At 40.5% G+C, this 72,089-nt stretch overlaps 3 protein-coding genes across 3 annotated transcripts in view; all 3 read right to left on the minus strand.

Moving 5' to 3' along the window:
* Window positions 1-13,901: 13,901 nt before the first annotated feature.
* On the minus strand, window positions 13,902-20,688 carry LOC105921378 (B2 bradykinin receptor). The gene is made up of 2 exons (XM_021313300.2): window positions 20,572-20,688; window positions 13,902-16,022 (listed from the first exon to the last, which is right to left on the minus strand). Exons 1-2 carry the CDS (start codon window positions 20,589-20,591, stop codon window positions 14,984-14,986), a joined length of 1,059 nt encoding a protein of 352 aa, XP_021168975.2. The 5' UTR covers window positions 20,592-20,688; the 3' UTR covers window positions 13,902-14,983.
* A 17,384-nt stretch (window positions 20,689-38,072) lies between these two features.
* On the minus strand, window positions 38,073-39,038 carry LOC105921381 (G-protein coupled receptor 4-like). The gene has a single exon (XM_012857092.3). It carries the CDS (start codon window positions 39,012-39,014, stop codon window positions 38,073-38,075), a length of 942 nt encoding a protein of 313 aa, XP_012712546.2. The 5' UTR covers window positions 39,015-39,038.
* Window positions 39,039-64,078: 25,040 nt separating this feature from the next.
* LOC118566999 (B2 bradykinin receptor-like) overlaps window positions 64,079-72,089 on the minus strand; it is a 16,614-nt gene continuing 8,603 nt past the window's right edge. Inside the window, exon 2 of the mRNA XM_036150923.1 lies at window positions 64,079-65,051. Coding sequence (XP_036006816.1) covers window positions 64,079-65,051 — 973 coding nt within the window. The remainder of the gene's footprint in view (window positions 65,052-72,089) is intronic.

Below are 72,089 nucleotides of genomic sequence, written 5' to 3' on the forward strand. Positions count from 1 at the left end.
CTTATTTACTCATTTCTTCTATTAAGCTACGGAAATAAATCAGTTTGTCTGGTTCTGCTGAAACTTTTAGTTTTTTTCTTTAATTAATGAAAAACGGGAACTTGAATTGTGTACACCCCACAGGGGCGACTGTGGCTTGATTAGTCGTCTGGCAATCAGAAGGTTGTGGGTCGATTCCAGCTTCCCCTTGCCACATGTCAATGTGCCCCTGGGCAAGGCACTTAACCCCAAATTGCCTACCGAGCTGCGTCTCGGTGTATGGGGAGTGCTGGCCTGGTGGTTAGAGCAGCGCACTTGCCCTCAGAGAGGGATGCAAGTACCCGGTTCAATCCCCACTGCCTGCACTCTGGGTCCCTGAGCAAGACCCTTAACTCCAGATTGCTCCCCGGGCGCCACACAGTGGCAGCCCACTGCTCCCCAAGGGGGATGGGTTAAAAGCAGAGAACACATTTCATTGTAATGTATGTTTCAATGACAATAAAGATGATATTACTATATTATTGCTAAAATGTACACTTATATGTATGTTTGTGTATATAAACCTAAATGTTGTTTTCTGACTGAGGAATCGTCTTCCTGTTCCTGTTCAGGATCAGCTTCCAGGTCGCGCAGAAGCAAAAAAACGAACCCAGACGGAGGACTTTGCTGTTCCACTGTGGAGGCAGACGTGTGAGATTTTACTGCCTGAGGAAGATGAAGCGCATTCTGGCACAGATTAATGTTTCTATCGTATTTATTTATTTACCAGGACGGAGCATATCGATGACAGCACACCTGTAACAAAGGCTAGTTTTCACCTGTAGTCCTGTTTGTATAGTGTCACCCTAAAGGAAGCATGAAATGTTATAAAAAATGTGTTAAACAAGAGTTGAAACAACATATAAGGGCTGTGTTAGTCTGTAGCAGTATAAAAGCAGTAAAGAAAGCAATAATACAAGTGAAACTATTATTTTTAAGCATGAGCAGCAGTAACAAATGGTTTACTGCTGATTGGAAAAACATCTTTTTTGGTCGGAAAAAAATCCGATGACATCTATCATCCAAAATAAAAAAATAAAATAACAAACTGGACTGGTGTGTTGAACAGGAAAATAGTTTCAAGTTCAAGAAGAATCTTTTCTATCCATTAGGGACACTTGTTTTCACATTTCCAAGTAAAACACAAAGATAGGCATGCACCAAAACCCAGTTTATTATATCAAAATCACTCTGGGGATAAATGAATGTTTTAGTACGTATATCAGTCCTGAATCTTGGCAGCAGATGTCTGCGTCTGAATGGAAGCACCCAGAAATCAGCAGCAGGCGGGCTTTCCACTGAGGTCGCTTCAGGACGTTCCAGCAGTTTTACTCCCCATCCTGACACTCCCCAACAGTTTGTTGCTGTTGTCACAAGTTGAAAGACCAAACCAACACATAGAAGTGAAAATTACTAAGGATTCAGTAAAACTGAGCAAAACAAGTTAGGTTTAAAGATCATCTTTTAGCCAAGAGCTTCCTAATGCAGATGGCACATATCACTCATCTTGGTAGCAATGGATTAAAGCCCATTAAAGGCCCACATCACCCGGCTAATATTATGTTCTGTCCCCGATCATCAGACAGATTCCTAAAAAGCACATATCCTCAGGAAGAGAGAACCCTCGGCTGCCATAAAGCTTCATCATCTGCTCTTTGTGGCCACCTTGAAGTCCTTTTTAATGCACTGTGCTGGTTTTATCTCTCTGTATTTAGTAATGTAACTGTACACTTTCTGAATTGCCTGTTTTGCATATCAGATGAAACCAATTTCCAGGCGGATCTGGACTCTAAATCTAGGACTTTACTTTCGTCTGAAAAAAGCTCTTTGGACCTCTGAGCAGCAGTAAAGTTCTTTTCCTTCATAGGAAGACGCTTGTGATGCCGTCTCTGGTTCACGAGTGGTTTAAGCAGGACTGTGACAGTTCTGGGCCCGGTTCTGGATCCGTCTGGGTGCGGTGACACCTGAGGTCCATGTGTCGCTGAGGTTATCTCATTAAAATAAACGGACACAGAAGAAGAGCCAGCTTCTTTAGCAATGAGCCATTGTGTCATCCTTCTTCTGGACACGTGTGAAGTGAGCAGTCTTCTCTGTAAGAAAACACAACCATTCATTACATTTCAGTAATAAAAATATTTTCTTTATTCGGGTGCAGACATTTTATAGGAAACTGAATTTTAAAGTTTTATTAGCTGCAAAATATAAAACAGAAATAAATACTTGAAACTTCTGTGTCTCGTGAAACTAGTTTCACTTATTGAACTGAAATAATAGAATTAAACATTTATGATGATATTGACATGCATATTTTAAACATATGTTTGCACGAATACATGTTTGCTCATGCTGTGTCGGACGGTGACCACCTTCAGGGCATCTTTCCCTGAGATTTAAAATGGTGCAGGTAAGACAGAGCAAGCAGACGGTCGTCTGGAGAATGTGGCTGTAAACAAAGAGCTGATTTACTGCTGGGTCAACAGGGAAGCCAATGACTCCAATTAGCTTTAGTCTCTTGTGTGAAATAAAAGACTCACCATGGTTCCTACTGGAACAAGCAGCAGTATGGAGAAACGCGTTATTTGCTGATGTATTTAAGGAGTTATACTCTTGGGGTCACTTGTGCTTCATTTTTAAATGCTGGGAAAGTGCAAAGATCAAACTCTACCAAAGTAAAGACATAATAAACACTGGAAGCCTGTGGAAAAACAAATAAATATTCGAGAGAGAGAAAATGACTATGTGCTAAACGATTGCATTGGGTCTGAAACAGTGCTTGCAGCGGGATTTCATTATAAAATAGAGATAAAGGGAAAAGCTCTCATAAAGGTAAAATAAATAATTTAATTGAACATGCCTGTACTCGTCCTTCAAGTTATGTGACTTGTAGAAATTGTAGCTATTTTTATACCAGTGCTTCTCATCTCTAAGGGCTTCAAAGTAGTTGGACAAATAAACATAACTAACTAAAATGTTACTTTTCAATATTTAGTTGAGAATCATTTGCAGGCAATGACTGCCTGAAGTCTGGAACCCATGGACATCACCAGACCAGGTTTCCTCCTTAGTGATGCTTTGCCAGAACTTTACTGCAGCTGTCTACAGTGGCTGCTTGTTTCTGGGACTTTCTGCCTCAGGTTTTGTCTTGATCAAATGAAACGGATCCTCTATTGGGTTGAGGTGTGGGGATTGACTCGGCCATTGCAGAAAATTGCACTTCTTAGCTTTAAAGAACTCCTGGGTTGCGTTTGCAGTATGTTTTGGATCATTGTACATCCGTACTGGAAAGCGCCATCCAATCAACTTTGTTGCATTTGGCTGAATCTGAGCAGAAAGTTTAAATCTGTACACTTCTGTCATAATTTGGGTTTTGTTATGTTTTATGTTTGTTCTTTGATTAATTAGTTCACGCTCCTGCCTTAAGTTCAGTTTCTGTTTTGGGTTTTTTCTTGTTCGGTTTCTAAAAAAGCTTGTGTTCTGTCAAATCTTAGGCTACGTTCACACTGCAGCCTGAAGTGACCCAATTCTGATTTTTTTTGCCCATATGTGACCTGTATCTGATCTTTTCATGACAGTCTGAACAACACAGATCGGATTTTTTCAAATGCGACCCATGTCGCTTGGATATGTGGTACTGAATCCGATACGTATCTGATCTTTTCAAATGCGACCTGTGTCTGTACGGCCAGGTCGCATTTATTCGACCTACACGTCACTGATACTCGACAAACGTCACTATTCTGCGTCCTGCTATGCAGAAGCGGGAAGAAAGACGACACCCATGGCGGACTACAATGAGAAGAGCAATCAGTGGAGGAAAAGCTCTGGTTAGAAAATAAATTAATGACCGCAAAATGCGCGCCACCATTATAATCCATGTTTACTTCCGCAAACACGGAGGACGCTTTGCTACGTGCGACGTCATCGCGTCCTCGAGTGTGCATGCAGGACACTTCCGTTGAACGCATTCAGTTTACACAGGAGATCACATACAAATCACATATATTTGGAAATGTGAACGACCACGCAAAAAAATCCGAATTGAGCATTAAGACCTGCAGTGTGAACGTAGCCTTAGTTTTAGGTTCTGTATCAGTTTTGGAATAGTTTGGGTTTTATTGTGGTTTGATTTTGTTTTATGTTATAAGCTTTTTTGCCTTGGACTGTTTATTGCCACAAGCTTTGTTTTTGTCCTGCCCTTCATTTATGCCTGCCTCTCTTCAATTCAATTCAATTCAATTCAATTTTATTTATATAGCGCCAAATCATGAAACATGTCATCTCAAGGCACTTTACAAAGTCAAGTTCAATCATATTATACAGATTTGGTCAGATTATACAGATTGGTCAAAAATGTCCTATATAAGGAAACCAGTTGATTGCATCAAAGTCCCGACAAGCAGCATTCATTCCTGGGGAAGCATAGAGCCACAGGAAGAGTCATCTGCATTGTACATGGCTTTGCTGCAATCCCTCATACTGAGCAAGCATGAAGCGACAGTGGGAAGAAAAACCACCCATTAACGGGAAGGAAAAACCTCCGGCAGAACCGGGCTCAGTATGAACGGTCATCTGCCTCGACCGACTGGGGTTACAGAAGACAGAACAGAGACACAACAAGAGAAACAAAAAAGCACAGAAGCACACATTGATCTAGTAATCTGTTCTACATTAGATGGTAGTAGCGGGTGAGCCGTCTTCTCTGGATGATGTCACAGTTAACAGAACGCCAGACCAGGTGTACCTACTATGAAGAGAAAAGAGAGAGAGCAAAAAGTTAAAAGCTAAAATGACGACAGTCATTTCAATGTAATACAATGCAAAACTGGAGAACAGTAGACTGAAGAACAGTAGAACTCAATATAGTGAGAAAATTAGATCCTGATGTCCTCCAGCAGCCTAGGCCTATCACAGCACAACTATAGAGATAGCTCAGGGTATGAGCCACTCTAACTATAAGCTTTGTCAAAAAGGAAAGTTTTAGGATTAGTCTTAAAAGTAGACAGGGTGTCTGCCTCACGGACCAAAACTGGGAGTTGGTTCCACAGGAGAGGAGCCTGATAGCTAAAGGATCTGCCTCCCATTCTACTTTTAGAGACTCTAGGAACCACCAGCAGACCTGCAGTCTGAGAGCGAAGTGCTCTGTTAGGAACATACGGGGTAATCAGAGCTCTGATATATGATGGAGCTTGATTATTAAGGGCTTTATACGTTAGAAGGAGAATTTTAAATTCTATTCTTGATTTAACAGGAAGCCAATGAAGGGAAGCTAAAATTGGAGACATATGATCCCTCTTGTTGATTTTCATCAGAACTCTTGCTGCAGCATTTTGAATCAGCTGAAGGCTTTGAACTGCATTTTGTGGACTTCCTGATAGTAAAGAATTACAATAGTCCAGCCTTGAAGTAACAAATGCATGGACTAGTTTTTCAGCATCACTCCTGGACAGAATGTTTCTAATTTTGGCGATATTCCGGAGGTGAAAAAAGGAAACTCTGGAAACCTGTTTAATATGGGATTTAAATGACATGTCTTGGTCGAAAACAACACCAAGATTTTTAACTTTATTACCAGAGGCCAGGTTAATGCCACCCAGATTAAGTGATTGGTTAAGAACTTTATTTTTTGAAGACTCTGGCCCAAAGATTACAACTTCGGTCTTGTCAGAATTTAAATGCAGGAAATTTAAAGTCATCCAGCTTTTGATGTCATCAAGACATGACTGCAGTCGAAGTAACTGATTGGATTCATCAGGATTTATGGATAAATATAGCTGAGTGTCATCAGCATAACAGTGGAAATTAATCCCATGCTGTCTGATAATTTTGCCAATCGGAAGCATATATATAGTAAAGAGAATTGGTCCAAGGACTGAACCCTGTGGTACTCCACAAGTGACCCTAGAGTTTGAGGAAGATTTATTATTAACATGAACAAACTGGAATCTGTCCGACAGATAAGATTTAAACCAGCCTAATGCTTTCCCCTTAATCCCTACAGTATGCTCAAGTCTTTGTAGGAGAATATTGTGATCAACTGTATCAAATGCAGCACTGAGATCTAACAGGACAAGTATAGACACAAGTCCATTATCTGAGGCCATGAGAATATCATTGGTGACCTTCACCAGAGCTGTATGATGAGCTCTGAAGCCTGACTGAAACTCCTCAAGTAGATCATTACTTTGTAAATGTTCACATAGTTGATTAGCAACTACTTTCTCAAGAATTTTAGATAAGAAAAGAAGATTAGATATAGGTCTGTAATTTACTTACTTTACTCTTGGTTCCTGCTCACATCTAGTTTTTTTTCTTTTTTTAAATAAACCTTCTTAAAACATACCTTTGGTCTGGTTGAATACTGGGTCCTCTGTTTCTGGTTCCTGACAACTTCAGAATTCATCTGGCTGCTTTTGTCTTTTGTCACATCAATAAACACAAGTGACCCAGAGCCACAGGAAGCCATGCAGGCCCACACCATCACACTGCCTCCACTGTGTTTTACAGAAGATGTGGTGTGGACCATGAGCTGTTCCAGGTCTTCTCCGTCTTCCCATCATTCTGCTACAGGTTGATCTTAGTCTCAGCTGGCCAAAGAATGCTCTTCCAGAACTCGGCCGTCTTCTTCAGGTGTTTTTTTTTTTTTTTTTTTTTTTTTTTGGTAAAGTCAATTCTGACCTTTCTGTTTCTGAGGCTGATTAATGGTTTGCACCTCTCATGAAGTTTCTTTATGGTAGACTTAGATACTGATACGCCTACTTCCTGGAGAGTGTTCTTCACTGAGTGGATGTGAAGGTTTTTTTTTTCACCATGGAAATGATTGTGCCATCATCCCCCACTGCTGTCTTCTGTGGATGTCCAGGGCTTTTTGAGTTCCCAACCTCACCAGTGCTCTCTTTTTCTCTCAGAATGTACCAAACTGTTGATTTGGCCATTCCTAACATTTCTGCCATGTCTTTGATGAATTTCTTCTTTACTTTTTCAGCCTCAGGATGGTCTGTTTCACCTCCATGGAGATCTCTTTTGACCGCATGTTGTGTTCACAGCAACAGCTTCCAAAGGCCACACCTGAAATCACCTTCAGACCTTTTAACTACTTAATTGGTGACAAGTTAATGAGGGAAGAGTCCATGCAGCCTTGTTATTTATTTTGCAGCCTTCTGAGTCAATTGTTCAATTACTTTTGGAGGTGGCTACGCATTAAACAGCTGTAATTCCTAAACCTCAAACCCAGAAACAGAGAACCCACAGAATGCTGGATTAATCCTACCAATGGCTCGAAATAATCTGGTACTAGTGTCGAGTCTGAGAACAGGTTATATAGTGACAGGAGCAGATGGATCTGATGAGCATAGATGGTGACGGGGCGCAGCTTTACAGGTGTGTAGAGTGATGACCAGGACTAGTGCCGAGATCATGACAAAAATAACAAAACTTGTCCTAACTTTTCTAGGCCTACCTGTAGCTCTAGAGACTTGTTGAAGGTCTGAGTGAAAATGGGAGCCAGTAGGTTCTCCGGCATGAGGGGGAAATCCTTGACTCTGACAGTAGCAGAGAGAAGAAAGGTCTGTAGAGCTTGAGACGTTGTTCTGAGTTGTTTTGTGACCTCCGGAATGACTTGTTAAATAAATCTGGCAGTAATTTTGGTTGAGCTGCTGGGAAGGTTAACACTGCTCTCACTCACTCTCAGTTTTCTACTATCTGTAGTTTTTTTTTAGATGATGTGGCACTTTTTGAGGTTTTTCAGCCATTAGAGAGGTCCACTTTAAATTATGTATCACCTCTGCAAGTCTGTAATAATTAATTTTGGGTTTTCCTTGGGAAATGTGGTTTAATCAGAATAAATGTGTGATCTAACCAGCCAAGATGTTACTTTTTTGGAAGGGCCAGGTTAGTTAGGAAAGCCTTTTTTTCCATTAATGAATGAAATCATAATTTATAGACAGTTTTTTTGTATTTCCTCAGGATAACCTTATTCAATATTAAAGTTTGTTTAATCATTTGAAAGTGTGACAAAGACGGAATCTGTAAAGGGGTAAATTATGCATTTGAACTGCTGCTTGAAAAAAATTCTTTCGTTCTCTCAGGAACTCCCAACAGACAAACCTGTGGATAAAGCTTTTCCTGTAGCTCACCACCACCAGTGCGTGAATGACTGTGGCGTTAGCTGCAGAAGCTATATAAGGGTGACTGTGGCTACATGGGTAGAGCAGTCGTCTTTCAATTGGAAGGTTGTGGATTAAATTCCAGCTTCTCCCTGTCGCTTGTTTATGTGCCCCTGGGCATGGCACTTGACCCAAAGTTCCCTGTTGATCTCTGTAGTGGTGAATGAATGTGTGCAGATTAGTGAGTGTGATTGGGTGAATGTGGCTACTGTGTAAAGTGCTTTGAGTGGTCAGTATGACTAGAAAAGTGCTATAGAAGTTCAGTCCATTTAACAGAATAAGACCATTTACCTTTTTCCCCTACAGCCACTTTCCTGTTTTGGAGTAAGATTTATCAAGGTAGAGTGAAAGAGCGAGAAAAAGTCACAGCTGATCCGACATTGCCAGTCCAGGAAAAAAAAGACATAAACCATGGTAATATATTACAGGACTGTCTCAGAAAATTTGAATATTGTGATAAAGTTCTTTATTTTCTGTAATGCAATTAAAAAACATGAAATGTCATACATTCTGGATTCATTACAAATCTACTGAAATATCGCAAGCCTTTTATTGTTTTAATATCGCTGATTATGGCGTACAGCTGAAGAAAACTCAAAAATCCTATCTCAAAATATTAGAATATTTCCTCAGACCAAGTATTAAAAAAATTATAACCGCAAAACAAAATAAAAAACATTTGAAAATGTCCATTAATGCACTCAGTACTTGGTTGGGAATCATTTTGCACAGATTAGTGCATCAATGCGGCGTGGCATGGAGGCAATCAGCCTGTGGCATTGCTGAGGTGTTATGGATGCCCAGGATGCTTCAATAGCGGCCTTTAGCTCATTTGCATTGTTGGCTCTGGTGTCTTTCAGCTTCTTCTTCACAATAGCCCACAAATTCTCTATGGGGTTCAGGTCAGGGGAATTGGCAGGCCAATCAAGGACAGTAATGCCATGGTCAGTACACCAGTTACTGTGAGAATCTGATGTCGTCTCTTAACCACTACCATACTTGTGATTTAGTTTACTGAACCAAGCTGAGTGTTTTTCAAGGCTCGGGAAGCCCTGCAGTGTTTCGAGTTAATTAGACGATTCAAGTGATTAGTTGAATAGCCTACTAGTATACTTTTTCACGATATTCTAATATTTTGAGATAGGATATTTGGGTTTCTTAAACTGTAAGCCATAATCAGCGATATTAAAACAATAAAAGGTTTGCGATATTTCAGTTGATTTGTAATGAATACAGAATGTATGACATTTCATGTTTTTTAGTTGCATTACAGAAAATAAAGAACTTTATCACAATATTCTAATTTTCTGAGACAGTCCTGTATATACAGAAGAAAAAAAAGGTGGGATTGTTGACACAACTGCAATCTGCTCCCTAAGGATTGAGTTAAATGCAGAGGACTGTACAAAATGTATTGGAATGTACAAAGTTGAAACAACAAATTATTATTATTTTTACACAATGTCATGATATTCTCATTACAACTCATGCTTTTTTCTAATTAAACACATGGATCAGAAATGTGGTTGTAAAAATGATTTATTGCTTTTTTACAGCCCTTCTGGGAATAATTTTTATTTTTGTCTGACAGCTGTTGTTTGATTGGTGAAAAATGTCTCCGTGAACCCACGGGGGGGGGGGGGGGGGGGGGGTCCTGACCTACATCTCCCTGCTGTGTCTTGGGTTGGGACCTGCTATGTGCTGTTGCAGTTTTTGTACACACCCTGAACTTGAGGTCGTCACTTTGTGACTAATCCAACAAGTTCACTGCAGTCAACTTTTTCCACTCCTTCAGTGCACAGTTATATGAATTTGCGCATCCAAACACGTGCACATAAGCAGCATACAGCACGTCTACAATATATATGCCATATTCCCAGATGACGGTGCAGTCTGCTCTTGTCCTTGGTACGCTGGTGCTACCGCTAAGGACCAGAGCAGACTGCAGCGTGTCATCCGGTCTGCAGAGAAGGTGATTGGCTGCAATCTTCCGTCTCTGCAGGACCTGTACGCCTCCAGGACTCTGAGGCGTGCAGGAAGATTGTGGGGGATCCCTTCACCCCAGTCATAGATTATTTCAGTCACTTCCCTCTGGCAGGAGGCTGCGCCTCAATCAGGACCACAACCTCACGCCACAACAACAGTTTTTTCCCATCCACTACTGCCCTTACCAACTAGGCCAAGGCCGCCCGTGACACTGGACACTGTCTCTCTCTCCCCCATTCAGGACTAACAAGCTTCTGCGTTACATTAACGCACAGTTTACTGAGTGTATATAGCTTCTGTATATATATATATATATATATATATATATATATATATATATATATATATATATATATATATATATATATATATATATATTCTATTTTATTTTGTCTGTACCATCGACACCAAGTCAAATTCCTTGTAAGTGCAAACCTACTTGGCAATAAACTTGATTCTGATTCTATTCCTATAGCTTTGAGTGCAGTAAACACATTTGGGCCTTGGGGCAGGTTTCTTTTTTGTGGAAAAGAAGCATCATGTAGATGAAAGTGAGATATGGATGTTTCTGCTTCTTCACCAGGTGTTTGTGTCCAGCCTTACATCCCCTGTACCTCCTCCTCAGCTATCTGAGAATTTCAGGCCTCTCATCTGTCCTCAAGTGTCAACAATAGCCCTGCCGACGAGCTGAGCATGGATGGAGGAAACATTGATTCTTGTCCAACTTAGCTGGAAGCAAGTTCCCCAGCATAGTTGGCTAAGGTTAGCCAAACAACAGTAATAGAAACAGGAAATAAAAAAAACAGCTAAAGTGCAGAAGGAGAGAGAAGTGTTGCTGGCTGCTGTTTGACACCAGCTGTTTATAAAGTGCTTGCAAATAAAGTTGCCTTCTGTCTGTTTTCCTCTTCTGATGACAGCCCATAGACTGTCTTTGAGTTTTAGTGCAGGCCAGTTGGCTGGTGTCATCATGGTGATTAAAGTAGGTAGTGGTAGTTTTTGACAGGAGGGCCGGCACCAAGTCCTGCTGATTTTTTTTTTTTTTTTTTAAATCATCCATAAAACTTGGCATCATAAAGCATGAAGTGATATAAAATGTCCTGCCGTGGATATGATATGATAAAGCAGTGGACCAACACCAGAGGATGACATGGCTCCTCAAACCATCACTGTCTGTGAAAACTTCACACCGGACCTTAAGCAACGGGGAATTCGTGCCACTCAACTCTTCCTCTAAACCACACGTGTCAAACTCAAGGCCCAAGAGCCAAATCTGGCCCGTCAAAGCATTCTATCCAGTTCTCAAGAGCCAAAAAGTCATATCGTGTCATAAAGAATAGGCATACATCCTTTTAAAGTGTATAAAGTGGCTAAAACTGTGTCTCCTGTAGCATCCAGCCAGTAGATGTCAGTTTTCCCACAACACATTAAAACAACCCAGAAATGTCCAAAAAGAGAAAAAGTGATGGAGAATGATGAGTTTAAAGTGTAACTCACCCCAGTGTCAACTTTTTTTTTTACAGATTGAACTGTATAAACTAAGGTGCTAGTTTTAAGATACTGAGCATTTTTTTTACATTTTTATGTGAACTGGAATGAAATGATGACACCAAAACTGTCATCTATACAGGTGTAACCGGCCCTTTTAATGACTTCATGATGCCAAAGTGGCCCAGTATAGAAAGTAGTTTGACGCTCCTGCTCTAGACTCTTGATTTGCAAGTAAAATGCCCCAAAAAAGAGGAGAGATGGGCCCCAGGAAACCTACAACACCAAAGCCCCTGGGAGCCGTGGGGACGAGCCCGTGGGCTCCGCCGGGAGCCAGCTACCCTGGAACAGATCTAGCCATGTGCCCCAGGGACTCAAGGCCCAGGGGTGTTCACCCCTCGGCGGGGTCCCCAACAGAGGCCCCAATAGAGCCATGGGGGCCCAGGCCCCAGGAAGCAGTGTGGGTGGGCTACACACTGGAGACCTTAGATGTCCCAGGAGAGGGGGCAGTCCAAACCCAACCTGACAAATAGACAAACAGAAAACCACACAGTCACATTCACATGTTCCCACTTCCCATGTGAACGCTCTTACAAAAAAAAAAGGGGGGGGGGGGGGTAACTTAGTACACATACGCTCTCACCACACACATCCTATATTCCCAGGTCCAGGCATCCCAGAGGGGTATCCAGGCCCTGGACCTGGGAGGGGTGGGGAAGGGTTGGGGGACCACCACAACCCGACCAACCCGGTCCATACTTTGGTCCTAACCCCCCATCCCGATTCCAGATCAGATGACCCATGGGCCCATCCACCCGGAAATGGGGCCAATATGAACCGAACGGGTCAAATCCAGAGCCCACCCCATGAACCCTGAAGTTCTACATTCTTCCGCCATTCCATATTCCAGGGGAGAGCAAAAGCGTCAACCTCAGCCGATCCCTGGGACCCAACGTCCACCCCCAGCCAAGACCCCAACCAGGTGGACCGCTCCTCTTCCAGGCCCCGGACCCCGGGGAGAACAGGGGTGTAAAAATTGGAGTACAGAGAAGTGAAACTGAGGACGCTAAACCCGCCGCTCAACCTGCCGAGGCCCAGATGTGACGTCAGACAACATTTTGTCTGTCAGGCTGAAGTTTTCTGCTATTTTGTCCTATTTGTTGTTTGCTTAAAAAAGACAACAAAGCTGTCTGCATGTCCTGTAAATGAAATGGTGCAAACTCTGAACCTATGCCCCACTATTTGGCCTTTGTTTATGTTTTTTGGCCTGATTGTCTCTTCTCTCCCTATTCTCTGCCTCCCTGCCTGCTTAAGTTTTTACTCCAGGGTTTGCTTTGCACTGCCTGTAGATCTTGTGTTCCTGTGCTGATCCATTGTTTGCTCTGCCGTCTTGGGATATTTGTCGGCTAACACTCTGGTCAGACCTGTCTCCGCCACCATTACCTGGTCAACCTGCCTCTGATATCTTCTGGTCCTGTAAAGGAGATTTTGCTCATTGGCAGTTCTCATTTTGCTCCAGCAAAATGAGAAGAGCTGATCAGAAGACTAGAAGACCATTTCCGTTACAGCTATCACCTGCCTGTTTTGCCTATCACCACCTCCAAGTTTTAGTTACATGTTTTAAGAAAACACAATACTGGGTGCGATTAAAACATCGGGTTTCTCGATCCAGATGAATAGATCCAGCAAACTATTCATCTTATTTTCAGTTTGGCAGGCAACAAAACATAAAAAATTCCAAATGTAATTAATACTTTTGTTAGGCAATATATTTGTTTCCAACTGCACTTAAAACATTAACACAAATCTTGAGAAAGTGTGTCTGTGATATGCTTTGATGTGATTTGGCCTAGTAAAATGGCTTTATAATCCCATTGGCTGTTTTTTGAGATGAGAATATACATGGAACATACATGGAACAAGAAAATCACAATTATGTTGTTCAGCAGGAGTTTGGGAATCCCTTCAAAGTTTATCTGTGTGGAAAAACAAAACAGAAACGATGAGAAATGGGTGTTTACACATTCCTTTCCAGGGTGTTGTAGTTGAGCAACTGGGAATTCTGTTGAAAAAGAAGTACAACAGTAGCAAGACCCTGGATTAATGTTCATATGTGCCTGAAAAATAATTCAAATGTAGGAAGTGAAAACACACAGAAGAACTTCTCGGAAAACATTTCAATATATTAGCAGATTAAATTATGTCTTTCTGGAGAGAACGGTATCAATGCTGCCAAACCGCATGGAGAAACTAGAGTCAACAACAGTCTTGGATAACAGGTTTATAATTGAGAAGCTACATTACATGAAAGCGAGAGACAAAGTTTCATAACAGACTAGCATATAAAGAGAAATTACACATTACAGTATTACAGAAATCCAAAGTCTGCCTCCATTGGTTCTGCTTCCATTATCACGATTTAAGTCCATTATTTCTGTGATATACAACATGTGGTAATGCTGTTTAATTATGCAGCAGCGTTATTATTAAATTATTCTGAGAGCACTTCCATTAAAAAAAAATGGGTGCGTTAGAATGAATGTTTTTCTAATATGAGTCATACCACATCCTGCAAAGATGTATTAACAAATAAACAGAACGGGCAAAGAGCAGCACTGGAGAGTACCCCCACCCCATTAACTGACCTCTTATCCTGATGGAGATCTATAATGTCCTCATTGGGGCCGACTGTGGCTCAGTGAGTCTTACAATCCAAGGGTTGTGTGTTTCATTTTAACTTCCCTCTTTTACATGCCAATGTGCCCCTTGGCAAGGCATTTAACCCCAAGTTCCCTGCTGTTCTACATATTGGTATATGAATGTATCTATGATTTGGTAAATGTGGCTATAGTGTAAACTGCTCTGGTCAGTATGATTAGAACAACACTATATAAATTTAGTCCATTTAACAACATTTCAAGGTTTCTCTGTTACATAACGAACAAGTAAAATCTTCTGTCTCTTCAATCTGTGCATCTGTCTGTAATGAGTTACAGCTTTAACTGGATTGAGATAATATTGTTTTTCACTCTTTCCTTTCTTTAGTTTTCCTGCAGAACTGTTGGCCTTATTGTCTCAGTCATCGCCTGTGCATCTGTTGGTAAAGAAACACGAGTAACTTGAGCCCTAGCTATGAAAACCATTGGGTCATTCAGTGACTTGCCTTTACTTGAACCCTGTTACCTTCAACACAGATCAAACTGATTGAGGCATCTGATACCTCCACGTCATGGTGGGCATTCCTCGACAAACAAAAACAAGGAAAACAAGAGTCTCCTTTGTTATAAATGTTATAAATGTTTTGGTATAAAAAAAGCATTTAATCTCAAATCCTAGTAGACAATATCTCGTTGGGATTTAACACTTCTTAAGAATGTTGTTCTTGTAGATGTTAGACTGATGGTCGAACTACGTTTTCTGTCCCACTGAGTTAGGAGCTCCTTGACTTTTTCCCTGAAACTATTTCCAGCAATGACGTAAAGAATGGGGTTGAGAACACTGTTGAAGAACGCCAAGTAGAGGAAGATCTGCTCACAGAAGTAGATGGTTTTCTCAGAGCTACAGCTTGTCAGAATACCAGCACTCTTGAGCCGGGATGGTATCCGGAGCAGATGAAAGGGAAGCCAACAGATCAGGAACGCCAGCAGGACGGCCAGGACCAAAGTGGTGGCCCTCTTATCCTTTTTCTTTGTCTTTCCTCCCTCCATTAACCTGCTTCTCAGAGTTTGGAGAATCTTGACTGTGCAGAAGATGATAATGGAAACGGGAATGATGAAGGCAAGCACCAAAATCATGTACTCAGAAGTGGCATAAATAGTGTCATATTTTTCAGCACATTTGATAATGCCATCATGAGGTACCAATTCCCTGTTGATAAGTTTTGGAACACTAAGAACAAATCCCAGAATCCAAACCAGGAGACAACTGATTTTAGCAAATTTTGGCCGGCGTATTGTTTCATGGGACAGTGGATGGACCACAGCCAAATACCGATCTATGCTGACCAAAACCAGGAAGTAGATGCTGCAGTAGACGTTCATCAGAATGCCCACGTTGACCATTTTGCACAAGGCAGAACCAAAAATCCATTCAAACCGTTTCCAAGCACTGACGGCCCAGAAGGGCAAAAAGGAGACCAGAAGCAGGTCAGCAGCTGCCAAGTTGGTCAAGTAGATCTCAGGTATGCTGCAAGGCTTCTTGTGGCAGATGAAAACCATCAGCACGAAGATGTTCAAGACAATTCCCAGCACAGATATGACCATGACATAAACTGGGACATAGGTGAAGGTCCAGTTGTCAGATTCAAGGGAGCAATCACTGGTGTTTGTTTGGTTTCCTTCTCCAGCCGATGAGGTCAAGTTAGAAGAGATGCTGCAGAAAAACAGAGAGGAACAGAAAAAAACTTTAGGAAAACAGCAGGAAGCCAAACATTTTCCTTAAACCTTAAATATGCAAATATAACTTCTACTCTCATGTTTTCAATTTAGTAAATAACAAATATCAAAAATAATGCAAATATGTCCCCATTTAGTCTGAAGTTAGGTCAATAAACAAATGAAACATTCTCATCATTTAAAATGTCTGTGGCTTTTGGGTTTGCTGCAAGTTTGGATTCCACCCCTGGGTTTTTCTTTATGAAGTTTGCATGTTCTCCCTGTGTTTGCGTTGATTCTCTCTGGGTTCTCCAGCTTCCTCCCAAAGTCCTAAAACATAGCTAGTCTAAACTGTCTGAAGGAGTGATTCAGCCCTTGGAATTGTCTTATTATTGAAAAGTGCTATATAAATAATCTTGCCTTGCCTTGTGTGCTTAGAGTTGTCTGTCCTGTATCGCTCTGTGATGGACCATGGATGGATAAATAGGTATAGATAATGAATGAGAGGATATGTAGCTCTGATGTTAACAAATTATGTATCTTTTTGTTGCCCACTTGGTAAAAACTTTTAAAATAAAAGTTATAAACATCAAAACGTGTTTCCAAACGTGTATATTCCTAATATTTATTATTAACTATCAGACTTGTGGTCCATAAGAAACAACACACAATTGTAAACATGATTATAAAAGACAATTGCCCCATCTTCCACAGATCTGGCTGGTAACACACAGAACTAACAGCAGCTCACCAGAGTCTTGACTAAGTTGTTCTTACAGTGATTTAGACGGTACGCTAACCCACATCAGATTTAACATTAGCACAGGGAATGAGTTCACATGAGCCTGACTGAACCGCAGACTAAGGCTGCTGGATCTGGGCTATTTCCGGTGGAATTCAAAGAACATAATTATGAGCAACTTTGAGTTTTTGCTGATGTTATGTCCCCAAACCCGTCTAGGGTGTTATGCCATCACACCATGGCTAAATTGTGTTTATATTGAACAAGTACGATGGGGAAGGAATCAGAATGCATTTTAAGCAAATAATTTCCCCACAGCCACAAAGGAGAGTTTCAGGCTGGGACGGCCTCTCTTTCAGCAGGTGCCTACTGTAAACCACTCCCCACAGACAAAAGGTCAGAGCACTTCTGACCAGGCTCACACTTTCAGTTTACCCCTGGCCAGAGACGACGACCATTTTTCTCCTGGACCCCTCGAGGAGGGGGGGGGCTGCCCTGCAGGAGCCACATGGGGCCTTGAAGAGGCCACGAGCTGAGTGCGACATGAGCCTCTCTGAACCTCAGTTCCTCCCGGGCATCGGGAGCCGGTTCCAAGCAACGCTGAGCTGAAAAGCCAGCAAAAGGACCCACTTTCCCATGCTGAGAGGAAAACCTGCTGAAATCGTGACTGCAACCGGGTCAAGGGTTGTCTGCAGGACCTCCGAGCCTCCGATCCCGACCACGCTGTCGGTTAGCTCATAGCTGCAGAGCCACAGGCCTGCCCGCTGCTGAAAGAACAACGATTTTCCCTGCTTTTCAGTGCTCCTTCCTTGGATGGCCAAAGTGGACCGAACTCACACAAGGCACCGACAGGTTGGACAGAGAGACCCAAAGGGAAAGGTTACATGGTCATTGAAAAATGTTTATGCAGTGTGTTGTGCATGGAGGTCAAAACAATGAAAGAGCTAACGGAGATAGCTCATTGTTAGCATTCGGTACCATGTCATTGTCGAGTGTGTTTTTATGGTTATAACAAACGTTATCTCCACAAGGGTTTCATATATCGATGGGACATTAGTGTTTACGTTATCCAGCCCACTCATTGTGACTAAAATAAAAGCCGAAGCTTTTAAAGTCAGCGCCGAAAATCTGCTACCCAAAATGCTATTTAGCTCCTGGTTACATCCGGTTCCGGACTTTCAAAAGGAGCTTGTTTTAAAGCATATGGCTTGTTTGTTTTGCTCCACCGTCGTTTGATAGTGCTATGAGCCTTATTCCCGCATTAATATGTAATATTACTGTTGATTTAAAGGCATGTTGTTTAACTTTAGGAGTAACCAATTTTAGCAACCGATCGCTACAGCGACCCCTAGCGCCCGGAGGTAAGATCGCATTAATAAAATGGGCCGTTCATAAAGTTTAAATGATTTTACTGAACAAACCAAATATTATATTATAATATAAAATATTATTTCCTCAAAGTAATGTTTTGTGTAATTCGGGATTTGCATTGTGAATGGGTTGAAACGCATACCCAATGTTGTTTTAATTAGTAAAGCTAATTTAAGCAGATTCCATATTCTTTAAGATGAACTTTGGTTCTTTAACTTAAACAAAATGTTATTTAATCAAATAACGTTTTGTTTACTCAGGATTCACATTGTGAATGGGTTGAAAACATGCCAAATGTTGTTCTAAATTAGTTAAGGTCATTTAACTCCATTTGAATCAGATCTGCAGTGAACCAGGATTCACTGAACTATTCTGATTATGATCAACCACTTTGTTTTGTATTTTGTGTACCTTTGCATGTAAATAATTCCTTAGCTTAGCTTCTTTTTATCTTCATTTTGCTTGGTAGTTTAGTTAAGTTTCACTTAAGTAGAGAGGATATGTTAATCAAAATATTGTGTTAATTCAGATAAACAGCATTATATAGTGATGTTCATTCTATTTCTGTTATTAAATTCTTGAACTTGAAATTAAGTTGTCAATCTTTATTCATCCCTTTCAACCATTGTCCTGATATCAGCTTAAGAGCTGATTATCACCAGACAATACTTAACAGACAGAGAGTTATTTATGAAACAATAAATAACTTTAAACAGTGTATAATTGCACAACAAGGGGTATTAGAGAGGGGAGGGGCTGTAACAATGGTTAAACCAGGAGGGTAACGTTAAAGTTTTAAAGGAGAACCTGAGAACCTAAAAAAATAAGGAAAGAAAGGAGAAAGTAACAACCAGAACCAAGATCTCTAGCAACCAACAAGTCCTCCTAAACAGCACCACAGCGCTGCAGCACACATGCTGCACAATTGGCCATAAGGGCCTGAATATCAGTTTCCCAGCTAGCCTTGTACTCAGCTAATCAAGCGGCAGAGTGAAAACAGCTGGGCCCGCTTAACCTGCCAGAGCTCAGTGGCAACCTGAAACGGAGTGGGGGGGGGGGATCCTACATGCAGCCACCACTGCATGTAACAGTACCCTTCCTGCATTTGCACCAAAGTGGCGTTGTGTAAAGGGGTGTTCGGTAGGTCCTGAACAGTCTGTGCAACTGTGAGATTTTCTCACCAAGCTGGTGTTCTGGGGCATTTAGACCAGGACAGGTAATTAACATCATCATGATCATGATCATCATCACAAAGCCTGTTATAAAGTGGCCCAAATACTTTGCTTTACTACAAACAGCATTTGTCCTGACAAATATAAGTCTGGAAAGCAGAGGTCTATTTTCCCCTTCAGTTCTACAGATAAGCGCCACACTCTTTTTAGCATTGTATTGGCTAACCTAGAAGAAAGGTTGGCCACATCATCAGCGTACATGACATACTTGATCAGAGTTACCAAACACACATCTAGTTCTACAGTTATTTAGATGCTGAGACAAATAATCCATATACGGGTTAAATAAATTAGGGGACAATAGCATGGGTTTCAACTATTACTCAAAGTTTTCCCCTGCATGCCCCCTCTTTACCTCCAAGTTCCATTTTTATGTCCTCAGTATGGTGCAAAGTCCTACTTATTCAGGACATATTAATATTTCTGTGTTTTAGAGCCAGACTGTCTTTCTTAAGTTCTACTGTCTAAAGCAGGAACCCCCCAGGGTTCGCGAGAGAATATTTGTTACTGATGTGCTAAATAGATTTAATATTAAATTATTTGTAACACGGATACCAACGTATGACTTTACGAGATGTTCAATACTCCTTGTTCTAACACACCTTTTTTGTAAGAGTTTTCATTAAAAAAAATATTCTCATTGAAAGACAATGAAATTAAGAAAGTATTCCCAGCTGCCTAAAGGGGACCAACAGTCTCCAGCACTGGCTGAAAAGTTTGGGAACCCCTGGTCTAAAGGTCTTTAAAAATATACTATATAAATTTTAGGTCATTCTAACCAAATCTTTAAAAAATAGACTGATGAACAGGTAAACTAGCATTAAGTTTCAATTAATTACTGCAGAGTAAGTTGATTTAGTCAGGTAACAGGACTGGACGTAAGATGACAAACAGAAAAAAGATCTTTTAGAAAGGAACTGTTGAAGATCACCTTGAAATAGTTAAACAAAATTCTGTCTCTGGGAAAGCAAACAATAAAGACAGTAGTGTGTTTTAAACCTTAACTAAAGCACCGTACCCGTATATATACTGATATAAATGCATTAGTAGGTATACAGTCAGACATTCTGAGGCAACTAATTCTCAAAAAAAGATTCTGTTGTAATTTTCTAATTTACTGCTTACTTTGCAAAGTTGCTGAATGTTAAATGATAATTAACAGACGCAACAAAATAGCAGTAAACTATAAATCATCTGCATACCTCGCGCTGGAAACAGCCATTTCACGTAGTGAGAAAAAGGAGAAGCAACTCTCCTGCGGTACTGATGCCTCCGTCTCCCGTTTGAAAAGGATTGTTAATCTGACCCTTCATGCGTCTGATGTGCACATTATTCCCACCCCTCTCCTAAGGCTGGCGAGTGTTTTTAAACTATCATTCCATATGGGCAGAGCAAAAGTGAATGTGTATTTTTTTTTCAACAAAAGTTATGGACAAAACATTTTACGCAGTAAGAGAGCTTGATTGTTTTCCATTAAATTGTGCCACTTTTCTTAGGAAATGCATTATTCAGCTAAGAAGAAGGCCTATTACGCTTATTTACTCAAACAGGGAAGCAGCCAATTGTTTGGCGTGTAATGAATGATGCTGGTGAACCCGACATTCAGCCAAACACAGAGTTACATATTAAAAGGTTTATTGAAAAGGATGTGTAGTGGCAGCTGAGGCAGGCAAACAGAACTACACTTAACAGATGAGTTATGGCTGAAGGTGCAGGCAGGCAGGGATGAACAGGGACCAGACGATGCAGGTAGGGTGAATGGTGGAACCAAACTGACGAGGGGATACAGGCAGTGACAGGCTAAACCAACGATGAAGGCAGAGACAGACCAGAACAGGCAACATGGACCGAGGAACCACCAGAACGGGCAGAGCGAACGGCTGGAACTCACAGGGAAACAGGCAGAACTGCAGCATGCAGGCACAGGCAAATTTATGGAAGAGTCCAGCTGGCTGAGCACACAAGAACTGGTAGAGCAAAGGCACATCACAAAAACTGAGACAAGACGGGATGAGATGAGACATTCTGGCAGTGGAAGGATGTGAACAGGTGACCCGAGTTGACAGTAATTACTGGCAGCAGGTAGAGCTGATCTGAGCTGACTGACTGGAGGTATGGACAGAGGTGATTGGCCGGTGGCTGAGAGGCTGATAGGATAGTGGCTGATTCAAGTCCTAAAAAGTCCAAAATAAACAAACAAACAACCTAAATCATGACATTGCAGCATGTAAGCATCCAGGTGTTTTAGAAAGCTGGATTAGTGGATATTCAGAGTAATTTCTTGGGTAAATTCCTGCTTACCCTGGCTTTTCCGTTTCAGAAAGCCCATTAGCCTTGACCGGGACTCAGATTATGACAACAAATTACTCCGTGAAATAACCCTGCTACCAAGCAGAGTTGTTTGGGCAAACTCTGAGTTTTTCCTTCTTTTTAGCTGAGATCAGAACAATGAAGGGTTGGAGAAGGCGTGGCCTTTTCTGGAGAAGTCTGTACGCTGGAGAGCAAATACTCCAGAGAAATCTCTGTCGGGAGAGGCTGATCAGACCACGATTAAATGTCTAATCATTCCTGTCAGTCAGTTACACCTGTTGATCATTAATAGCCCCATTTACACTACCCTTGTTAAACTGAGCCGAGACCAGTCTGAGCTTAGATCAGTCAACCAAGCTGAGACGACCGTTTACACGCCACACTATCCCGGTTCCTTGGTTGCTCCTCGCCTCCTAGTGACGATCTGCGGTACTACCGCTCTCTGGGATTGAAAGCGGGACCGAGAAAATCAAAATGGCGGCGCCCGTAACATTCAGGATGTTATGGTTAGACAGAGTCGTCTTTTGGGACGTGGATAAGACAAACAAACGTCTAATAAGGATTTACAGACGCAGGAAACAACAACAGACACTGAGGTTCATCACACTGCTAAGCAGAATCATCACTGGAAATCGTGTGGCACGGTAAGGAAGCTAGTATTATTATGAATGTCTGAAATTTGTCTGAATGGAGTGTGAATCGGGACGTGCAGCCAGACACGCCGGAAAACCCGCGGACAGTCAGCTGACTGTAAGGGGATGACGCGGTCTGCTTATGCGCTCTTTATCAGATAACCAGGATAAATAAAAAAAAAAAACAGGCCGACACCTGCTCAGGAACTGGTCTGCATTTAGCGCGGCCCAGTTCAGTCTGCTGACCATTTACACACAAGAGTTATCTCGGTTACCGAGCTCGGACTGGTCTCGGCTCGGTTAAAAAAGTGTTGTGTAAACGGGCCTTATTAGTCAGACTCACTCCACCTGCCAGCCTCCCTCAGTCTTCCCTTCCCTGCCGGTCCGTCATCAGACTCGTCTTACTCCTCGCCAGTCTACCTAGTTTGCTCCTGCTTGCTGTTGGAATCCTGCCACATCTGAGTCTCAAGTTAAGTCTCTGCCTGCGGCTGGATTGTTCTGCCACTTCTCTGTCTCAAGCCTCTGCCTATTGTTGGACTTATCTGTCTCATCTGTACTGCTAGCTGTTGGATTCACCTGCCTCATCCATGCTTCACCTACTGGATTAATCTGACATCTCTCTGCTTCAAGCCTCTGTTAGCTGCTGGGTTCCTGCCTCCTCTGTGCTCCAGCGGTCCTGCCTTTAAGAACTCTCTCCGGGCTGTCAGCTGCTGCCCATCCTACCGGACCGAGCTGAGACAATTGTTATTTCAGCTTTTAATTTTTTGTTCTCTGTCATTTTTCTCTTTATAGAAGGTACACCTGGTCTGGCGTTCTGTTAGCTGTGACATCATCAGGGGAGGCAGATCATCCTCTATTACCATCTACCATAGAAAGTACTCCTGGGTCAATGTGAGCTTCTGAGCTTTCTGTGTCTCTGCTCTGTCTTCTCTAACATAGAAAGTACTCTTGGGTCAATGTGAGCTTCTGAGCTTTCTGTGTCTCTGCTCTGTCTTCTCTAAGCCCCAGTGGGTGGAGGCAGATGAGCGTTCACACTGAGCCTGGTTCTGGTTCTGCTGGAGGTTCTCCTCCCTGTTAAAGGGGAGTTTTTCTCTCCACTGTCGCTTCATGCATGCTCAGTATGAGGGATTGCTGCAAAGCCATCAACAATGCAGACGACTGTCCACTGTGGCTCTACGCTCTTTCAGGAGGAGTGAATGCTGCTTGGAGAGACTTGATGCAACCTGCTGGGTTTCCTTAGAGAGGAAACTTTCTCACCAACCTGGAGGATTTGACTTTGGAAGGTGCCTTGAGATGACACGTTTCATGAATTGGCGCTATATAAATAAAATTGAATTGAATATTTTCAGCCTGCCCATAACTCTTATAGCACAATGAGAGGACGCTCTTTGAGCTGCACTTCATTTTTATGCCAACAGCAGCTTTTTAATAATGTAGGTGATGCAGAATATCTTTTAGAGGCAGCTGTATGTTGCGCTGTCAGGAATGTTACTGTTGCATTCAGTTACTGTAGAATTTAATGACGTTCCATAATAAAGGTATTCTGTGTTCTTTACAACCAATTTGAATACCCTGTAATTGACTACAGGATCTTATTGTGATTGCAAATGGTTCTATTGCTATAATAATAAAAATGGTGATAATGTTGAACCTTGAGGGCAGCCTTTCCTAATTTTAATCTAGAGATAATTTCGTGTCATGACCTCTGCAACCTGATTAGATGTGGTAATTTAAGCCACTGTGTAAAGATCTTGCCAAATCCAAATCTACTTATTACCTCAACGAGATAAGGCAACTCTATTCAATTGAACGCCTTCTCTGCATCAAGCGAGAAATTATTTCATTATGAAAGATGTTAATAACTCTTCTTACATTTTGAAATCCTTGTTAGCCTTTTATAAATCCATTTTGATCATCCCCTGCTATATCTGGCAGCACACTTATTCACACTTAATCTTTTTGATAAGATTTGACTCAAAGTTTTAGTGTCGCTATTTATTAAACTTATGGCATTTATTATTAATTTTACCTTGTTTTGGCAATAAGAAAATCATTGATTATCTCATTGAACTAGACAGGTCACCAGTATTAAAGCATTCAGTAAACATCTCCTGAAGAGGTTTAATTAATTTATCTTGGAAATATTTATACACGTCTATGGGGAAGCCGTCTGGCCCTGCAGTTTTACCTGCTTTTAAGGACTTTATAGCTTCCAGGATTTCAACTGTAGTAACGTGTGCATCCAATTTTTCCTTGTTTGTATTTGAAATTTGAGCAATATCAAGTTTTTCTAAGTATTCTGCTAGCATATTTGAGGAAGCATTATATTCAGACAGTTGCTCATAAAACAGTTTGAATGCTGCATTTATCTCTGTTGGCTCTACAGTGGCATTCCTATTTGACAGCTCAATTTTAGTAATAGATCTTTCTGATTCCTCTCATCCATTGACAGCTGGAGATAGGCACCAGCACCCCTCACAACCCCAATAGGGATAAAAGTGTTGGAATGGATGGAAGTTTTGGATTCCTGCTGCTTCAAACACCATGCAAGGATTCTTCCTGGTTTCCCCCTTGATAGTAAAACAGTTGTTTAAACCTTTGTAAGTGTGCAGCTGCTTGTTCATTTGTAATTTTGTTGCATTGGGTTCTAAGTAATAGAAGGTCTTTCAATATGTCACTTTTACTCTGACCTCCTTGTACATTTTTTCTAGTAACTGAATTCTTTCTTCCAGGCATTTTATGTTGTGTTTTTATTTTGTTTTTCTAACTTGTTTAACTAATAATTTGTCCTCTTAAAAACGCCTTGAAGGCGGTTGGTTTAAACTGTATTAAACTGGAAATACTCGATTTGTTTGCCTAAAAATTAAAGAATCTTCTTTCTTCTTGCATCTACTTAATTTGGAATCTCCATTTATTATTGTTTCTGAAGAACTTTGGGTTTGCTTAATGTAGCGACAGCTGCATGATCAGATATATTACTATGATACTGACAATTTAAAAAATACAATGTTAAAGACAAGCTCTACTGAAACCAGAAAATAATAAATTCTAGACTGTCCTCTGTTGGTATTGATGTTTGGCTGGATTCCGATTTCTCTAAATATCTATTAAATTTTCCCCTTTTTCTAATGCTTACATGGATTGAACCCAATATTCAAGCCAGACAGAGTACGCTTAAAAGGTTTACTGCAGATGAATAACGGTAGATGTTGCTCTGACCTGCTAGCACGTTGCCTGACAGACAATGATCAGGGCATAATGACACCTGGGAAAGCAGCTGTGGTAATTAAGTTATTTTGTCACCCAGGCACTTCTTAGCTGTCTAACTGTGAGACTTTTGCTCAGTGGTGGAGACCCAGTGGGAGTAGGAGAAGCGCCATGTGGCGATCCAGCGGAATGAGAAGTCGGTACAAGTTGAACACTTTTGGAGGATTACATAAATTGTACTCTGAATGTAGCTTTGTGGCTTCCACATCAGGCAGAAATAGTGGAGAGGAAAGGGAGTGGATGATGTCAAGGTCTTTACGAAGAAAATGAGAAATAAGGTCAAGACAGGAAAGAGATAGAAGTTGGTCAGATGGAAGTGAGATAAGTGAGGAAAAAAGCAAAAAGACAAAAACAAATGCAAGTCTGTAAAAACAAGTGCAGAGAGAGCGAGCAAATGGGGAAGAGGAGTGGAAAGTGACAGTCGAGTCTAAACAAGAGGGAGGACACTTATATCCAATTAAACTAACAAGAGCAATTGAGAAGGAAATTGGACGAATCAAGTCAGCCAGGCTAATGAACAACCGAAAGATATGAATTTATGCTGTAAGCAAAAAATAAGAACAAATTCTCAAAATGACAACTCTAGTAGGTGAAAGAATCAAAGCTTATATTCCCGGTGCAGCTGCAAGACTAAGAGTAGCAGTTTCAGGAGTCCCAATGGATAATGTTAAACAAGAAATTAAATGAGAGAGTTACTGATGCAACAAGGATAAAACACAAAAGAGATGGAGTTGTTAGACACCATGGCAATAATATTGCAGTTTGAGAATGTTGTTCCAGAGCCTGTGCAGATTGCCTACATAAACTTCAGGTGACAGAATACAAAAAAGATAACTTTGTGGCATTTATTTGTCACATTATTAATGTTACAGTGCAAATGAAAAAGAAAAGTGATAAAATGAAGACGATTGTAGAAGCAGCAGGACGGTTTCTTGACACGAAAGAGGTCCAAGCAGATCAAATTCACATACTTTTAAATTCAGCTGGAAATTATCAAGAAAAGGATAAAATAATAATAAAAAAATGGTCATACATTTTCTTCAATGGAATGCTGGAAGTCTCATAGTAAATGGTAAAGAACTTAAAAAAATAAGTAAATGAATTAGAAACAGCTCCAGACGTTATGTGTTCAGGAGACTTGGTTAAAACCATCTTTAGATTTTAAAATTCCGGGTTATAGTTCAATCAGAAAAGACAGAAGTACCAACAGTAGTGGAGGAGATTGCGCAACCTTCATTAAAGATGGATTGACATATAAAGGAAATCTGTAACAGTTTTAGATCTTTGTCTTAGTTGTAGTCTTAGTTTGGCTTTCTATCTTAGGTTTGGTCTTTGTGGTTCTCTCTGTCAGTCACTTCACTTCCCCTGATTACCTCCACCTGTCCTAGTTAATTAGAGTCGCTTGGTGTCACCTGTCCACCTGTCACTTTTGCCAGAATGTCTCTATCCTCACGGTGTGTACAGTACTTCCAGCGATCCTTACGCTGCTTTCCTGTTTGCCTATGACCCTGTTTTCTGCTTCACGTGACCAAGCCAGCCCAATCCCTGTCTGTTCCTGTTTTGCTTGCCTGGTTATCGGACTTGATCTGTTTCTGGACCTTGGATTCTGCACTGTTCTACCCTGGATGGTCTGCCCGTGAACCCTGACCCAAGCCTGTCCATAAGTTATCGAGCCTGCTAACCCCTGTGCTTCTGAGTTACCAGTGTGCTCTGACCTGGTGTGGACCTGAGTCTCTGAGTCCCCGGTCTGGACTGCCACTGGAGCTCTGTCTCCCTCCTGGATTATTCCCCCCGGTCTGGCTGAATACCGGGTTCTGGTTCATAATTCATTACAAGATCATGTACCTGGAAAGTATGAATGTGTCAGTGTAGAAATATTTAACTTAGAAAAAAAATGTTTTCTCAATTATTATAATCCCTGTAAAAAGTTAGAAAGTGAGGTATTTAATAAAATTTCAGGAACAATGACAAGGAGAGAAGTTTGGTGTGGTGACTTCAATGCACATAATGGCCTATGGGGAAGCAGACAGACAGTAATGGTAGACTAGTGGATGAAAGGTCACTGGTGTCCCTTAATAATGGGCAGGGACCAAGAATTGACATGCATAAAAGTACTATGTCATGCCTTGATTTAACTGTATTATTCAATTGGATTGTTAGTTCTTGTAAGTGAGGTGTGAGGGGAGTGTCCACAATAGGAAGTGGTCACTTTCCAGTTAGCACAATCATTAAAGATAATTTATTCAGACAAGATGAAATCAAATTAACAAGATGGTGCTTTAATAAAGCTCAATGGCAAATGTTGAAAACAATTTGAACAAAGTCATTCAGTGACATTAAAGGGAAATGTTGAGTGCACTAAACGGGTAACAGAACATATACTAAATGCTGCAGAACTTAGCATTTCAAAAGCAACAAAGGAAAGGTAAAAATTGTGTCATGGTGGAATGAGGATTGTAGTAGAGTGATTAAAGAATAAAATAAAGCATTTAAAACATTACAGAAAAATTTGACAGGAGAAAATTTTATTAAATATAAGAAGAAAAAAGGGCAGATCCTAAGACAGTTAAAGAGGCTAAGAAGGAAACATGGAGAAATTGTTGTTTTTCCATAGGAGTAGAAATTAAATTACAAAATGTTTGGTCAATGTTTAAGAAGATGAGTGGGAAAAGAAGGCAAGAATTCCAGCACTGGTTAGCGATCAGGAAATAGTGATGTTTCATCTCTTCAACAAAGACTGCTTCTTTCTGAATAGACCACGTGCAAAACACTTCAATTCAAACATGTTTTTCTCTGTGAACCATGCACCATCAGCCGTGTCCTTAAACAAGGTGTGCACAAACAAACGATAAGCCAGGAGAAGCTCACAACAGCCAAGATAAAAACTTAAACTTTCACGTTAACAATCCTGAAGACAGAGGGGCAAAAGAACTGTGTGACACACTTTGGTTTAACTCAACATGTTAAACAGCCAATGCACAATCAGGGACATATTTTAGACTTAATCATCACTAAGGGTCTAAACATTTCTAAATTCAGTGTAACTGATGTTGCTCTGTCTCAGGGGGTGTCCAACTCCAGTCCTCAAGAGCCGGTGTCCTGCAACCTTTAGACGTGTCCCTGGTCTGACACGCCTGAGTCAAATAATCAGTTAATTAGCAGGACTCTGAAGAACCTGACTGCATACTGAGGAGCTAATTGTGCTATTTGATTCAGGTGTGTGGGGCCAGGGAAACCTCTAAAAGTTTCAGGACACCGGCTCTCGAGGACTGGTGTTGGACACCCCTGCTCTATCTGATCACTTTTCTGTTACCTTTGAAAGCATCATTTCCAATTACTCAGCCCAAGGGACATAAGAAAACACATCTTTAAGTACGATGCCACTGAAACTTTTATCCAAACTTACTCTTCTACTTCAACCTTATGCTGCAACTCAGATGAACAAGTAGATAACTTTCAGTCTAAAGTTTCAGACATTGACTGCTTTACTCCAGTAAAAGTGAAGGTTGTTTCCAGGAAGAAAAAAATCTCTGTGGAGAAATGCTCCAGCAGGTAGAAGTGGAAAAAAGGGAGTGTCGAAAAGTTGAACACAGAGGACAAAGATTAGATTCCAGGTTGACTATGACATCTATAAAGAGAAATTTTACAGATATACCTTAAAACTGAAAAATCCAAGGCAATCTTTCTTGTCTCTGATAGTTTGTTTGAAGAGTCAAATTTTACCAGAAACACCTTTTTACACTTTAGTAAATCACTAAACAATGTTGCCACTCCTCCACCTTTCCTTTGTTGTCTGCTCTCAGAGAGAGGTTGCCACAAATTATACACCTATAAGAAAATTAGAGCTTTTTTTAGAAGAATGGGTGAAGCCAAATGCTGGAAAAAGATGAATGATCATGTCACCCCATCATGCAAATGTTGATTATAGTCAATTAATGCTTTAGTTGATTATGTTAAACATAAGAATAACTTAATTGGAATTTAGCCGATTTAAGATGTATTTTTATGCTTTATGCATGATTTGCCATGTTGTTTCTTAAGCCTTCTTGTCCTTTCTCTCTCTTTTTATTGGGTGTTGAATGAGTGTAGTGAGATAAGGGATAGGGAATATTTTTAAAGATTCTAATAATTTCAAATTCTGACAAAAAAATACCTTTATTAGTCCTAACTGACCTAAACCAGGAAAACTTTAGTTTGATTTAATATGCGACATTCAAAATTAAATACAATAACATAAAAGTTCTCTCTTTTTATTACAAATATGTCATTTACTAGTTTCAATTGACAAATGCTGGATATCTTATTTCTCAGTTTTAGACAAGAGTAGAACAAGGCAAGTGTACAAGGCAAGTGCTTTAACTTTGTTTCTACCACATTACATTAAACAATATCCATTATTTCCAGAAAGTGCTTAAACAGATAAAGCATTTCCCACAATTCAACTAAATTATGTTAGAGCTTTGTTGATTTGTTTTCTGTTTAAACAGTTCTTGCTTCCATCAATTGCAAAGTAAATTGAGAGCTGAATGTCATTTGAGAAGTCCCAGTAAAGGGCCAATTCCACGTCTTTTAAGTTAAAATTTTGTGAGAAGTTTCTTTTTTGTCTTATGTAGGACCTGGAAACAAATCATTGATGTGCAGCTGCAGAGTTGGTTATATCTACTGTTATTTTTGTTTTGTCTTGCTGGGACCTGGGAAATTTTTACACTAGAGCTACTAAAACTGTGATGTGAAATCTTGAGTAAACAAATACACCGGTTTATAAGGGACTGACTAGTTTTACTAGTAGAATAGAATGGAGGATATTAGATACAACCAGGGGTTTTATTTATAAAGCACACATAAACAAATTAAAGGGGGGCAATCCATTGTTTTTTCCATCACTTTTTCAAAAACGTTATTTACTCCAGACGGAACAGTGGCTCTGTGACTCCTGCAGTGCTGATCAAATCTTATCAAAGTCCCAAAATAAAAAAAAGGAACTCAAGCTATAGTGTACTCTGTTTTGCCAGATTGGATGGATTTTAAACCAACTGGACTTCTACTGAACACACTAAGTTGGAAAAAATAGCATATGGGCAGGTTGTGAACATTTGGGAAGCTTTTCACAACATTTGGCAGGGTTTTAAAACAATTAAAAACAAAACATCAGCATCTATCCTCTGAGAGGCAGGGAAAGCAGTGGTAAGAGGTAAAATAATTTCATTCTCATCTCATAAAAAGATAGAAAACAAAAAGATTCAGGAATTAGAAGAAAAAAATAGGTTACTAGAAGCCTTCTAGGAAAGAAAAGCTGGGTAAAATCCGTAAAGCTAAATTTGAATTGAACAAATATAATGAAAAGCTAAATACATTTTAATACAAAGACTTTGAATAGAAAACTTTGAACATGGCAATAAGTCAGGAACCTTCTAATCAGCTGACCTAGCTAATCAGCTAAAAATAAATAAAGAACAAAAAACTATATTTCCAGTTACAGACTCAACTGGTGATGCATTAAATGGTCCAGAAAGTATAAACAAGACCTTCCGAGATTTCTTAAAATCTTTATACACATCACAGATAAACCCATCAGATAATGACATTGACCAATTCCTGAATAAAATAACTCTTCCTAAATTATCAGATAGTTAAACGACGACCCTTCAGAGCTGAATTAAAAGGCTTCAGGTCACAATGGATTTCCAACTCCAGAGTTTTACAAAGAATTCTGAAATATTCTGGCACCAAAGTTCCACAGAATGTTGCAGGAAACTGAGGAAAATGGCAGATTCCTGGCTAATATGAATTCTGCTACCATTAGTCTCCTGCTTAAGCCAGGCAAATATGATGTGTTTCCTACTAGCTATCGTCCCATATCCCTTATTAATGTAGTGTTGTGCTATTACACACTGTAAGTTATATAATGTTAAATAAATAACTCTCTGTCTGTTAGGTATTGTCTGGTGATAATCAGCCCAAGAGCTGATATCAGGACAATAGTTGAAAGGGATGAATTTGAGCACTAGCGATCCTTTAACAGTAAACTCTGCACACACATAGAGTAAAGGAGTGACAACTTCTCTTCAAGTTCAAGAATTTATTAACAGAAATAAAATAAACATGCAGAGATCATCACCATATAATGCTGTTTATCTGAATAAACACTATACTTCAATCAACAAATCCTCTATACTAGTGAACCTTAACTAAAAACTACTAAGCAGAATGAAGATAAAAAAAATCTAAGGAACTATGAACACACAAAAGAAACAAAAGACAAAATAAAGTGGTTGATGATCATCATCAGAATAATTCAGTGAATCCTGGTTCACTGCAGGTCTGAGATAAAGAACCAAAGTTCTGTAATGATTCAGAACGTGGACCCAGTATTCAGCCAGACAAATAGAGTGCCGACAGAAGATATTTATTTTGGAACAGGAACCAAAACAACTGAGGCAGTCAGATCACAATAAGGGAAAAACAAGAAACCAATCCAAAAATCAGTCCAGGGTCAAAAAACAGAAAAATCAAAAATAGCAAGAGTGTCCAAACCAGAATCCAAAAGCAGCATCCAAGAACAGGTCTAAGGTTGACAACAAATAAATTAAGCAGGAGGACTGGAAACAGATGAGCACTACTAGACAGGAACAGAATCAGATCAGGTAAACAGGAATTAAGTAACAGAATGGCTCAGAATGCTGGAACAAAATAAAAAGGATCAACAGTTAACTATAAATGCTGGATCAGACTCACCAAAAACAAGAGCTGACGAACTGGCACTGATGACTGACTGAACAGGAATTATATAGAGCTGAGACCAGGTGAATCCAGTAAAAGGTAATTGCAGGAGGGGTGGAGCAGAGCAGGTGTGTAAAGAGAACAATCAACTCAGCCATCAGTGCCCAGTTCCCAACAGAAAACAGAAGCAAGCTAGAAACCAAAACAGAAAAACATGGCAGACAGTAAATAAAACTGGGGTCCGTTCTTCGTACGTCGCTAACTCAGTTAGCAGGATTTCATTGTTGACGATTTGGCATGATCTTGGATCGTTTGGTTCTTCGAAAGACATCCTGCACTTGTTGTCATAGCAACAAGTGCGCCAGCTTAAACCTGCTCGAGAGCAGGCTTATTTCATGTAAACAAGATTAGATCACGGCTGTATAAGCGGAGGAGATGAGGAAGTCTGTCGTATACATGTCCATTTTTACGACAGCAACCTGTTGCAGAAGATGCAAGAATAATTTGCAGAGTTTTTCAAATTAATCGCGTATTGCGCAATAGACAGGATCCTTTAGCGCAGCGCGACAGTGTAATTGTAGAGAGATTTTTCTTGGTGGCTATTATAAACAGACAAACATCATTTAACAGTGGCTTTAAAGAGGAAAAAGTGATGTTGGAGCAATAAATCGAAAATATTTAAGTTATTTGTATGATGGTTTGCTTTTTATTTTTATCATATTCAGTAACAAGATTTGTTCGGGCCATTTTATTGTGAAGTTTAGTTTACTTTGAAAGGCTTGCTTCCTGTCGAGCCGTATATTGTATTAGAAAAAACTATGGATGGATTATCTAGACACGGAGCAATACAGTTTTACCGTGTAAACTGTGGATGACTTGGAAAAGGAAGGTTTTCATTTTTTATGGATAAAGATTTTTTTTGTTAAAATTCCCAGTTTGCACGTTAGTTCCCGTCTCTAAAGAATGACACTGAAATTTAGATCTCTTGACATAACAAGTGCCTTTTTAAAATAAAGTGTAATAATTAAAGGCTACCATTTTGTAGAATATTCTTGTACTTCACTTTTACTTGTCCCCATGTTCTAGTGGGTCCCGTGGAGGCTCTGATATAAAAGAACAAAGTAAATATGAGATTATTAAAATGCAAAAATTCATACTGTAGAAAGTGATAGAAACATCTACCATGGACAGTATTTATGCATTAATTTGTCTGCTACTTTTGCCAGCCCTCTCTCCTGGCTTAAGCAGACTTTGAGGTGTTCCCTGTCATTTTAATTAATGACTCAAATTCAGCATAACCTTCCATTAAAAGCTCTTGTTCCGCTGGGAGAAAAACTGTGGGCGTTCTTTGTTCATGCTGAACAGCCAATAGCAGCGCTGCTGATCATTGTTTCTACTATCGATACATTTCCCCTTTTAAACAAACGCATGAACACGCAGTTGTCTCAGATAACTTAATCCAGCCATACTAATCATAAACAACAGGTGTGTTCGAAGAACCCAATTAGCCGGATCAGGATTAGCCGGATGAAATCATCTTGGATGTGTCATTTGATCTTGGATGTTTTAAGCAACGTACGAAGAACGGACCCCTGATCACATACACAACATACCAAATAACCCCAGAGCCCACACTATGGCCCAAAACAAACTAAGACAGTTAAGTGGCCTGGCAGGTAAACCAAACTAAAAGCTTACAGAACCCTGACTGATAACAAAACAACACAATCAAACCATAACAAAAAAACTCAAATCATTACAAGTTCATCTTAAAGAATGTGAATTGAGGTTAAATTAGCTTAACTCATTCAAAACATTTGATATGTGTTTCAACCCATTCACAATGCAAATCCTGAGATAAAACATTATTTGACAAAATAACATTTTAAAGAAAGTTTTTTTCTCAGTAAGCATCAAGAAACTCAATTTTATTAATGCGATTATACCTCCGGGAGGCTAGGGGTCGGTCGGTCTCTAAAATCGGTTAATCCTAAAGTTATACAAAACACCTTTAAAATGACATTAATATTCCATATTAATACAGTAATAACGCTCATAGCGCTATCAAACAATGGTGGAGCAAATTAAACAAAACTTATGTTTTAAACTAACCGTAATAGAAGAGTGGAAGTTATCTGGAAGCTAATAGCATTAGGCTAGCTAAATTAAAAAAACTTTGGCTAGTGGGAGCTAGCTTTTTCAACTCCACGTGTTTTAAAACACCATGAAAACACAATAAGTAAACCTTCTAAATAAACCATTTAACTTTCCCTGTTTATTTCTCTGCCAAAAAAGCCTGAAACGTCAGTTTGTGTTTTGAAGCCCCCATTCCCTCATGAATTGTCTCCCCTTGGCAAAAGCTAGGTCAAAATGGCCTCTCATTTTTTTCCAGTTATCACTTCTTGTTTTTCTTGGTTACTTTCTCTTCCCTCTCACTAGACAGAGGTTATGGATGGGTCCTCCATTCCAACAGTAAATGACAAATAGAATGATGTACGGTCGTCTCTGCTTATTTTCTTTTCCTCCTCCATCGACAGCATGTCTTCATATAGAAGACAGACAGCTGAAATGTGTATGACTAGCAAGTTTTATCGGTTTTGGTTACTGTAATCAAAATTGCTGACTCAATATTGCAGCTTCCTTTGGGTATGTATAAACGACTCATTCTAAGCCATGAAAATGCTTTCATTTTGATGTGAGTGTTGTTACACTTTGGCAGAATATGTATTTATGAAAGCAATGCTGGAATTTTACTAATAAAATTAGTTACACACTGTTCCTTTAATGCAACGTGAATTGACTGAAAAGTTCAGCTTTTTGAACTCAAGCAAAATTTTGCTTCATTCTGTTTCCAGTTTTGCTTCACTGTTTTGCCCATTCCTTGCCTTTTGCATTGCTCGAAATGCCTTGTTCGTGTCCCAGACCATTAAGTCGCTCCTGAAAACGCCGTCACATATCGATAACATATAAATCACTCACTCTAAATGTCTCATTCACATTTGGTGTGAACACCCTTAAAGGTAAATATTTATTTATCTTCTTACCTGAAAGAAAATAAATGGTGTCTGAAAACTTTTTGATGTGTCCCAGGTCTAACACACCTGAATCAAAGAACTGAATTACATCCTCATACAGTCATGTTCTAAACAGTCCTGTAAATTACCTGATAACGGGGTTCAGATGTGTTGAAAGAGGGACACACCTAATAGTTGCAGAAGGTTAGCTCTCGAGGGCTGGAATCTGACACGTTTGTGAAGCATTGTGAAGAAAAGTTCATTCAAGAGTTTTGTGGAGTTCAAGTTTCAAAGTTACTTGGTACTCATAGATAGATTTATTTTATTTTTTGGCAGTGGTTCGCGACAATCACACATTCTTGCAAACATCTTAGGACATTCAGAACTATTCAGATACATTTATTAGTGCTCAAAGTGCTCCAGGGAGGAATTTTACAAGCATAGATTGCAGCTGCCATCCAAGCTTCAAGAGTTACCAAACAGGCTACCTTTGAACTCTTCTTCACCATGTCTGGATGCTTTAAGGCTGCAATGTGATTGGCTGATTCATTAATTTCTTCAACAAGCATTTAAACAGGTGTAATGTCCATCTGATATGATCAAACATGCATAATGTAAAGTCATCTGCACAAAGTTTCCTTAGAAAAAAAGTGACTTTAGAGCTTAAAAGATGGACCTTTCCCTTTAGTTAGCAAGTTAATCTTTATGTACAGCATATGGATATATTGTTGGAGCAATATATAGCTGTTTTGTTTTACTTGATGAGGTCCAAGATGCAGAGACAAAGTGGCAGGAGTGTAGTGAATAAACACGGTTGTGATAAAGAGAATAGACTGAAAACATGGTGACTACTGTGGATCTGACATGGAATATATGAACTAAGGAGTCCTTATACTGGGAAGTTATATTACTTATCACTAAAAAGGTGAGTGGATAAACAGATGGGCAACATCTGTTAGAGAGCTGGAAACTGTGTCACTAACACTATTAAACAGAAACACAGGAACACAATAGAACATAAGAGGCTACAATAGAAGCAAAATTAAGAAACTCAAAGGCCAAGAGGTTATAACAACAGGTGGTATCACTGAGCTTTATGTGAGACCAGTAGTTTATTGAATTAGAACTGATTTCATTTTTCAGTCGTAAGCTTGAAAGATAAATTGAAAAACTAGCATGTTAGAACAGCAAGTTTAACAGATCCTGATTAAATTGCAGGTGTTGCCTTTTCATGCAGCTCCATTTTATGTAAAAACCCAACTAAAATACCGATGTTACAGTGAACCTCCTTCTACAAGGAAATGAAAATAGCTCAACACGTACAGAGTTTACATGCAGCCATCAGACATTGATCTGCTAAACAATAAGTTTTGACAAAGGAATTATATTGTAGCATCTCTCCAAGTCAATATTCAGCATCTGACTGTAAAAAGTATGTTTAATGTGTAAAAGCAACCAAAACGGTTTAGATGCTCCATGAGCATCAATATTATTCGCATATAATCCTGAGAACATTATAAAGTTAAATTAGGATGTAATGAGAGAAAAACACAGTCTGCTTCCGTCTCGTTTGTAGATTGCTTCCATTATGGTCATTTCCGTCCATTATTTCTGCAGCATAAAACATGCAGTTATACAGTAGTTTAATATGTGTGTTTTTCTGAAAAAAAGTTCTAAAAAAACTTTTGGAAACTAATAGAATGGAAGCTTCTGTAAATCAGATTGTTTAACCTTAAAAAACATGTTAATGAGTAGACAGAATGTAATACTAAGGAGTCATACTGACTCATTCAGGATGCTGGTAGCACACCAGAGGTTTGTGAAAGACACATCATGCAGGGGTGCATGATTATTATTATTTTTGTGTGTGTGCCATTATAATGTGAAATGCAACATACGTAGTTATCAAGTCAACTCTGATTACAGCTGTCAGTATGCATCTGGTTGGGGGGCCCATCCAGGAGAACAGCCCAGTCAGTTCTGACTATGAAAACTTTAAAATTACATCTAAAAAAAGACCAATGTTATAGAGAGATTGCCTCGTGAGACTGGATGATCCTAACTGAGGGCAATCGACCACTAAAACACTCTTGCAGGGTAAAATAGGGATCCCATAGGCAAACTGCAACATTTTTTTTATTGCTACATGGTCTGGCACTGTCTTACCTCACTGAATTTTAAATTGTCTTGCTACTGAAACATGCTACATAAATAAACTCTCCTTGCCTTCCTTACACAAACACAGTCCTCATAGAACACTGAAATCTGAAAACCAGATCTTAGGACTCAACTGGCAACCAAAGAAGACCAAGCTTTTTCAGCTGTAGCTCCTAAATTGTGGAACAGTTTCCCAAGATCTATGCGGTCCTCAAGTAGCAATGTTTATTTTTAACCTGTTTTAAAAACTCATCTGATATCTTTGGCTTTTAATTCTGGGGATCTGAAGCATTAGTACAATTGTTTTTTTCTTTGTTTTTGCTCATGTTGCCTAGTTTTAACCTGTGACACTGTTTAGAGATGATTCACAACATTTTATTCAGGCTGTCAGAATGATTGAAAAATGCTTGACAGTTCTTTTCAAACAGTAAAAACGTCTGTGTAAAAATGCATATAAATTAATATTGAATCTGTACATTGATAACCCAGCCAGTGCAACATTAAAGATTGTTTTCTAAAAACAACATTGCTTATATATAAAAATAAATTATACACATATTTGCATTTGATTAAAATAATACAGGTTGAAAAAGTAACGTTTCCTCAAGAAATTGCTTGAATGCGTGTTGTCTTTTTGATAAAACTTCTCCTCCCTTTCTTTACAACTTTGCGAATCTCTCTCTTAGCGCTGTCGTTAATCAAACAGTAGAGTATCGGATCCAGAGTGCTGTTCAGAGTCGTCGTGGCTACGGTGACCAGGTACGGATCTCTGAACCTCTGGGCCCAGCTGCACTGCTCTGGCTCCAGAATGACCCGGAGGAACATGACTGTCTGGTAGGGCACAAAGGAAACTATGTAGGTGAGCAGGAGGAACAGCAGCAGCACTCCAACTTTCCTGCGCTCTTCTTCTAGGATGGAGGTGCTCTTTTTGAGGGACCTCATGATCTGTTGAAAGCAGAAAGTCATGATGGCAACAGGAAACAGGAAGCTGAGGACAACTCGAACAAGGGCAACATCGGCATCGTTGTGTGTCATTGGCACGTGCTGGTTGCATAAGTAGCTGAAAGATTCCAGCTCTCCTATGTGGTGAAGCAAGAGAATGTGGACAAAAATCTCCAGAATCCAAACCGCGGTGCTAAAAACTGTAGCAGCTTTCACCTCCCTGACCCAGTGAAAGTGGAGAGGGTAGACCACTGCGAGGTAGCGATCGACAGAGATGCAGCAGAGCAGACCAGAGCCAACATAGAAGCTGTTGTACATGATCAAATACATCACGCTGCATAAACCATCAGATATATTCCACTGCAGGGCCATTCCAATCCAAACAGGGAGCGTAACCGTGTAGAGCAGGTCCGAAACAGACAGGCTGATCAGGTAGACGGCCATGCTGTTCCCCTTCAACATCAGCTTCCAGGCTATGTACAGAGACAAGCAGTTGGCTGGAAAACCCACGACAAAGAATAAAGAATACACAGTAGGATACATCTGCTGCTCCACTGAGGAGTTGGAGCTGCAGGATTTAGTCCAGCTGAGCGTTGAGTTCATGCTGACGCCACGGAGCCAGATCCTGAGTGGGACTGTGTCAGGAAAACTCACCCTGGTTGGAAATATGAGATAAGCACAGCGATGCAAATGAGAAGTCTGGTTGGGCAAGCTCAGAATTCAAATAGCATCAAAGGGCAGCTGAACCAAAAACTATAAATAGGTTTTATTTATCAATTGGCAGTGAATTGGGTCACTCAGTATGTTTTGTGCACTCCAGTCAACATAGGATGTGTGGCTGTTTGTAGGTTCTATGAAAACTTCTTTCCACTGTTTTTGTTTCAAGTCAAAGATAAAATCTGCACCACTAGCTTTCCAGGAACAGAGTATGTTTGCATATTGATGAATGCAGGCGATCTGCTCTAGACTGGACCCATCGCCTTTTGAAAAGTCCAAAAAACTTCATGGACCTTCATCCTGTACCATTTTGCAAGGTTAACGGTATTTGGGAGATTTTGCATTGTTTTCAATTTTATTCAGAATATTTTGACACTAAAGAGCTGATCCAGTGAGCCAGGAGGGAAGCCAAGTGAAGAATGGAAATGGAAACCTCGCTGGATTCTCTGGAACTGGTTTCAAAATAAACTCTGTTAGAAGAACAAAGAAGGGTTAGAGAAACGTGAGAGATTGCAGCTATTAGCATAACCACATTCAAATATATACCAAATGAGAGTGTTGCATGCCTGTAACTGTCTCTTTCAAGGCATCGGTCTGAATGCAAACTAAAATGCAAAACATCAAAGGGCACATTAACTCAGTCGGTTAAGAAATGTATATCAGAAATAAATAAAAACTCTGTTAAAAGTAATCTGTACACATTCTGAAGCAACATTAAATGTATTTTTGGTGGAGCTCGACCAAATCATAGAAGAGACTTTAGGAGCAAAATGTTGCATTTCAATAAAAATTAAATATATAAACTTATAGCAAGCAGGACAGAGAATTGGACACAAAGTAACACAAGAAATCAGCTGGAAACAACGAGAGTAACGAGGATTAAATATTGAGAAAGGAGCTGAGTATGACAAGGGGACCAGGGGCCTCATTTATAAAGCACAAAATGGGGCCAGATACATGCGCACATCACTTTCCACACAAAAGTTGGGATCTATAAAAAAAAAAAACTTCACTCCATATAAGACTTTAACCATAGATCAGCTTTATCATAAGCATTCAAATCTGCTGTGTTATTCATGTTTGCTCTGGTGACACATAACTATACACACCAGGATCCTTACAGTGAAATAAAAAAAAATCACACAGGCCATTTTAAATAAAAGTCAGCGCAACATTTTATCAGGGTTTTAAACCATCACATTCCAATAATCACCAGGGTGACGTGTACCACAGATTAACAGAAAGGTGTGCGGAAATTCCTTTAATTGCTGTAAACAGTTAAATACAGTGGTGCGTAATGCTGCATGGTGGATGCATTAGCTCTGTTGGAAGACCTTGTAGATGGGAGGATTAGCTTTCATTTTTCATTTATTTTAATGTGGGCAACATCTGTGCTTGAACCTCTGATTCACAAATTCAATAAACACCTCATCAGCTGACCCACTTTTAATATACATTAACATTCACGAGGTCTTTTGTGTTGACCATTTATGGTTTAGTCTGGGCGGGTAGAGGGCAGAACAGAACCATTAGATAAATCTGTGATCTATAAAGGAAAATTGCATGCTGGTGTGTGTGAGCATGGTTTTAAAAATCTGAATTTAACCAGACACAAAAAAGGGTCTTCAAATCAAAAAGGGAAAAAATTTAAAGTGAAGATAAACAAAAATGCACAGAGGAAAGAACACAAGAAATAACTGCTAAGAAAGTCAACCCAAGGAATGAAACTGTATGGAAAGACCCTAAAGGCAATAATGAGCAACAGGGAATTAACTGTTAAAGGCAAGAGCTTACTAACAATAGTAGCTTACCAAGAAAAGATCAGAAAAAAACAGAAAAGAAGATCAAAACCCAAGGACAAAAACAAGATTATGACCATTTTAAAATAAAGTACAGTGGCTTGCAAACGTACTGATACCCCTTTAACTTTTCTACAAATTATCACATTACAGCCACAAACAAATTTTAGGTTTTGTTTCTACCAGCTTTGAGCATCTGGTGACTGAAACGTTTGTCCAGTCTGCTTTGCAAAACAGCTAAAACTCATTCACATTAGATCAAGAGCATTTGTGAACAGCAGTTTTCAGATCTTGCCATAGTTTCTGGATTGGGTTTAGGTCTGGACTTTGACTAGGCCGTTCTAACACATGAATATGTTTTGTTTTAAACCATTTCATTGTAGATCTGGTTTTATCTTTAGGGTGTTTGTCCAGCTGGAAGGAGAACCTCCGCCTCAGTATCAAGTCTTTTCAGACTCCAGCATGTTGTCTTCTAAGATCGCGCTGTATTTGGCTCCATCCATCTGACCATCAAGTCTGACCATCTTCCCTGTCGCTGCTGAAGAGAAGCAGCCCAGAGCATGATGCTGCCACCACCATGTCTGACAGTGTTAGCTCTCCGTCACACATAGCGTTTTGCATTTTAGACAAAAAGTTACATTTTGGTTTCTTCGGACCAAAGCACCTTCTTGCAGATGTTTGCTGTGTCATCAACATGGCTTCTGGCAAAAAACAATGGGACTTCTGATGGTTTTCCTTCAACAGTGGCTTTCTTCTCGCCACTCTTCCGTAAAGACCAGATTTGTTTCGTGCACAACAAATAATTGTCCTGTGGACAGATTCCCCCACCCAAGCTATGGATCTCTGCATTTCATCCAGAGTCACCATGGTCCTCTAGGCTGCATCTCTGATCGATGCTCTTCTTGTTCTGTCTGTAAGTTTAGGTGGACGGCCTTGTCTTGGTAGCTTTACAGTTGTGCCATACTTTTTCCATTTCCAGATGATGGTTTGAACAGCGCTCTGTGAGATGTTCAAAGCTGCTTTAAACTTCTCCACAACTTTATCCTGACCCATCTGCTGTGTTCCTTGGACTTCACGATGCTGTTTGTTCTCCAATATTCTCTTAACCGACCTGTGAAGTCGTCACAGAGCAGCTCTATTAGTGCTGAGATCAGATCACACACAGGTGCACTCTATTCAGTCATCAGCAATCATCAGGCAACTTGTTTTTTTTGTTTCTTTTTTTAAACATTTTCAATCATGTATTTTTTTTCTACTTAATACATCTTTGTGTTGGTCTTTGACATAAAAATAGATAGGCAGACACCCTATCTATTTTTAAGACTAATGTTAAAACTTTCCTTTTTGACAAAGCTTATAGTTAGAGTGGCTCATACCCTGAGCTACCTCTATAGTTGTGCTGTGATAGGCTTAGGCTGCTGGAGGACATCAGAGTCTATTTCTCTCACTCTACTGATTTCTACTGTTCTCCAGTTTTGCATTGTATTACATTGAAATGACTGTCGTCATTTCAGCTTTTAACTTTTTGCTCTCTCTCTTTCTCTTCATAGTAGGTACACCTGGTCTGGCGTTCTGTTAACTGTGACATCATCCAGAGAAGACCCGCTACTACCATCTAATGTAGAACAGATTACTAGATCAATGTGTGCTTCTGTGCTTGTTTGTCTGTCTTGTTGTGTCTCTGTTCTGTCTTCTGTAACCCCAGTCGGTCGAGGCAGATGACCGTTCATACTGAGCCCGGTTCTGCCGGAGGTTTTTCCTTCCCGTTAATGGGTGGTTTTTCTTCCCACTGTCGCTTCATGCTTGCTCAGTATGAGGGATTGCAGCAAAGCCATGTACAATGCAGATGACTCTCCCTGTGGCTCTACGGTTCCCCAGGAGTGAATGCTGCTTGTCGGGACTTTGATGCAATCAACTGGTTTCCTTATATAGGACATTTTTGACCAATCTGTATAATCTGACCCAATCTGTATAATATGATTGAACTTGATTTTGTAAAGTGCCTTGAGATGACATGTTTCATGATTTGGCGCTATATAAATAAAATTGAATTGAATTGAATTGAATTGAATAAAATACATTGATGTTTATGGTTGTAATGTGGCAATATGTGGAATAGTTCAAGGAGTATGAATACTTTAGCAAGCTACGATAACTCGTGAAGATATTAAATTATATATTTGAATTCTGGAAATGTACACTGAGATTTTAAATCATGTAGTTATGCTTAAAATTGTATATGATGCAGAAAACTGCCCCAGGAAACAACAAGAAAAACAGTATAAAAACAGTATAAAAACAGCGGTCAAACAGTGAAGATATCAGGAAATTACACAAAGAATATTATTTCCATGGATTTCATGAAATAAACAATTAAAGGGAAAACACTGAGATTATTTAACGCTGAAAATAAACATTTTATGGCTCAAACAAGGTGGCATATTACACAATTCAACTATCCGATAAACATGGATGATCCAGATTTTTTGGACATGTCTAAATCTCTGCAAGGAAACTCTACATTAGTGGGGCCCGTCTCTGTGTCCCATGCACAGCCGTGACGCTGAGTGTACCGTGATGCTGGCTGACATGGAAGCCATGGAAAGGTTCCCTGGTCTAGTACTTGGTCTGTAGTTCTATAAGTTCAGTGATCCGTTTGAACTTTGAGTTACGTGGAATCTGTGTGCATCCTGAACCGATGTCTGTCTCATCAATCATTTCGTTATGTTAACACATTTTGGCAATAAATATTATTTATTATTGATTCCTTTGATTCTTGATCACTACACACATAACAATCCTAACCTGCGCAGACTGTTGTATATGACAGCAGATTTTTTTGTGCAGTGTGTTTATTGACATACAAATATGAATATGAATGGTTAGAGTTATGTACACGTCTCTTATTAACCATCTTAGCTGTGGTAGAAGGAGCACAGGTAGACTGAAGAAGTGGGACTAATTAACATGAATGAGTCTGACCAAAACTATACAAAGAAACTATAAAAACAGATGGTAAAATCTAATAAAGTCTAACACAAATACCCAACATTCAGCAAACAGAACACAGAAACAAACTAAGAAACAAAACACGAAGGAATTGACCAATAAGGCATTACCTTGAAGAACATAACAGGACAATTAAGAAAGCAGAAAAACTCAAATATAAAACACCCAAGGATGACGACATTTACTGGCCTTGCAACAGTCAAACCAGCGTCATTAATATTGATCAGTGTTTTGTATTTTTCTGCTGTTATTATGATCATTCATCCTCTTGAGTCTCTTGAATTGTTGATGAATCCTCCTCAGATTATGCATCAGATTTGACTTTGGACTGGCTGAGCTGTTCTATAACAATATTACTTCCAGTCAGAAGACACCTGCTGGTCAAATTAAAATATTACTTTAAACCTAAATCTGAGTCAAAAAAGTGCCGATATTAAACATCCAACAAATGACATGTTGACTTTTAAAGCTGTTCCAGTCATCAGGTCCATTATGTGAATCCATTATCACACAGCTTTAAATGGCTTGTGGTAAACTTGTTTAAATATGCAGCAGTGTTAATTTGTTATTCTAAAAGTCTTTTCTGCAAAAAGCTCTTCCCATTTGTGAGGCAGAAAGGACTACGTGTGGCCTAGTCCACACGTAGCCAAATGGATTTCTTTCTGCAGAGATCATCACATCCACCTGGGATCGCTCCGTTGGGACAGGTATTTCAGAAGGGAGGGCCTCACCATAAATCCTTGCATATGATTGGATAAACCACTTGTCCATCATCTTTACTGCTCCAAAGCAAACTTTGGAGAAAGTCAGACAGTTTCTTCTCCCCTCTCCGTCTCACTCTACCTCTTACTTACACACACGTGCACACACAAAGACGGTCAGAGCGGGGGATAGAACCGGCAACCCGCCGACTGCAGGACAAACTTATCTTATCTGAAGCAGATACAATTTTTATTTTATGTTAATTATTCGATCTTGCTTAATTGTCATGCATTCAATGAAAGGCATTTAAAACTAATTATAATTATTATTGGAAATGTGGTTTTAAAAAACATGAAAGAATGCGTCCATTTAACAGTCATGTAAACATTTAAGTTGTAGAAAACCAGATTGTAAAAAAAAGAAGATATTTCTGAGACACCTTTGTTTTATCTCCCTCCATTTCTTTCTCTCTCTTCAGTGTACGATCTTGTTTTTGTAAAAACCTCAGTGATAACCAAACTAAACAGCTGCATGAAGAAAAACATCTCTTATCTGCTTTTCTTTGTGCTGACGTGTAAAGATTTATATCTAAAAGTTGCCATGGCACCAACCACAAATGTTCCAGCATGAAAGGCAAACATGTTTTACTTGTCCTCGAATAGAGAACAGATAAAACTCATTATTTATGTCTACAGTTTAAGGAAAAGAAGCCACACAAGATTAAATAAAGTTGGTTAATTAAAGCACATTTATTTCTGTGTTATATGCGAATTACAATCTCTATAGTTAACTTCATTAAAGATGCTATGATAAAGCAAATCATCATATCATTTTCTGTTTTAATGCATTAAAGCTGTTGTTTTGAAGATTACCCATAATTCCATTAAAATATATAACACATAACAGTGGTTTCTAACAACTAGAATGTTACCAACATTTTTTTAAATATATAATATTAACAAAAATAAATATCACTTTGAGCCCGACTTGAACCTTTTAACTATTGATGAACCTCATACAGCAAAAATAATAACAAGCCATTAATAATAAAGACAAACATCATTTACATAAAGTTTTGTACTTTTTCTATGAATTTATTAATAGTTTTCATCATACTCGGCTCGCGGACTTCCTGTTTGCGGTAAGGCGTATTGTGTCACTTCCTGTTGTTGTTGTGTGAACGACGGAGCTTTGCTCCAGGCTCTCTCGCTTTTTATCTTTAAACCTCTTTGCTGTAACATCTGTTTCCAAACATAAGCACTTTTAAAACATTGTCTGTGGCTGCTCATCACGTTTGGGAACTCCTCGTGTTTCACACGGTTTGTTCTTTGGCGTGATAATAGGGCGTTAGCCTAGCTTTAGCCTAGCGTTAGCCTAGCGCTAGCCAAGCCTTAGCCTCATAATGGCTTCTCCGTCCCTGACTAAGTCTCCTATCTGCTGCTCTCTGTGTCAGATGTTCAATTATTCCTCTGCCTCATTTAGTGATAATGGTACATGTAATAAATGTAGTGTTTTTGTAGCTTTGGAGGCGAGGGTGTCAGAATTGGAGAACAGGTGTTACGTCAATCCGCGTCTCCCCATCAGATACGGTCCCCCCTTCGTCTTCTTGCCGCTCCGCCCCGCCCACGCGGCAAAATAGGCGCGTGCTCGTGATGAGCACTAAGAAAGCACGCGCGTGGCAAGCACGCGCTTGTTCTGCGCGCTTGTCTGAGGAACTACGGACACCGTGAAAGCTCAAACAACATGTTTCGGCAAAGTTGTCACACTTTCTTCACGTTTTTGCGGGAAACTAATAGTAATAATACTAATAATTATAATACATAATATATATATATATATATATATATATATATATTAGAATAGAATTTGAGATTATTAAATACTCTTAATCTGCCATATATGTCCCAAGAATGATTTATAAACTTTTACGTGTTAAAATTTGAAAATATTATGTGAAAAATTGTACTTCAAGCTTGATATATGCTGTCAACATGACACATGAAATATTACAGTGAATCTAAACTTTTGTGCTCTGCAGATATCCTGTGATGTGTGCGCGAGGTGGTTTCACCATGCTTGCTTGGGATGTCCAGACACATCATCAGCTTTTACTTGTGAAGCCTGTTAGGAGCCTAAACATGAAACATTACCGTAGTAGTACACCTTTTCTTTCATAGCTTTGCATTTGTACTGTGCAGCACTTATTATTTGATTTATTTTATATTTTCAAATAAACATGTTTGTATGATTTCTTAATTTCACTTGTAAAACCTATGTTTATACCAGTTACAGAAATTTTCACACTATCTGTTCAGTTTTAAACTAATGTTAAATAAATATTGTACTTTTGTAAATAGTTAATACATTGTTAAATTTTGATATTAGCCTAACAATTATCTGTTTGTGTTCCTTTGTTTTTCTTATGTTGGAAATATAGATCATGCTTAAAAATGATACTGAACTGGTCATTCATTTCGAAAAGGAGAATAAACATGAGATTGGCGACAACAATGGTCACATGGTGAATGTGAGGTTCTTGACCAACATGCAGAACACAACCACAGGAGAACAGAAATAAGATAAATTGTGTTTATTTTGAAACAGTAATAGGGAATGGGAGTAAGGATCTGAGCTCAGAAAAGAGCTCACAGGCTTGAATGCACACTGAGAAGATGACAGAGAGATGGTTAGTTTGAGGTTACAGGAAAATTGAAACCTGCAAGGTGAGAGGAACTGATCTCACTAGGGTGCAGGTAGGTTTCACTGGGAAGGAGGAATACTGTGGGTTTCAGGTATTGTACCCTTGTGGGTGTATTGGTGAGTCTTTCCAGGTTCACTGGAGTGCTCTTGAAAGAACGGAGATACCGTTCCCCCACTGTAAAACAGGGTGAACACTATCTGATGGGTGATTTTAACATAGGGGGAACGCTATCTGATGGGTGAAATGTCTCCATCAGATAGTGTTCCCCCACTGTAAAACAGGGGGAACGCTATCTGATGGGTGAAATGTCTCCATCAGATAGTGTTCCCCCACTGTAAAACAGGGGGAACGCTATCTGATGGGTGAAATGTCTCCATCAGATAGCGTTCCCCCACTGTAAAACAGGGAAAACGGTATCTGATGGGTAATATTGAGCATTAAATTGCATTGCCCTGTTTTTAATTCATATAGCATTATGCTATCTATCTATCTATTATAATTATAATATATACAACATATTATAATTACTAGATACAAACATAGTTATAATTAATAATTACATATAACAGATAATTATAACTATAAACATATATGTATTATAATTATAATGATATATATAATATATATAATATATTATATATATATATATAAGTATATATATAAACATAGATATATCTATATATATATATATATATAATAGTATATATATATATATACTATATATAAACATATATTATGTATTATAATTATAATATATGTATAAAATATATATTATTTATTATAATCATAATATGTATAACATATATATTTATTATATTTATTATAATTATTAGTATTATTACTATTAGTTTCCCGCAAAAACGTGAAGAAAGTGTGACAACTTTGCCGAAACATGTTGTTTGAGCTTTCACGGTGTCCGTAGTTCCTCAGACAAGCGCGCCGAACAAGCGCGTGCTTTCTCAGTGCTCATCACGAGCACGCGCCTATTTTGCCGCGTGGGCGGGGCGGAGCGGCAAGAAGACGAAGGGGGGACCGTATGTGATGGGGAAACGCGGATTGACGTAACACCGGCTCCGTGCTGTTGAAAAACCAGCTGATAGCCGCTCTTTTGCTAGCGCGGAGCCGCATAGAGTAACTTCACGTAGCGAACCTAAAGCAGTAGCACCCGAGCAGCCTGGTAACCAGGCTGGCTGGGTGACAGTTCGTAGGAAGCATAGCTCTAGATTACAGACCCCAGATCACCACCAACCCATCTGCGTTTCTAATAAATTTTCCCCTCTGAGCGACAGTCTCGCCGAGGAGCCGACCTTAATTATTGGCAGCTCCATAATGAGAAATGTGGCACTAAAGAAACCAGGGACCATAGTTAAATGCCTACCAGGGGCCAGAACAGGCGACATAGAATCCTACCTAAAACTACTGGCTAAGGATAAGCGTAAATACCGCAAAATTGTTATTCACGCTGGCGGTAATGACACCCGGTCACGCCGATCAGAGGTCACCAAAGTTGGTGTTGCTTCGGTTTGTGAGTTTGCTAAAACTATGTCGGACTCTGTAATTTTCTCTGGTCCCCTGCCTGATCTGACCAGTGATGACATGTTTAGCCGCATGTCATCATTCGCTGGTTGTCTAGGTGGTGTCCAGAAAACGACGTGGGCTACATTGATAACTGGAGAACTTTCTGGGGAAAACCTGGTCTGATCCGGAGAGACGGCATCCATCCTACTTTGGATGGTGCAGCTCTTCTTTCTAGGAATCTGGCCGGATTTATTAGTTCTCCTAAATGCTGACAACCCAGGGTCCAGACCAGGAAGCAGAGCCGTAGTTTAACACACCTCTCTGCAGCTTCTGTACTGTTACCCACCTATTATCCTATTGAGACGGTGTCTTTCCCACGGCCAAAACTTAACAGATCAAAAACTGATCTAAAAGGAACAAATCATAAAAACCTAATAAAAATCAATATGGTTCACCTTGAACCTAAAAATAAAATAATAAAATGTGGTCTATTAAATATAAGGTCTCTCCCTCCAAAGACTTTGTTAGTTAATGAATTGATTTCTGATAATCAGATTGATTTGTTTTGTCTCACAGAAACCTGGCTACAAGAGGACTACGTTAGTATAAATGAGTCAACCCCCTCCAGTTATTCAAATTTCCACATTCCCAGATCTGTGGGAAGAGGAGGAGGAGTGGCAACTATCTTTCAGTATGATTTATTAATTAGTCCCAGGCCAACTAATAATTACAGTTCTTTTGAACATTTAACCCTCAGTTTCCCTCATCCAAACTGCAAAGCAATAAAACCTCTTCTGTTTGTTGTTTTGTATCGTCCACCAGGCCCTTACACTCAGTTTTTGGATGAGTTGTCAGATTTCTTATCTGATTTGGTGTTAAATACTGATAAGGTTATTATAGTGGGTGATTTTAACATCCATGTTGACACTGAATGTGATAACCTTAGTGTAGCCTTTAAAACTATCCTAGATTCAATTGGTTTTGCTCAAAATGTGCATAAACCGACGCACTCTTGGCTCCATACTTTAGACCTTGTGCTGACATATGGCATTGATTGTGAAGAATTAACAGTATTTCCTCACAACCCTGTCCTGTCTGATCATTTTTTAATAACATTTGAGTTTAATCTAACTGAATTCTCCACCCCCAAAAGAGGGTTCCATTATAGTAGATTTTTATCGGATAATGCTGTATCAAAACTTAAAGAGTCTGTCCCCTTCTTAATATCCTCAGTATTGCAGAAATGCCCTGTAGATGGCAGCATTGCTGTTTCTTCCCATTCACAAATCGATACCTTTGCTAACAATGTGACTTCCTCATTGCGTTCTGCTTTAGACAATGTAGCTCCCTTGAAAAAGAAGGTGATTATTCACAGGAAGCTGGCTCCTTGGTTTAATTCAGAGCTGCGTTCCTTGAAGCACAATGTTAGGAAATTGGAGAGAAAATGGCGCTCTACACACCAAGAGGAATCCTACTTAATCTGGAGGGACAGACTATTGTTGTATAACAAGACCCTCCGCAGAGTTAGAGCAGCATATTTTTCATCATTAATTGAAGAGAATAAAAATAATCCTAGATTTCTCTTTAGTACAGTTGCCAAACTTACCCAGAGCGACAGCTCTGTTGATCCATCCATTCCCTTAGCTCTTAGCAGTAATGATTTTATGGGATTCTTCATAAATAAAATTGATGCCATTAAAAATAAAATAATTGGCATCCTCCCAAACATGATTACCTCGTCCTCAGTAAGTGAGGCAGCATTGGAGGAATCTTTAGAATCTGCGCAGTGTTTGAACTGTTTAGAAGCAGTAGAGCTTTCTGAGCTATCTAAAATTTTAGCTTCATCTAAACCTTCTACCTGTATGTTAGACCCAATCCCAACCAAGTTGTTTAAGGACATATTCCCTTTGATCAGTGGCACTATTTTAGACATGATTAATCTATCCTTAGTAAATGGATATGTACCACAGGTTTTGAAAGTAGCTGTTATTAAACCTTTACTTAAGAAACCATCTCTTGATCAAGATGAGTTAGTAAATTACAGACCTATATCTAATCTTCTTTTCTTATCTAAAATTCTTGAGAAAGTAGTTGCTAATCAACTATGTGAACATTTACAAAGTAATGACCTACTTGAGGAGTTTCAGTCAGGCTTCAGAGCTCATCATAGCACTGAAACAGCTCTGGTGAAGGTCACTAATGATATTCTCATGGCCTCAGATAATGGACTTGTGTCTATACTTGTCCTGTTAGATCTCAGTGCTGCGTTTGATACAGTTGATCACAATATTCTCCTACAAAGACTTGAGCATACTGTAGGGATTAAGGGGAAAGCATTAGGCTGGTTTAAATCTTATCTGTCGGACAGATTCCTGTTTGTTTATGTTAATAATAAATCTTCCTCAAACTCTAGGGTCACCTGTGGAGTACCACAGGGTTCAGTCCTTGGACCAATTCTATTTACTATATATATGCTTCCGATTGGCAAAATTATCAGACAGCATGGGATTAATTTCCACTTTTATGCTGATGACACTCAGCTATATTTATCCATAAATCCTGATGAATCCAATCAGTTACTTCGACTGCAGTCATGTCTTAATGACATCAAAAGCTGGATAACTTTAAATTTCCTGCATTTAAATTCTGACAAGACAGAAGTTGTAATCTTTGGGCCAGAGTCTTCAAAAAATAAAGTTCTTAATAAATCACTTAATCTGGATGGCATTAACTTGGCCTCTGGTAATAAAGTTAAAAATCTTGGTGTTGTTTTCGACCAAGACATGTCATTTAAATCTCATATTAAACAGGTTTCCAGAGTTTCCTTTTTTCACCTCCGGAATATCGCCAAAATTAGAAACATTCTGTCCAGGAGTGATGCTGAAAAACTAGTCCATGCATTTGTTACTTCAAGGCTGGACTATTGTAATTCTTTACTATCAGGAAGTCCACAAAATGCAGTTCAAAGTCTTCAGCTGATCCAAAATGCTGCGGCAAGAGTTCTGATGAAAATCAACAAGAGGGATCATATTTCTCCAATTTTAGCTTCCCTTCATTGGCTTCCTGTTAAATCAAGAATAGAATTTAAAATTCTCCTTCTAACGTATAAAGCCCTTAATAATCAAGCTCCATCATATATCAGAGCTCTGATTACCCCGTATGTTCCTAACAGAGCACTTCGCTCTCAGACTGCAGGTCTGCTGGTGGTTCCTAGAGTCTCTAAAAGCAGAATGGGAGGCAGATCCTTTAGCTATCAGGCTCCTCTCCTGTGGAACCAACTCCCAGTTTTGGTCTGTGAGGCAGACACCCTGTCTATTTTTAAGACTAATGTTAAAACTTTCCTTTTTGACAAAGCTTATAGTTAGAGTGGCTCATGTTACCCTGAGCTATCTCTATAGTTGTGCTGTGATAGGCCTAGGCTGCAGGAGGACATCAGGGTCTAATTTTCTCACTCTACTGATTTCTACTGTTCTTCAGTCTACTGTTCTCCAGTTTTGCCTTGTATTACATTGAAATGACTGTCATCATTTCAGCTTTTAACTTTTTGCTCTCTCTCTTTTTCTTCATAGTAGGTACACCTGGTCTGGCGTTCTCTTAACTGTGACATCATCCAGAGAAGACCCGCTACTACCATCTAATGTAGAACAGATTACTAGATCAATGTGTGCTTCTGTGCTTTTTTGTCTCTCTTGTTGTGTCTCTGCTCTGTCTTCTGTAACCCCAGTCAGTCGAGGCAGATGACCGTTCATACTGAGCCCGGTTCTGCCGGAGGTTTTCCTTCCCGTTAATGGGGAGTTTTTCTTCCCACTGTCGCTTCATGCTTGCTCAGTATGAGGGATTGCAGCAAAGCCATGTACAATGCAGATGACTCTTCCTGTGGCTCTACGGTTCCCCAGGAGTGAATGCTGCTTGTCGGGACTTTGATGCAATCAACTGGTTTCCTTATATAGGACATTTTTGACCAATATGTATAATCTGACCCAATCTCTATAATATGATTGAACTTGATTTTGTAAAGTGCCTTGAGATGACATGTTTCATGATTTGGCGGTATATAAATAAAATTGAATTGAATTGAATATGTTTTAACTGTTCTGCCATGATTTTACTGACTTCTCTCTCTTGTTACCAACTCATCGAGCCGGATGAATGAGACGGCCCGTGGTATATGAACGAGCCCATGAGTCTCAGCAGCAGCTCCAGCGAATCCACATGTGACATTAGGTGATCTGATAGGTTGTGTTTGTTGGGTAGTTTTATTGTCATCAGTCCTGTCCTGGCCCTCTGTTGTATTCTGTCTGTTAGCGTGGTTAGGAAGCAGCCATTTCCTGTGTTTCTGTCCACAGCCAGGCACATTGCACACCCAGTGGCGCGTGCAAATCTCTGCACTGTGCCCAATCATGAAACAGTTTTGCCACAGGTTTTTCTTTAGAACAACCATAAAGAGCTCCGGCACTGTTAGTGATCGAAAGCCTGGGCACTGGTTTAAGAAATGGTGCTCTGAGCATTCAAGACATTTTAAATAAGCTGGCTGCTTGGTACGTGCGGGCTTATTCTCATGGACTGCAGCCACTTTGACAGTGGTGGGGTGGTTTTGACGACGTTTCTTTGAGATTTTGGTAGGTGATGTAAAGTTGTTTAGCTTCTCAGGTTTCTTGCAGCTAATTAACCCACCAAAGACTGGATCAGATCTCTTTTCAGCCTCTGTCTCCACAAAATGGACAACGTCGTTGAGTTTCGGTAGACGTCCTTTCTTTGCGATGTCGTAGTTTTTATTTAGCCACTTGGCCCTGAGATCTGATGGTGGCTTGCTAATTATCTCAAATAATGTGTGGCGGCCACTGAGCTCCTCCTCACATTTCATTGCAGCAAGTGTGTCCTTGCAACCTCTCAGCTGGTCCGCAAAGTCTCTGAGTTGCATATTGTCTCTGATCTTTTTAAAGTTCAAAACCTTTTCAACCCAAGCTTGGGAGATGGAATGAGGATTTCCAAATCTTGATTTTAGTCAGTTGAGTGCTTGCTTAAAACATGCACTGGGATTGGGGTTGTATAGACAGTGACAAATAGCATCTCGAGCCCTTCCTTCTGTGTACTGGTGCAGACGAGTTAACTTTTCTTCAGCAGAAACAGACTCTTTGTCCACCATTGTGGTGAAAAGCCTCATGAACTTCCAATACTGGAGGGGGGTCACCATCAAACCTGATCAGATCTGTTGGTGGGAGCCTGAGACTGTTTACATTGGCTTAATACTGCTGCCTTGAGAACTCCAGCAGTTGTGAAATCGAATCATCTGCCATCTGGGATGGCGAGGGTTGTGGTGGAGTAGGAATTTTGCCAGTTTTGGGTGTAGAATGGAAATCTGCCGTTAGGGTTTGCATCTTTTGCTGATTATGTAGCATCTGTGCATCCAGCTCAGCCTTGTGATGTAGTTGTTGAAGCTCCAGCTCAAATTCCTCTTGGTTGAGTCTAAGCAACAGCTCAAAGTTTTCCTTCTCTTTCCTTATAAGGGCTTGGATTTTTTCTAGTTCTGCTGATGTGGAATCTTCATCACTTAGTATATCAGCTGGAGGTTCACTGAACAAATGAACTTGTGTAGTGACATCCGACTCACCATCAACATATGGATTAACATTAGCTTTGTCTTACAGCCAAGCTAGAGCTTCATGATGCACATCGTGAATGTTCATTAAGATAAGCATCAGACTCTTCTCTGTTGATATCATCGGCGAGCCAAGAATGATAACATTTATGTACCTCCTGCAGCTGTGCAAGGGCCAGGTCGAGGCTCTGCAGCACTAACTTTAATTCTTCTGGCTTAGTCTCTCAGATTTTTTTGTTTGCCGATGTTATCATCTTACAACTCGTTTACACTACCCCTTTTTAACCGAGCCGAGACCAGTCCGAGCTCAGTAACCGAGATAACTATCGAGTGTAAATGGAACGTAAACTGAACTGAACTAGACACAACCGGGCCCCGCTAAAGGCAGACCAGTTCCAGACGTGGGTTCGGCTCGGTTTTTCCTTATCTCGGTTATCTGATACCGAAGAGCGCATGAGCAGACCGCGTCATCTCCGTGCGGTCAGCTGACATTTTCGACATTCATAAACACTGCTGAAGTGTGATTTTCGTCACTATGCGGCACTGTAGATTGTCGTGGAAGTTCAAGTTAACGGCTGTTCACGGTAATTTGCAGGCAACACCGAAAACTGCCATGAATTGTCAGAAATGGGGTACCGCGCGCGAGCTATTTTTAGAAACACAACGTCACGATGACGTCACATCACGTGGTACGCAGTGGGGCAAACTCCGGAAACCCGCCGCTGTTTCGCTGTAAAAGAGACGTGCGTTAGCCTAGGTTTTACTCGGTAAACGACTGCTTTTTCCAAATCTAAGACCATGGTTTTTAAACATTGTTGCTATGGAACGTGCAACAGCGACTCGAGGTACGCTGATCGGCCGCATATGAAGGATGTTTTCTTCAAGACTGCCAAGGAGAAATGTGTGCGCTGGGACCGGGGCGGTCGGCCTACACAACAGTTCAACCCGGAAAAAGTTACCAAATTCAAGTACATATGTAGCAAGCATTTTGTCGGAGGAAAGGGCACAACCGAAGAACATCCTGACCCAATTCCAGCGACATCAAGTCAAGGTAAGAGTATTTTGGTGGCCGACATGTTAATAAAGTAGCGCCTGCTACCATGATAGCATATAGGCTATCATGGTAGCAGGCGCTAACATGATACCCTGCTACCAGGATTGCTTACTCAAAAACATTTCAAATGAGACAAACATTAAACATATACCCATTCCTGGACGGTGATTGCAAACAACAAAAAAAAAAACGGCCGACGCTGCCATGACCGCCACGCAGGAAAAAAAAAACAAAGCTTACCGTTCATCAACTCGGCCAGTTTTCCAGTCTTTTTAAGCCCTCGAACCTCAAGCCATCGTTTGAGCTGAAGGTTGGTGTGTTCTTCGACAGTGCGACCAGTAATCCGTGCGCCTGGGACATCGTCTTGGGAAAGTTTAACGGCTGTAAAGTCGGTCATATCGCTGGTTCTGTTGCGCTTGTAATAGCTGGGTTATCCGTGCGTTCTCTCCTGTATGCCCTACCTAAGCGGCAAAAAGGGCGTTGCTCTTGAGACGGTGACGTCACGTGCGCGGTACCCCATTGGCGTGGGCCTTGCTTGCAGTTGTCCCCCCAAGACCCCCCTCCTCCTAATTCTAGGGGAGGCTTTAACATGTAAATGAAAATGCTGTGAGCTATACAAATGCAAATCAGGGTTGCAGGGGGAGTTTACCCCACGTCTCGCGTTCAACTCGCCTTCAACTCCTCTTGGACGGGATCTAAAACTTTCAGCCAGTCCGCAGACTGATGAGAAGAAACTGCTGATTGCTATCAGTGGACTGTCTCATATGAGTCAGTCGGTATTGAAGCAATGCCAAGAGCGTGGAAATGTTCAAGTCAGAAGTTTTGGTTGGGTCATTCATGATAAAGTGGTGCCGCCTTCAAACCCAGAGAGCAGTAGTACCGCAGATCATCACTAGGAGGCGAGGAAACCAAGGAAACGAGATAAGCGTGGTGTGTAAAAAGTCTTCGGAACCAAGCTCGGCTTGGTTAACTGAACCAAGCTCGGACCGAGCTCAGCCTCGATCGGTTTAACAAGGGTAGTGTAAATGGGGCTTTAGTTACAGCTGCTTTAGCTTGTCCTCTCTTTCTCTTTAGTGAAGCAAGGTCTATTTCTCCCGCAGAATCTTTGGTTTCAGACATGATTGCCTTGTGTTTACCTTTATGTTACAATAGCCGTTGTTTTTGTTGTTAATTTTCAAAATTAAAAGGTTATAGGGTTTTAACTTAAACCCAGAAATAATCCAATGACCCATCCTTATTTGGTTCTGAATCAACAAGGACAATGTTTTAAAGTATGTTGTTTAAAGGTTATTAAAATGACATGGTTGTGAGGAGATGCTGTTAATTCTTCACAATCAATGGCATATATCAGCAAAAGTATGAAGGCAAAGATGTGTCGGTTTGTGCATATTTTGAGCAAAACCAATTGAATCTAGGATGGTATTAAAGGCTACTTTAAGGTTATCACATTCAGTGTCAACATGAATGTTTAAATCCCCGCTATAATAACCTTGTCAGTGTTTAACACCAAATCAGATAAGAAGTCTGAGAACCGATCTAAAAACTGAGAGTAAGGGCCTGGTGGACGATACAAAGCTACAAAGAGATCATTCCTAGCTTAGCAGGTTGAGGCTATCTTTAGCTAACTGGGGCTAGCAGTAGCCCTTTTGTTTTGAAGAACCATCACATCACTATTAGCCAGATCTATTTCAATTTCATTTACACATGCTGCTGTTTTAATAGTGATTAGTCATTGCTTAAATCAGTGAGGCTTATATAATTTAGGAAATTACTAAAAGATTATATCCAGGTTTTACCACTTTGCTGTTTGCTTTGTTAATTTAGTCTAGTTAGGCAAGGCAAGGCAAATTAATTTATGTAGCACAATTCAGTACAGGGACAATGCAAAGTGCTTTACATGATTAAAATATAGCAAATTAAAACAGAATAAAAGCAAGTAGGAATAAAATGTAGATAGAAATTAGAACAAAGAAGTGTTGATTCAGTTAACTAGAACAGTTGAAGGCAATCCTAAACAAATGTGTTTTTAATCTTGATTTAAAGGAACTCAGGCTTTCTGCACCTTTACAATTTTCTGGAAGTTTGTTCCAGATAAGTGGAGCATAGGAACTAAATGCTGCTTCTCCTTGTTTAGTTCTGGTTCTAGGTATGCAGAGTAGGCTGGAGCCAGAAGACCTTAGTGGTCTGGATGGTTGATACACCGATAACAAGTCTGTGATGTATTTAGGTGCTAAGCCATTCAGGGATTTATAGACTAACAGAAGTATTTTAAAGTCTATTCTCTGAGATACAGGGAGCCAGTGTAAGGACTTTAGAACTGGGGTTATGTGCTCTACTTTCTTAGTCTTGGTGAGGACGCGGGCAGCAGCGTTCTGGATCAGCTGCAGCTGTCTGACCCACTTTTTAGGCAGACCTGTAAAAACACCGTTGCAGTAATCTATTCGACTAAAAATAAACGCATGGATTACAATACACATTGTGGCACATCCACGTATTGATTTCTTCTAGGCATTTATTCAGTGCCTGAACTGGTTCATAGTCACCTGGTGACATGGTGATGTAGAGCTGTGTGTCGTCTGCATAGTTATGGTAGCTGATGTTGTTGTTTTTTATTATCTGAGCAAGAGGGAGCATGTAGATATTGATCAGCTGCAGCTGTCTGACCCACTTTTTAGGCAGACCTGTAAAAACACCGTTGCAGTAATCTATTCGACTAAAAATAAACGCATGGATTAGTTTTTCCAGATCCTGCTGAGACATCAGTCCTTTAATCCTAGAAATGTTCTTCAGGTGATAGAAAGCCGACCTTGTAACTGTCTTTAGGTGCTTTTGGAGGTTCAGGTCTGAGTCCATTACTACTCCCAGATTTCGGGCCTGATTGGTGGTTTTTAGCTGAAGCAGCTGGAGCTGTGTGCTAACTTTTGATCTCTCCTCTATTGGTCCAAATGTTATTACTTCTGTTTTGTTTTTATTCAACTGAAGAAAATTTTGGCACATCCACGTATTGATTTCTTCTAGGCATTTATTCAGTGCCTGAACTGGTTCATAGTCACCTGGTGACATGGTGATGTAGAGCTGTGTGTCGTCTGCATAGTTATGGTAGCTGATGTTGTTGTTTTTTATTATCTGAGCAAGAGGGAGCATGTAGATATTGAAAAGGAGGGGACCCAGGATGGACTCTTGGGGAACCCCACATGTGATTTTTGTCATCTCTGATGTAAAGTTACCTACTGATACAAAAAATTCCCTGTCCTTTAAGTAGGATTTAAACCAGTTGAGAGCTGTACCAGAGAGACCGACCCAGTTCTCCAGGCGCTTTAACAGAATGGAGTGATCGACAGTATCAAATGCTGCACTGAGGTCCAATAGAACCAGCACGGTGATTCTTCCACAGTCTGTATTTATATAGATGTCATTAAAAACCTTGATAAGGGCGGTCTCTGTACTGTGGTGAGCACGGAAGCCAGACTGGAAAACGTCAAAGCGGCTGGTCGTTGTTAGGAAAGTGTTTAATTGTTGAAATACAGCTTTTTCAATAGTTAGTGTGTTCAGGAAATATTACTATTACAAAGAATGATTGCTGTAAGAGGGATTTATTGGATTAATTGATTTTAAATAGTTTAATCGTGGTCGTCTGCAGTCTTTATATCAGTGATCAAATCGTCTCAAAAAGTTTTAGTTTTGATTTAACAACACGAATATACATAGAGACATTTTTCCTTTGCTTGTGGTTACTGATTAGTAATTGCAATTGTACTTAAAGGTATTTACATTTCATAGTAGTGGCAAGTCTAATTTAGTCGTACACCTAGTTAGACATCCATCTTTCATGGTAAATAAGGTTAATAATTGTTAATTTAGTGGAGGTTTTGAAGGCTCACTCAAAAAGTAATACATTTCACCCAAACAGTGATAAACTGGCCAGACTGGGAGTCACATGATGTTTTATAGGGGTCTTTTCAAGATGGTTTACAGTTTAAGAACCGTAAAAAAGCTTGGTTAATTTCTAAAAAAAAAAAAAAAAGAAGAAAAAAAAAACCCAGTTACTCCGTGAGGACCCAACCACCTATAATAAACATGGGATTGGGGGGTTGCCGGGAGACTAATCGCTTACAATGGCCGTAGAGGGGGACTTCTGTAATATACTAACTGAAGCTTTATGGTAACATTGTGTTTGTTTCCCTTTGGAATTGCAATTGTAATAAATATATACATATTATAAGTGTTTTCTCTCTGATGATTGTTTTCTTCCTTTGCTGCCAAATCTATGAACCGGGTGAGACGGGCCATAGTGAATGAAACAGGAAGAACTAGAGGCTGTATTAACATTATCTTCACCAGTAAAATAAGTTACCTTCATTATATTCTAATGGAATGACATATACATGACATATATGACTCACTTTTGCACTGTTTAGTATACAAACTGTCTTTTGAACTTAAAGTTTTAACTGTTATGCGTTTATATTATGTGGGCACATATAGTAAAACAATGAGACAGTATAACTGAGGGTTATTGTCAACATCTGGATAGTCACAAACCAGACAAATATAAAATCAGTAACGGATATAAAGATATAAAGTTTGTTGACTTAAAACTTGTTATATTTGTAAAACATATCTAAAGAACGATGAGAGGCGGAGCCTATTTGCATCAGCTTGCTGCTCTATTTCATCAGAAAAATGACTTTCTTTATAAAAGGATATACCCAAAGTGATAAAAGTTCTTGCAACAGGGTCATTTTATTTTCTTTATTTAGCCTTCGACAAAAAGACAAATTAAAAAACACAACAGTTTTTACAAAACCTTAATCACTCCTAAACTGCATAGATCACAAGTTTTTATGTTGCAAAATTTATGTGAACCAAGTTGTTATTTAAAGGTTGTTACACCAAAGTTTCCTCAGAATAAAGGAAGTGGCTTTTCCGCCCGCAGAGATAGTCCATGAGAGTGAAACAGGTGAATGAAGAGAAAACAGTCTGCAGTACTTGTGTGCTAAGAGCTGCAGAAAGCTGCTTACATTTTATGCTTAACAGAAATATTCTTTTACACTCATCAATGCTCCATAAAGCAATTCTATATAGATAACAAACAGAACAAAATTCACAAAAATCATACAAATACACATGAAATATCCAACCATTAAAAAGCTGAATAAGAACTTTACACACGCTGTCACAGTTACAGAAAACATGCTTCCATCTCTGGTTGATTGCTTCCATTATCTTAATTTCAGTCCATTACTTCTGCAATTATAAAGCATTTGGTAACGCTATTCAACTGAGCAGCAAAAAAAAATAAATAAAAAATGTTTATGTGTGTGTGTTTTCCCTGAAAGTGTTTTTAATCAAACAGCTCTGGTTGTTTGCATGGTTGGATAGACGTTTTCGGGATCTGGAGTCCCATCCCGTCAAATGGTGAAAGATAGAACCAGGAAGTCCAACACAAAGCTGTTCTGGATGTGAATGGATCACACCCTTCATTCCTGTTGATCTGCTCATTATGATATACAAACAATATATAGATATACATTTATGCTTTTTCTAGATACAATTTTTTGCATCAAACACAGAAACAAAAAAACATATACATCAGAAAGAATAAGGCTGCCAATCAGGGAGAAACTAATAAAAAAAAGTCAAAAACATTAAGATAGATTTTAACCAAAAACACGTTACCTTTCTCCAAACTTGATGACTTTAAGAAAATTAGTACATTTCATCAGAACAAGACAAATATTGTGAAATATTGTGAAATGATATGTTTTGTACCTTCCTGCTGTTCTTTTATTCACTGCTGTTATCTTTCACAGACCATGAAAATGCTTTACTTTTGCTTTTGCTTGCAATCCTTTATGCTTAATATTTTTGTGCAATGATAAAGGATTGCAAGACCACTTTCAATGAGTCATAACCTCTCTTATTTTAACTATTATAATTATTTTAATTTCATGCATATGAATGTTGTTTGCATTACTTTGTGATCCTCCCTGTGCCCATTTATTTAATGTATTTCCCTTACTGTTTGCCCCTGCAACAGATATTTAGGTTAACATCAACAGGTCTTTTGGCACATTTGTATTAAAAGTATGAGTATGAGGGTATTTAAACAAATCATAGGGAGGAACAGGATTATTCTTTTTCAATTATACCTAAATGTCAGGTTTAGCTTAATCCAGTCTGTACATCCACTGTCTATACCCACTTGTTCTTGCAGGATTCCTGGATAGGCCCCTCAGCTACATGCCAAATAAAACTTCACAAAACCTGTTCTGGATTTTTGGGTTTGGGTTTTAGTTATTTAAAAAGGGGGACCGGAGGGTGTGTTCCAACTATAGAGGAATCACACTCTTGAGCCTCCCTGGTAAGGTCTATTCGGGGGTTCTGGAAAGGAGGGTCCGTCGGATAGTCGAATCTCGGATTCAGGAAGAGCAGTGTGGTTTTCGTCCTGGCCGTGGAACACTGGATCAGCTCTACACCCTCAGCAGGATTCTGGAGGGGGCATGGGAGTTTGCCCAACCAGTCTACATGTGCTTTGTGGATCTGGAGAAGGCATTCGACCGTGTCCCCCGGGGGATCCTGTGGGGGGTACTCCGGGAGTATGGAGTACCGGACCCTTTAATAAGGGCTGTCAGGTCTCTGTATGACCGGTGTCAGAGTCTGGTCCGCATTGCCGGCAGTAAGTCGGACTCGTTTCCGGTGAGAGTTGGACTCCGCCAAGGCTGCCCTTTGTCACCAATTCTGTTCATAACTTTTATGGACAGAATTTCTAGGCGCAGCCAAGGTGTTGAGGGGATCCGTTTTGGTGGCCTTAGGATTGCGTCTCTGCTATTTGCGGATGACGTGGTCCTATTGGCTTCATCAGGGCGTGATCTACAGCTCTCACTGGAGCGGTTCGCAGCCGAGTGCAAAGCGGCTGGGATGAAGATCAGTGCCTCCAAATCCGAGACCATGGTCTTGAACTGGAAAAGGGTAGAGTGCCTTCTCCGGGTTGGGGAGGATGTGCTGCCCCTAGTGGAGGAGTTCAAGTATCTTGGGGTCTTGTTCACGAATGAGGGGAAGATGGAGCGGGAGATCGACAGGCGGATTGGTGCAGCGTCTGCTGTGAAGCGGGCGCTGTACTGATCCGTTGTGGTGAAGAGAGAGCTGAGCCAAAAGGCGAAGCTCTCGATTTACCGGTCGATCTACGTTCCTACCCTCATCTATGGTCACGAGCTTTGGGTCGTTACCGAAAGAACGAGATCCCGGATACAAGCGGCTGAAATGAGTTTTCTCCGTAGTGTGTCTGGGCTCTCCCTTAGAGATAGGGTGAGGAGCTCAGTCATCCGGGGAGGACTCAGAGTAGAGCCGCTGCTCCTCCACGTCCAGAGGAGCCAGTTGAGGTGGCTCGGGCATCTGGTCAGGATGCCTCCTGGACGCCTCCCTGGTGAGGTGTTCCGGGCACGTCCCACCGGGAGGAGACCCAGGGGAAGACCCAGGACACGCTGGAGGGACTATGTCTCCCGGCTGGGAACGCCTTGGGATTCCTCCTGAGGAGCTGGCCCAAGTGGCCGGGGAGAGGGACGCCTGGGCCTCCCTACTGAAGCTGCTGCCCCCGCCACCCGACCCCGGATAAGCGGAAGAAGACGGACGGACGGACGGACGGACGGTTTTAGTAGACTCGATCTGGACAGCCCTTTAAAACTCTCCTGGAGGCAAAACATTAAGGGCTTAGATCAACAGAAAATGTGGGTTTTTCACATAACTATAGCATCATTTTGAGTTATTTACCTATAATTTGAACACCTGATCTTGCAAAGTCGCATCCATCCATTTTCTAACACGTCTAACCCTAGCACAAGGGGTGCTGGTGCCTATCTCCAGGTGTCAAAGGGAGAGAGGCGGTGTACACCCTGGACAGGTCGCCAGTCTGTCGCAGCGTGCAGCTTTTCTTCTAATTTCCCTTCCTTGCTAATGTTCTGCTCATAGAAAACAATCTCAGCAATAAAGAAAACTAAACACAACCACATTTTATTTTTTATTCACGCTCAGACTTCAAGATTCAAAGTAAAGCTTTGAATTACATATTTTATGCAATTTTTCTTTTTTGGCGGATTATATGCTGTGCATCCGAAGGTATTGTTTATTTTTATAATTAGCTTTCTTGTTTCAACCTGTTGTTGTTTGCATGTTGTTCTCCAGTCCATCAGCTCTGACATAAGAATATACCAGATTTATCAAAAGTATGTAGCTTCATTGCTGTAATTATTTGGGGGTGATCAGACATTACATTTTGTAATTAAATGGATTAATTGTTTTTAGATTTTGCTGTCTTGATGAAGTTAAGTCAAACTCTTCTCCAGCCTAGCCTGAACCATTTTTACTTATAGAGAAGTGCAAAGAAAACACAGAGTTAATTATCAGGGTGGTGCCTGTGCTTGCTTACATGGCTGCAGGCTGTCAGGTATTCCTGTATTTTTATATTTCTCTTCATTAAATGGGTTGTGATTACTACTCCTACTATTGACAGCTGCCAAACTGACAGGTGATTATTTTATAAGTTTGCTTGTAATACTTGATCAAGCTAATTTATTCACTACGCAGAAGCCAATGATTCCAATGATTGAAGACCTCCTTAACTTTCTTCCGGAAGTTTTTCCCAGCAATGACGTAAAGAACGGGGTTGAGAACACTGTTGAAGAACGCTAAGTAGAGGAAGATCTGCTCACAGAAGTAGATGGTTATAATAGAGCTACAGCTTATCAGAAAACCAGCACTCCTGAGCCGGGACAGTATCCGGAGCAGATGAAACGGAAGCCAACAGATCAGGAACACCAGCAGGACGGCCCGGACCAAAGTGGTGGCCCTCTTATACTTGTCCTTTGTCTTTTCTCGTTCCATAAACCTGCTTCTCAGAGTTTGCAAAATCTTGACTGTGCAGAAGATGATAATGGAAATGGGAATAATTAACATAAACACCAAAATGTACTCAGAAGTGGCATAAATAGTGTCATATTTTTCAGCACATTTGATAATGTTATCATGAGGTACCAATTCCCTGTTGATAAGTTTTGGAACACTAAGAACAAATCCCAGAATCCAAACCAGGAGACAACTGATTTTAGCAAATTTTGGCCGGCGTATTGTTTTATGGGACAGTGGATGGACCAGAGCCAAATACCGATCTATGTTGACCAAAACCAGGAAGTAGATGCTGCAGTAGAAGTGCATCAGAATGCCCACGTTGACCATTTTGCACAAGGCAGAACCAAAAATCCATTCAAACCGTTTCCAAGCGCTGACGGCCCAGAAGGGCAAAAAGAAGACCAGAAGCAGGTCAGCAGCTGCCAAGTTGCTCAAGTAGATCTCAGGTACGCTGCAAGGCTTCTTGTGGAAGATGAAAACCATCAGAACGAAGATGTTCAAGGCAATTCCCAGCACAGATATGGCCATGACGTAAACTGGGACATAGGTGAAGGTCCAGTTGTTAGATCCAAGGGAGCAATCACTGGTGTTTGTTTGGTTTCCTTCTCCAGCCCACGAGGTCAAGTTAGATGGGATGCTGCAGAAAAACAGAGAGAAATATTCTGTGAAATTATCTGCAGTTTGAAGCCCTAAGACAGGCAGGTAAATTAAAATTTCATATTGTGAAATAATCAAAGGATAAACAAATGATTTTACCAGCATGTCTAAAAGGAAAATGAGCTCAAAACCATTTTCTGCATATTTTCTTTACAATTAGAAATACCTGCTGAGGCTGTTTGCATAAATGTTTTCATGGCTACACTTGTTACGGACAATGTTTTCTGTTCATTCATGAAAGGGCGCTTATTTTCTATTTCAGGTTATCTTCAGCTTTCTTAGACCATGAAAGTGTTTACAATCTTGTGATCAGTTGTTTTAACTGATAATGTCTTCTTCACATCAAGGTCTTTAAATATCTGCACAAAACTTATTCAATCTGAAAAACTCACACAAAAAGAAAAGGCAATTAGAAGAATTTTATTGATACAATATTTTAAGAGTTTGGCGCTCAGACCTCGGCAGGAAAAATTCACGCTGAATTATACTTCAATATGCATTAGCAGGCGTATGAGAATAGGGATCTCTCCCCCCGGGTCTGAAACTGGTGGTGGAGTGGAGATGAGCAAAGTTTGTTCAGTCCATATGATGCTCTGTTTGAGCTAGATGTCCAACTTGGATAAACACAGGTTTGCATGAACTGTCCATGATGAGCAAGCATGAAGCGACTGTGGAGAGGAAAAACTCCCCTTTGGGAAGAAACCTCTGGCAGAACCAGGCTCAACATGGCGGTCTTCTGCCGGACCGTTTTAAGGAGTGACTGGGAATTCCATAAGAGTCCAGGAGGAATTACACTCTGATAGGGACGAGGTTGAAGGAGGACCGTAGGAAAGCCAGGCGGAGCTTGGTACGATGGTGGAGAAGGGGATGGAGGTGGGAAGAATTAAGTCATCAGAGTCCAAACCAGACACGCACAGCCACCGCTTGCTCGCTGAGGAGAAGGCCGAGACAAGGATGTGGAGTTCTTTTAAGATGAACCCAGGATCCTGATTGGCTTCGAGGAGGTGCAGTTCAAAGCTGATTGCTTGTGTCGGAGGCGGATGAGTCCCTGATTGATGGAGGTAGGCAATAGAGTTTCTTCAGTCTGAATTTTCGCTTAAGCTGCATTTCAATCTGAAAAACTCACACAGAAAGAAAAGGCAATTAGAAGAATTTCATTGATACAATATTTTAAGAGTTTGGCGCTCAGACCTCGGCAGGAAAAATTCACACTGAATTATACTTCAATATGCATAAGCAGGCGTATGAGAATAGGAATATTTCCCACCAAAAATTGCCAAGGTCAAGGCCGGTGCGTCAAACAGGGCCGATTGCCGCAAAGGCCTCTTCTATTGATACAATAGTTTAAACTTTGGCGCTCGGACCTCGGCAGGAACATAAACGCTGATTTATACTTTAACGTAGATAAGCAGATGTATAAGAATAGGGAACCCCCCCCCCCCCCAAAAAAAAAATGCCGAGGTCCAGGCCAGAGCGTCAGCAAGTTCAGAAGGCAGAGAGAAGGATGAGTAATGAAGGAGAAAAGATGTGAAAGCTTAGAAAAGAGGGCCATTGCCGTAAAGGCTTACCAAAATTTAAATAAGATGAATGAAAAGATGAGGTGAGGTTGATGGAGAGGTGGAAGGTGAGGTGAATGGTCAGTTTTGGGCTGATGCACGTGACGAATGAATAATCATGGCAGGGAGCAAGGCAGGAAGCATTCAAGGGACATGGGAGGGAACACACAGGGAACACACAGGGAGCATGGCAGGGAGCATAGAAGGTGTGACGTCCCCCTCCACTTTACGTGGAGGGATCCGTCAGTTATTGTGTTTTTGTCCTGAGGCGGAGCAGAGTGGGCGGGACCAGGATTCGCCAGGGCCAGCGCGTCATCGCTATAGAAGCAGTCGATTCAGGAAGTGGAGGAGGAAGCTGGTTGGAGCGGAGTCGGCTTCTTCACCCAGCTCTGCCCTGCAGAGGATTTTCCCGTTCATCACGGGTTTCAGAGATGCCATCGACCACAGGGGGGAGCCACCAGCTTGTCGCTGTTTTGGCTGTTTATTTGGTTGGGTTGTTTAATAAAGAGCGTGTTCTTTTATTGAAGGCCGTGTCTCCCTGGATTTTGTTACGACTCACGAGTCGGGTCGTAACAGAAGGAAACATGGCAGGGCAGGCCGCATGGCAGAGGGCATAGCAGGGAGTATGCAGGGAGTATGGCAGGGAAGGCCGCATGGCAGGGAACATGGCGGGAAATATGGCAGGGAGCATGGCAGGGAACATAGAAGGGAACATAGCAGGGAACATGAAGGAAGCACGGACAAGGGACAGGATGCCTGATCGACAGAGCCAAAGACAAGACGATTGACAGGATGATTGACAGAAGATGCATATGGGTGATGCACATGAATGAATGAGTGACCAAGAAGGAATGAACAGGACAGGATGCGGGCCTAATGAGACTTGAATGAGATTTGAATCCACCACCAGTATTCGCAGTTAGATTACCTTGAAGATGAGCATTAGGCGGCTAGGATGAATGAAAGGTCAGAGCACATATGTGAGGCATGCTGATGATAGCCATCGCCCAGCGATTGGGCTCCACGAGCGTCTGCTGTTGCGCAGCTCACATCCTGAATGCTGAAATAACTCTAGATAAAAGACCTGAAGTAATTGATTGGCAAAACATTGAAATGACAAGAGTGACAGAAGTGGCCTGGTCAGCATGAATGAGAAGTCTGAACCCAATACAGACCAGTCCAAGCGGATGCCAAATTGCACCAGAGTTGCAGCGGTTTAATAACGATTGGTATCAATTGCTGAATTTAAAATACACTTCATACTCCAACCAGTAGGTGGCAGCAATGCCACCACAAGCCAGCAGGCTACCGGCAACACCAGAAGAAGAAGAAAACAAAAACAAACAGTAAAATGAAATACGTTCGCCTGAATAGAGGATGAACATGGGTGAATACATATTACCTGAGCTGGCTCCGAACGCACTAGCGAGTGAATAAGGTGAAAGTTGCGGCCGGGACGAGCGGCAAGGTGGCGCCGCAAAGCCGATCAAAACCAGAGTAGGTCCCGGATGAGACGGCGGATCCGCGAACCAAGAGCCAGCCCCACGGGATCAGTTTGAATCAGGTCATCAGAGTCCAAAACAGACACGCACAGCCACCGCTTGCTCGCTGAGGAGAAGGCCGAGACAAGGATGTGGAGATCTTTTAAGATGAACCCAGGATGCTGATTGGCTTCGAGGAGGTGCAGTTCAAAGCTGATTGGCTTGCGTCGGAGGCGGATGAGTCTCTGATTAATGGAGGTAGGCAAAAGAGTTTCTTCAGTCTGAATTTTCGCTTAAGCTCCATTTGAGCCACAGAGTCTGGAGTCAAATGAAATAAAACCTGCTCTTTGGCTTTAGATACCTTCAGAATACGATCAGTCTGGTGTTTCTGTGTGTCACAGTGTTGCACTCTGCATGCAGGTCATAATGCACTTTACTTTACACATTGTCCATAAAGTTTATAGTTAGACTGTCTCATGTTACCCTGAGCTACCTCTATAGTTATGCTGCTATAGGCTTAGGCTGCTGGAGGACATCAGGGTCTAATTCTCTCACTCTACTGAGTTCTACTGTTCTCCAGTTTTGCATTGCATTGCATTGAAATGACTGTTGTCATTTCAGCTTTTAACTTTTTGCTCTCTCTCTTTTTTCTTCATAGAACCTACACCTGGTCTGGCATTCTGTTAGCTGTGGCATCATCCAGGGAAGACAGATGACCCGCTACTACCATCTAATGTAGAACAGATTACTGGATCAATGTGCCCGTTTACACTTCACTTTTTTAACCGAGCCGAGACCAGTCCGAGCTCAGTAACCGAGATAACTCTTGTGTGTAAACGGTCAGCAGACTGAACTGGACCGCGCTAAACATAACCGGACCGCGCTAACTGCAGACCAGTTCCTGAGCAGGTCTCGGACTGTTTTTTTTTATCCCGGTTATCTGATAACGAAGAGCGCATGAGCAGACCTCGTCATCCCCTTACAGTCAGCTGACTGTCCGCGGTTTTTCCGACGTGTCTGGCTGCACGTCCCGATTCACACTCAAGTAAATTTCTCCACTGTGAGATCAATAAAGCTTATCTTAATCTTAATATATATATATATATATATATATATATATATATATATATATATATATATATATATATATATATATATATATCAGACATGCAGTCTCATATAAGACATAAGCCTGCCATATATTATGGTGGTCTCACGACCAGTCCATGTCTTCTGTCAAGCAAATTGCTAATAAATTAACAAATCTCTACACATATCCTTTATGAACCTTTGTTGTTGTTGTTTTTTTTTTTAACTCAGATTAAGAGAAGTAGTTTCCTTATTAAGAAAAAAAAAAGACAGTTCAGATTTAACTTTTCAGACAGGGATTCTGAATTTACGACTGTCTAAAGTGAAAAGCAGTATTTCTTGCTACATTTATACAAATTTTATAACCACGACACACACTAGATGCTTTTTGTTAATGTTTAAAGCATCACTGGATCGAATTGGGACTTTTTTCCATTTGAACTTCCAGCAACAGAGACAGATGGTAAATATATGCCTATTTGTCAGGGTTCTCTGTGCTTCTCTGTGCTTCTCTGCTCTAACTCTACTCCTCAGGTGTGCCTATTGGCTGAGGAGGCGTGGTCCACACCTGCGGCTCGTTGCAGGTCGCTTCCTCTGGCTTCTTAAGCAGAGCGTTGACAGATGGAAGACGCCAGAGCATTAACCAGTCGTGGTACGACGTGGCCTGTGACCCAACTCCTGGAAACCTGCTTGTGAGTCTTTTCGTCTTTGAACTTTGACTAATTTTGGATCTCCCTGTTTTTGGTGCTTGGATGCACTCACCTGTCTTGACGTCTTGTCCGAAGAACCAGACCTTCAGAATCCTCTCGCTCAGATTTTGCTCTGGCTCACTCCTCATACTCCCTGGATGTTACCCAGCGGGGCCTGAGATTCCCCCTCCCGGATTCTGCTGGCTCTTCTCTCACTCTGGTCAATCCATCTGTCACCCACTTCCGAGGAGGCTCGCGCTGAATCCCTCACCAGTTACATCTGCCGCCCTCAGCCACTAGCCGCCTAACACCAACAGGGGTAGTGTCACAGAGTTCCCTCAGCGCTACTTCTCCACGGTTAGGTCCGCCCAGCTTTATGGTAAGCAGCGCAGTTTCTAGTAGTTCTCCTAGTTCACCTTCCAAAGTCACTTACTCTTCTTCTCTTTGCAGTCTCTCCAGCCGTGACGTTCTGACCCTGCCGAGTTGCCCGTAGTCCCGTCCGTTATACTGGCCTTTTTCCTAATAAACATCTTAAACTGTGCTTTGCTTCCCGATCGTATCTGCATGTAACCTGACTCCGCCAGATGGATTTGCTCCGCATATCCATCTGGAAACCTTCCGTTGAAGTAATTTTGGGAAGGGGCGAAAATACTGGTTAGCTGATTGGCCTATGTTGGTGATAGACAAGCCAAATAAACCAATCAGATCAACGAAGCATATGACGTACTTGTCAACATGCTTCGTCGTCGTCGCTCTGTTACGAGCGACGACGAAAACACAACCACAAGCCAAGCTACTCTTGCTGCTGCAGGTAAAGGCTCGTTAGCTCAGCAAAGAAATACTCTGTAATTCCGATAAAACTTGCTCGATAGCCACGCTAACGCTAGTTTCATCGGCTGAAGCCGCCATGTTCTTTAGACTGAACTATCGCACTTCTCGTTGCGTCACACCTCAACCCGCCTCAAAGCCAACGCTGATTGGACGTTCGTTTGGTGAACGGCTCCAAATTTTCTTTAACGGAGAGTAGCCAGACCGATCTGCGAGTGAAACCTTGAAAGCTCGCGAGATCAGGATGGTCTCACGAGGCTAATCTGCATGTGGACTCGTCATCTGAAAACCATGACACTATTAAACCAATTATAGTAACAATACTGTATGTCTGTTGTCCATCCTGTATTTTCTTTTGAAGATATAGAAATGTGCAGACATAAACCCCACCCTTATTTTTTTTTTATCTAAGATACTCTGTCTGTCATGATTTGGGTTTTGGTTCATGTTTATTTATTTGATAAGCTATTCCTGTCTTCCACCTCAGGTTTTGTTTCTGTTCTGTCTGCTTTTGGATTCTTCAGCTTTTGTACTGTTTTAGGTTTTCCGGTCTATGTTTATTGTTTTGGTTTGGTTAAGTAGCTTATTTCTGCCTCTGGGTTTATTTCTGTTTTGAATTCCAGTTTAGCCTTTTTACTTCGTCAGTTATCGGGTCCCTGTATTAGTTCTGATTTTAGTTCTGTCATCTAGTGTCCTGTCAGTTCTGTATTGCCCCCGCCTTCGGTTAATTACTTTCAATTCCGCTCACCTGTTTATCCGTCTATTTAAGCCTCACTCCCTCCTTAGTTAGTTGTCGGGTCGTCGTCAATCATACCATGCGTGCATCCCCTGTTTCCTGGTAAGGGCTCCCAGCGTCTTGATTCCGTTTTTGTAACATGTTTTATATTTTTCTGCCCAGTTTCTGTTTGCCTATCAAGTGTCGCCTGGATGTCTGCCTTACCCCTTTTTTTTTTTTGGATCCTGTCTGTTTGCCCGTTTGATTCCCTGTCCTCACCATCCCTTAATAAATCACCGTAAAGAGCATTTGTATTGTGTTGGTTGAATTCTGGATTCATCTCCCTTCAAATTCGTGACACTGTCTGCATTATAAAACACAGCAAAATTATAAATTCAGGGGTCTGCAAATAAATGTATTGTATTTCTCTGCACTGGAAGTAGAAGTGTAACTGATACTAACCGCATTACAAATATTAACTTCAAATTTCAACAAATGTGCAATTGGGTTGTAGTTGCTCTGTAGCCCATTTCATGTAATTTATCTTAACATTCCAAACACATTTCTTACATCATATATCTGAAGTATAGATAACAGCATCTCCTTACCTACATCCTCTCAGACATCTAATTATTTTCCTAACAATAGTGAATTGTCAAT

This window comes from Fundulus heteroclitus, chromosome 19, assembly GCF_011125445.2.
Source record: "Fundulus heteroclitus isolate FHET01 chromosome 19, MU-UCD_Fhet_4.1, whole genome shotgun sequence".
Classification (NCBI taxonomy): domain Eukaryota; kingdom Metazoa; phylum Chordata; class Actinopteri; order Cyprinodontiformes; family Fundulidae; genus Fundulus; species Fundulus heteroclitus.

Coding starts and splice junctions, on each gene's coding strand:
- LOC105921378 (XM_021313300.2), bottom strand. CDS start 20,591: ATGGCTGTTTCCAGCGCGAG. Junction 16,023..20,571: donor ATGGCTGTTTCCAGCGCGAG/GTATGCAGATGA, acceptor GTTTTTCTGCAG/CATCTCTTCTAACTTGACCT.
- LOC105921381 (XM_012857092.3), bottom strand. CDS start 39,014: ATGAACTCAACGCTCAGCTGGACTAAATCCTGCAGCTCCAACTCCTCA.